Source organism: Lolium rigidum, chromosome 2 (genome assembly GCF_022539505.1).
Source record: "Lolium rigidum isolate FL_2022 chromosome 2, APGP_CSIRO_Lrig_0.1, whole genome shotgun sequence".
Lineage (NCBI taxonomy): Eukaryota > Viridiplantae > Streptophyta > Magnoliopsida > Poales > Poaceae > Lolium > Lolium rigidum.
The window spans coordinates 230,695,805-230,767,893 of NC_061509.1; positions in this window are offsets into that span (position 1 = coordinate 230,695,805).

Consider the following 72,089-nt stretch of genomic DNA (forward strand, 5'->3'; position numbering starts at 1 on the left):
CAAAACAGAACAGTCCGTAAAGATGGATTTTATTGAGGCACCATACTTGCTCAAATGAAAATTCCCACATTGAATGAAAGTTGCATACATATCTGAGGATCACTCACGTAAATTGGCATAATTTTCTGAGTTACCTACAGAGAATTAGGCCCAGATTCGTGACAGCAAGAAATCTGTTTCTGCGCAGTAATCCAAATCTAGTATGAACCTTACTATCAAAGACTTTACTTGGCACAACAATGCAACAAAATTAAGATAAGGAGAGGTTGCTACAGTAGTAACAACTTCCAAGACACAAATATAAAATAGAGGTACTGTAGCAAAATAAACACAGGGGTTATCTCCCAAGAAGTGCTTTCTTTATAGCCATTAAGATGGGCTCAGCAGTTTTAATGATGCACTCGCAAGAAATAGTAGTTGAAGCAAAAGAGAGCATCAAGAGGCAAATTCAAAACAAATTTAAGTCTAACATGCTTCCTATGCATAGGAATCTTGTAAGTAAACAAGTTCATGAAGAGCAAAGTAACAAGCATAGGAAGATAAAACAAGTGTAGCTTCAAAAATTTCAGCACATAGAGAGGCATTTTAGTAACATGAAAATTTCTACAACCATATTTTCCTCTCTCATAATAACTTTCAGTAGCATCATGAGAAAACTCAACAATATAACTATCACATAAAGCATTCTTATCATGAGTCTCATGCATAAAATTATTACTCTCCACATAGGCATAATCAATTTTATTAGTTGTAGTGGGAGCAAATTCAACAAAGTAGCTATCATTATTATTCTCATCAAGTGTAGGAGGCATAGTATAATCACAACAAAATTTACTCTCCATAGTAGGTGGCACCAAAAGACCACTATCATTATAATCATCATAAATAGGAGGCAAAGTATCATCAAAGAAAATTTTCTCCTCAATGCTTGGGGGACTAAAAAGATCATGAAAACCAGCTTCCCCAAGCTTAGAACTTTCTATATCATTATCAACAATGGTGTTCAAAGCGTTCATTCTAATATTACTACCAGCATGCAAATAAGATTTCATAGGTTTTTTAATTTTCGCATCAAACAATCCATGTTTTAAATCAGGAAATAGAATAAGAAGCTCATTCTTGTCCATTATGCCAAACTAGTGTAAACAAGAAACAAAAAGATGCAATTGCAGGATCTAAAGGAAATAGCTTCGAGTACTTACAACGGCGAAAATAGCTTAGTAGCCGAGATCCGGAGTGTGAGTACCTTTAACCTTTCCTCCCCGGCAACGGCGCCAGAAAATAGCTTGCTGTCCACAACTGGCGCGTGGTTGACGAGGGAGGAAATGGTGTAGCTTTCCTTCGTTCCCCGGCAACGGCACCAGAAAATAGCTTGATGTCTACGGGAGCTTCTATTCTTGTAGACAGTGTTGGGCCTCCAAGAGCAGAGGTTTGTAGAACAGCAGCAAGTTTCCCTTAAGTGGATCACCCAAGGTTTATCGATCTCAGGGAGGAAGAGGTCAAAGATATCCCTCTCATGCAACCCTGCAACCACAAAGCAAGAAGTCTCTTGTGTCCCCAACACACCTAATAGGTGCACTAGTTCGGCGAAGAGATAGTGAAATACAGGTGGTATGAATGAATATGAGCGAGTAGTAACGGCACCGAGAAAATAGCTTGCTGGCGTGTAGTTGATGGTGGTAATATGGTAGCGATAGTAACGCAGTAAAACGAGTAAACAAGCAGCGATAGCGATATTTAGGAGCAAGGCCTAGGGATCATACTTTCACTAGTGGACACTCTCAACTTTGATCACATAACGGAATAGATAAATGCATACTCTACACTCTTGTTGGATGATGAACACCATTGCGTAGGATTACACGAACCCTCAATGCCGGAGTTAACAAGCTCCACAATTCAATGTTCATATTTAAATAACCTTAGAGTGCATGAAAGATCAACATAACCAAATAGATCACATCAATACCATCACGAGTAATAGTTAACTTCTCAATCTACAAGAGATCATGATCATAGCCTACGACAAGAACCACACGGTGCACACACTAGTCACCTTTACACCATGCAGGAGGAATAGACTACTTTAATAACATCACTAGAGTAGCACATAGATGAATTGTGATACAAAACACATTGCAATCATAAAGAGATATAAATAAGCACTTCACTACGCCATTCATAACGGTGAATAAGTATTACGTGAAATATAGCCTAAGAGACCCACACGGTGCACACACTAGTCACATTTACACACGTGGGACAAGGAGTCTCCGGAGATCACATAAGTAAAACCCACTTGACTAGCATAATGACATCTAGATTACAAGCATCATCATATGAATCTCAATCATGTAAGGCAGCTCATGAGATTATTGTATTGAAGTACATAGGAGAGAGATTAACCACATAGCTACCGGTACAGCCCCGAGCCTCGATGGAGAACTACTCCCTCCTCATGGGAGACAGCAGCGTTGATGAAGACGGCGGTGGTGTCGATGGAGAAGCCTTTCGGGGGCACTTCCCCGTCCCGGCGGCGTGCCGGAACAGAGACTCCTGTCCCCCAGATCTTGGCTTCGCGATGGCGGCGTCTCTGGAAGGTTTTTCGTACCGTGGCTTTTTCCGTCTCGTGTTTTAGGTCAGGGACCTTTATATAGGCGAAGAGGCGGAGTCGGAAGGTCGAAGGGGCGATGACACCATAAGGCGGCGCGGCCAGGGGGTGGGCCGCGCCGGCCTATCATCTGGGGCCTGTGTGGCCCCCCTCTGGCGACTCTCGGGTGTTCTGGATGCTTCCGGGCAAAATAGGAACCTGGGCGTTGATTTCGTCCAATTCCGAGAATATTTCGTTACTAGGATTTCTGAAACCAAAAACAGCGAGAAAACGAGAGCTGGCACTTCGGCATCTTGTTAATAGGTTAGTTCCAGAAAATGCATAAATATGACATAAAATGTGCATATAACATGTAGATATCATCAATAATGTGGCATGGAACATAAGAAATTATCGATACGTCGGAGACGTATCAGCCATCCGGCCATCCTCCATCTCCTCGTGAAAATCCTGAAGCCGTCGAGGTGGCTGCAGTGATGCTCCTGCCTCATGCATCGTCGACGGCGGCTGCACCCCCGGCCCCTGTACCGCCCCGGCATGATGCGGTTGCGCAGTCGACGCAGCCGGATGTGCCCTCTACCGCGAGGGAGTCGATGAAGGCAGCTGCGCCGTCTGTGGTGGCGCGCCCAGGTCCTGCACCAACTCTGTCTGTGCTAATGTAGAAGACGGGACACTAGTAGGAAAAGCCTCATCAGTGGCGCACGAAAATATGATTCTATGGCGCTTCGCCACAAAAATAGGGTTTCTGTGGTGCACCCGACCATGCGCCACAGAATTAAGGTGTTCTGTGGCGCATATGGACCAGCTGCGCCACAGAAATCGGTGCGCCACTAAATTCTATTTTGGTGCGCAACAGAACAATGTACAGGTATACTCGATTTTGTGCTCCCTGGTGTATTATACAGGTTTTATACAGGTTTTGTACATAGTATACAGGTATAATATAGACAGATAGACAGATATAATATGGACATATATAACATAGCAACATTATACATCGTCATCACAGTACTTAGAGCCCGATCGAGATACATATATAGTGGCAAGTGTCAAATGTTTTGCATACAACTCTTAATTCATACAAATTTCACAATTTCGAGATACAAAGTAGTCTTCATCCGGTTCCTCCTTTGCTCCCTCCTCTCTACCCACCAGGCTCGCTTGCATCGGAGTCTTCATCCGGTTCCTACTATGATTAAAATGGAAGAAAGTGAGACCAACAAGTCCGATGCACACGAGAAATGGAAAAAATGCCTCATACATTGTTGGTCAACACAAATCTTAACATTTAGGGATGGCGTAAGTGAGACCAAGTTCGATGCACAAGAGATTAATATTTGTGCTATCTTACCAGGCTCACTTACGCCACCCCCAAGTGTACGGTGGCCAAACATTTTAATCATCGGCATTTTGAAAATACCAAAGCAAATGGAATGCCAAAATGGAATAAGTGCCTCATACATTGTTGGTCAACACAAATACTATGGTCAGAAACCATAGTTGCAGTATACACCGCAGTATACTTTGCAGAAGGGCCCCCTTTCTCCGGCCGCCATTCCGTGAACGGGTCCTTGACGACACAACAACGCCGATCTGCCTCTCCGGCGCAGAACCACGGCAGTCCCAGCCGCCTCCCTTGTGGCCGCGTCTCCTGCGCTCTTCTCCATGGCCGGACCACGATTGGACTCACCGGGGGAATAATGATAATCGCCATCACCACTATCGCCAGACTCCACTTTTCTTTCCTCGCCGTCCAGTGAACGAGTCCTTGATGCGAAGACCGTGCCGGCCTGCCCAACATTATGCCGGCATGTGTTGCCGCGCTTCAGGCCGTGTGTCCCGCGCCCTGCACTGTTCGCCTTCTTGCCCGGTGAACCAATAGACTGATCGTTGGAATAAGGAAACCGATGACGGTCGGTCGCAAGATTAGATTGCGATCGGCCGTCATCGGCTTCCTTATTCCAATGATCAGTCTATTGGTTCACCGGGCAAGAAGCGAAGAGTGCGGGCGCGAGAGACACGGCCTGAGCGCGGCAACAGGGGTCGGCATGATGCTAGGGAGGCCGGCACGGTCTTTGCATCAAGGACTCGTTCACTGGACGGCGAGAGAAGAAAAGTGGCATCTGCTGCAAAGTACTCTACACCTGTGGAGTCTGACGTTAGTGGTGATGGCGATTATCATTATTCCCTCGGTGTGTCCAATCGTGGTCCGGCCATGGAGAAAAGTGCAGAGCGCAGGAGACGCGGCCACAAGGGAGGCGGCTGGGACTGGCGTGGTTCTGCGCCGGAGAGGCAGGTCGGCGTTGTTGTCTCGTCAAGGAATCGTTCACAGAATGGCGGCCGGGGAAAGGGGGGCCCGTCTACAAAGTATATTGCGGCGTATAGGTGGCTAAACATTCTAATCATCGGCACTAAAATGGAAGAAAGAGCCAAGTGGTATCTCAACTAGATATCATATGCCTCATACTTTGTTGGTCGAAAGAAATATTAACATTCAGGGATGGGGTCAGCGAGGCCAGGTAGGATGCACAAGAGATTGATATTTGTGCCATCGCACCAGGCTCACTGGCCCCACCCCAGAGTGTACAAGTGACCAAACAATTTAATCATCGGCACTAAAATGGAAGAAAGGTCAATGCAATTAAGAAGTAGCTAGTATGAACTAAATGGAATGCCTCATACTTTGATGGTCGAAACAAATATTAACATCCAGGGATGGAGTAAGTGAGGCCAGGTAGGATGCACAAGATATTGATATTCTTTCCATCACACCAGGCTCACTTGCTCCACCCCTGAGTGTACGAGTGATCGACCAACCATCTAATCATCGGCAAGTAAAAAAACACCAACAAACCAGCAACCATGGTGATATAAGTCAAGATGCTCAAACACACATAGCATGCATGGAGCAGATGCTCCAAAGGGATTATTCATCACTTGGTATATAGACCAAGTGATGCTGGCAAAAGAGAGGCCAATCAAGAACCAGTAAATCCAGTAAGTGATATATATGCCTAAACAAGCAACAACACATAGCATATCCCAGCTAACCAGATGAGACAAGTCTTGGTAGCCAACTTAATCACCTAGCACCACCTAGCCTTTTAAAACCATCAGAAATAGTCCATTTTCTTCAAAGGATACCACAGTGGCATTCATTTACATGATCCCCTACTGTGGATATCTCTATTTTCATCAAAGCCAACAAGAAATAGAAATTTGTCATTACTCAGTTGAGTTCAAAACAAAGCTGGGGTACCATAAGGGATTACTCATCACTTGGTAGTAACCAAGTGATGCTGGCAAGAGAGAGGCCAAGCCTGAGCTAGTCAATCCAGTAGAGATACATATGCATAAGTAAGCAAGAACACATAGCTTATCCAAGTTAACCATATAAAACCAACCTTGACAGCCAACTTAATAACCTAGCATCACCTAGTCTTTTAAACCATCAGAAACTTCCCATTTTCTTCAAAGGATACCACAGTGGCATTCATTTACATGATTCCCTACTGTGAATATCTCTATTTTCACCAAAACGAACCAATTATCCAACTATGAGATGCAACCAGTGGCAGTAGCAAGAGCTAATGAGGTTACGGCACAACATAAGCAATCCACACCAGTAAACAAGTCCTCATCACCTTATACAGGTTCAGACTTTGGATTTGTTTCCAACAAAGGTTGGAAAACAAATCAAATCCATTTAGTACCAAGCATAGCACCAATTAATCAAGCAATATAGCAGCATCGGTAACAAGCATAGCACCAATTAATCAAGCAATATAGCAGCATCGAGTAACAAGCATAGCACCAATTAATCAACTATAGCTCCATCAGTAACAAGCATAGCACCAATTAATCAAGCAATAGCAGCATGACATGCACATGACACTTCACTAAAGCCAAAGCTTCAGTAAAGCAATTAATCAAGGCTTTCATGCAGTGCTTGACAGGCAACAACTGCAAGCAATGGGATCATAATTCAATCCTTGTGCACATACCAGATAAATGGCATCAATTAACACCAACCTTCTCCCCCTATCTGTAATTAGCCAAGTTATACAGAATAAGAAAAGGGGAGCACAACAGCATTTCATCGAGCACAACAGCAGCACAACAGCACAGCAGCATTTCATCGAGCACTTTGTGCTCGCGCGGGAGAGGAAGAGGGAAGGGAGGGAAGAGGTGGAGCTCACCGACAACAGGGGTGGAGGAGGAGGTTGACGACGATGGCAGGGGTGGAGGAGGAGGAGGACGCGGCGGCTCCTCCTCCTTGATGCGGCGCCGGACCCTCCTCCTGCACGCCGCGGCCCCTCCTCCTCCACGCCGCAGCGGCATGTGCTGCTGATGGTGGCGGGGATGGGTGGAGCGTGGCGGCATGCGGCCCTCGCGGAGGAAGGCGGCGGCGACGGCGATGGCGACGACGGCGCTCACCATGGAAGGCGGCGACGCGCGGTAGGGATCGAGAGGGGAGAGAGGGGGTACGGGCGAGGGAGGGGGTACGGCAGTGATATAAGAGGCACTATTTCTGTGGCGCACCAGAACTAGTGCGCCACAGAATACTTATTTCTGTGGCGCAGCATGTCATGTGCGCCACAGAAATAACTACACTAATTATTGGTGGTGGCAGGATGTGGGCCCCACCTAATTTCTGTGGCGCATGGTTTAGTAGTGCGCCACAAAAATAAGCTATTTTTGTGGCGCACCCTTTCTGGTGCGCCACAAAAAAGCTTTCTGTGGCGCATTTTTAGTGGTGCGCCACAGAAAGCTCCACCTATAAGCGTTTCCCTACTAGTGGGATCGGTGCAGCCTGCGACATAGACGGCGACGTGGACGTCGAAGAAGCCGTAGTTACCGGTCGAGTACGGCCTTGCATAAAGGTCCGAACCCGAGACGGTGAAGAAGCCCTCGAAGAAGCTAGGGGGGACGCAACCAGGTGTGGCGACTCCGATCTAGCCCGAGCCACTATCTCCCGCCCTCTGGCCGTCATCGGTGAGTGGTTAAATGGGGTCAAAGCCACCTGAGCAAAAGGCACCGCTGCGACTCCAGAGGAGTGAGTAGGAGGGTGTCCATCAACATCCATATTAGCTGCCTCCTCAAACCCATGGGAATCATCATCACCACCATCTTCTTTCCACAAAAAAAGGACGGAACCGAGGATCTGGCTTATACCCAGCCGCCTGTCTCCGGAATCGAAATCTGTAGCCACTGAAGTGCAACAGAGCTACCACCTCCAAGCACGGCCGATACTCACCATCCTTATCTTTCTCCAAAGCTTCTAAGTCTCGCATAGCCACTAGGACTCGAACAACACCTGGCTCCGAAGGGATAATAAATCAACATCAAGAGTGGATCCAATAAGAGTTCCCACTACCCATAGCCCTAGGAAGTGTCGCACCGAGTCAGGTACACCATCGACATGCACCCACACCGGATCCATAACAAACTCCGGGGCGACATCCTAATGTGCCCACGAAGTAACTAGAGCCTAGGCGTTTATCTTGGGCACACTCATCTGCATTCCATCAATCCTCGACAAATCCTCTGTTGTAGGGATCACAATAAGAAAAGTATTAACACCATGAGCCGCCGCCTCCCTCTTTCGGGTGGGATTTCCAGGACACATGCGGGCCATAAGACTCTGAATATCTGCCGCTGTGACAGTCCCCTCCCCTGAAACTTGTACCAAAGCTGTAGGTGCTCCAGAAGGGATCAACTGAGGTTTGTAAACCGATTCCGGGGAATTGGACACCGAATGGTCGGGTGTGCCCCAGAATCACAAACCAAACAGCAGTGTATCACCTTGCAATCCTTGGTAGCATGTGTATTCACGGTGCATTTCCAATAGCGTCCCACCTTGTTTTGCTTTACAACGGGTGCAACAAACACAGGGACATTCGAAGGCGGCTGCACAGGTACCAAATTAGATGCAACAGTGGACACCATAGCCGGCTGCCCCATAGGCGTCGGCACGGGCTGCACCATTCCCGCCGCTGGAGCGATAGCCCCTCCCGGAGCCAACCCCGCTGGATTGGCACTCTTCTTTCTCCTCTTCTTCAACTACCCTGGTTGCGGAGGCGGCTGTTGTTGCACCACTTGTTGCAGTTGAGAATGCTGAAAGAACTGTCCCTGGTCTGTTGGTAAGGCTGCTGCGGCATGTACTGCATTGGAGGCACCGGCATTCGCAGCGCAGGATGGAACCCGGCTTACGGCCTCATAGATGGAGCTGCGATCGCTGGCATAGGAGTGCCCGCCGGCCATCCGTGGAAGCCAGGTAGCCCCATGTACGGGGCGTTGCTAGGACCAGGCGCGTCCGCAGGTTGGACCGGATCTGGCGCAGTCGCCGCCGCCCCTGGCGGCACAGGCGGACGGGGAGCCGGGCCATCCCAGCCACCGAGCAAGCCCCAGCGATAACTTCCGCGAAAGACCTCTGCAGAGGAGCCCCCTTCGAAGAAAAGGCCCTGATTGATGACGAAGAAGAGAGGGTGGTGGTGCGAACGACGACGGGAGGAAGATGGTCGGCGTCCGGACGTGAGATGGCGGCGGCATGATCTTCCCTGGAGCATATGGTGCACGATCGTATGATCACGTGTGACCGCTCGCGTGGAATACTTGGGCGGTGCGGCCCACGCTGGAAGCCCATCAACGCCCGGCCAAAACCAGCCCACAGCGCCTGAGGCCCACTTGCTCGATCCGAAGATCCCGCCACGCACGATTCGAACCTCCGGCGAGGTAGGGTTCACGGCCGCCGGCTCCGACATGGCAGAGGCAAGGTTCGCTACCGCCTGGACTTCCACCAGCGGCAGATCGACCCGATCGCCCACTCCCTTCTTGGCCTTGACGAAAAAATCTGCGAGGATCGTCGGAGGTGTAATCCTCCTGGGAGGAAGAGGACCCTTCCACGCCTTCAGCCGAAGTGGGGGCCTGGTCAGACGTAGCCCAGGCGGCGAAGACGACGCTGTCCTTCTTCCGTCAGACGGTCTCACCGTCCGCGGCAGCGACGCAGCCTCGCCCTCGACACGCTTGGCACCACAACCGGATCGGCAACCGGCGTCCGCTCCCAAGACCTGGACTTCGACGTTGGATATCCAATCTTCGTCCAGAAATCTACGAGAAGATCACCGCCGCCTTGGCCAGCGACGCGCTCAAGCGGAAGCACCCGAGGCTCATCCTCCAAACCGCGCCACGCGACCTCCTCCGCCACCGAAACCTCCTCTCCATCCTCCGAAAGCTCGCCCAGGAGGCCGAAACGAGATCCCGACCCTGGAGAGTTCACCGTCGGCGTCAATACCGGGCAGATCGGCGGTAGAACCAGCCGTCTCCCGCACAGGCGTCCACCACATCTCCATTCGCCAGTCTACTCCGCTGAGTAGCGAGCTCCTGTTGCTCTGGTTTTCTGCAATTCTCCTGGTATCTACAATTGGTTAACAATTAGAATTGGTTAATGGAGTATATATGTTCATCTTAAACAATTTCGTCGAGTTGAATTTCTCTGTTTTAAAATATTTGCAATTGAATGTCTTTGCTTTGTCTGTAACTGAACTTGCTAGTACTAAAATACCTTGACGTCACCGCTTTGGACGGAAGATAGAACCCGAAGTTTTTCAATTGGAAGGGATCACCACGTTGGTCTATTGTTTTCCAAAGAATGATTTTTTCCAATCGACACCTTCCTCTTTTATTGTATTTCGTATATTTCTAAAAAAACTTAAATGATTCTTCTTTTTCATTTTAAGAAATAAAAATTTATCTCATTCCAACTTTCTAGTTTCTTAAAAAAGTTTGAAAATAATTTATAAAAAAAATCAATAAAATGAAGGGCAGCAGATCACCAAGACCAAGTGGCCCAAAAGGCACACAACATCGACTCACTTAGTCACTTAGGGCGCATTTGGTAGCCTGCATGAGTTTGCTGCACCACTGGCGCAGTGGGGAGAAGTCCCCTGCGCGTCGCAGACGGGCGGTCATGGGCTAAAAAAGGCACGTTGTTTGGTGGCCTGCACAGCGTTTTTTCGGCCCCGTCGAGATTTGGGCTCTGCCCGTTTGGTAGGTCGGTTTTCAGACCTTGTAGCAGCTCAGAACGACGCCACTACTATTTGGTTGCAACCCATAATCCGCTTCTGCTTACCTCTTTCCTTCAGTGGTGAGGTTACCACCGATCAACAGCACAAACAAGAACACAATCACAGTTTAGGAAAACTTAGCACTGATCATAGTTCAAACACGGTCATAGTTCACGACCCAAGAAGATCATAGTTCACGACACAGCGGAGACGATCATAGTTCAACACACGACAGGAACATCAACTAGACACAAACATGGTAGCAGCGACACAGAACCAGGTAAGCTTCAGAAATGACTTTCGAAGATGACACACCTGGTAGCATCGCCATGGTAACGGCACCTGGTTATCACCTCAGTGCAGGTGTGGTCGAAGATGACCACACTGTACTCGAAGGAGGACACCTTCTTGGAGATGAGAAAATGTCCTACATGTAGCTGATGAGCGACGGCGAAGCCTGCCCACCCCTGGTCGATGTATGCATCATCACCTTCTCTCGCCGTAGTCATCCTCTAGTTGCAGCCAGTGTTGGTGGTGAGGATGATGTTCGAAGGGATTTGTTCGAACCACCTGATGAAATATTGAGGGATCCAGAGCCGGCTGAAGGTGGGCTTGAAGCCGATGCGAAGGAACTGGTCCGACCCTACGTCCGGTTGGAAGTGGCCGACGTTAGTCGCCCTTCGCTTCTTCGACGGACCCTCCTCGGGGGTCTCAGATGAGCCAAGCTTGAGCTTCTCAGTCTGCCACAAGAACACATGGCATTAGAGGTGTGCCTGCTCACAAGTATATAGATGAAAACGAACATTGAAAACATGTGATGCCTCATACATTGGATCACACGGCAGCTCAAGGGATTGCCGTCAAACTAAATCTAGTATGCAAGTAATCACACGCACGACTAAGTTTGAGAGCAGCACCTTGCCTTCCAGTGTGTCATTGTTCAATCATTGGCCAATGCACTAGACAAACAAAATGAGGCCTCATATATTGGATCACACGGCAGGCAAAGGAACTGTCCGCAAACTAAGTCTAGTGTGCAAGTAATATGGCACACAAGACTAAGTTTGAGGGCAGCACCCTACCTTCCGTTGTGCCATAGTTCAATAATTGGCCATTGCAGAACTGAAAAAGTACAAGCATGGAAAGCAAGGTAGCATAGGCCTCATACAATAAGAACATATGGAGGATATGGTTGATCAGAACCAATGGCATGGTCATGTTCAGTCATGCCATAGGTCTGATCAATCATCTTCTCACACTATGATTGCCGGTTACAATCATCGGCCTAGTTTAATCAGAAATAACACAATCTAGAACAAACTAGCGCGACTCATTCCGCACAACAATGTGAACATGCTAAACCCCAACACCAAAAACCCTTCCCCTCTTTGCATGCACAGTAAAATCTGGCAGTTTCAGCAATACACAGTCCGATCTAGGAAGGATCTACCGCGATTGGAGATTATAGTAACATATCTAAGCAAATCGAGACCGTGAACAACAAGAACTGGACAACAACAACAACAACAACCAATGGGGATGAATACCTTGCAAACATCAATCCGAACCCTATCCTAATGGAAACCCTACCAGATCTAATGTGCATGTCGTCGCAAATGCCCGAGAATGGCATGTTCTGGCAGAACGAGTACGAAGGTGAGAAGGAGAGGTCGTTGCCTCCATTGTTCCGGCCGAGGATGAGCTCGACGTCGCGGGCCAACTCGAGATGCCGATGAAGACTGCGGAGCAGGTTGCGGCCGATGTCTCGGTGCTGCTCGCCGACGTCTCCTCCTCCTGTACCGGTGCTCCTCCGTGCGGCGGTGCGGCGGATTGGTCGGCGGGAGGGTTCAGTTCACATTCTTATTAATAAAGTTAGATACATAATATGCTAGTTCTGGAACTGGGTGCGTGGTGATAGTCCTATAGTGTCAGTACTATACATGGGCTTGTGGGTAGGTTTGAAGTACCCAATTTGCAAGTTAAGTGCCCCTTTATCCATGCTGGTGGGTAGATTTATATGATTGGGTCCTAGTTATATTGGGCTGGGGATTAACCATTTATGTCCAACATTTTGGTTTTACTTATTAGAGTATAGACCAGGTCCAACTGAGTGAAACAATTTTGTTTCTTTGAATCGTGAGAGATTGCAATGGACATGACATGAATGTGTTGTCAGGCACGGCTGGATTTTGCGGCCTGATAATGTTTGGACTTCATTTTCCATGGATTTGGGTTTTGTTGCTTCAACCCGTTGCATAGTTCCAAGTCCTGTATATCTGAAGCTCGGTGTTTTCCCAAAAACTTCATGAAATCTCTGAACTTCTCATTCTGTCTTATTGTTTATGGGGCAGGGAAAGCTACTTTTCCTTCATACTCCCTCCGTATTTGAATTTAAGAAGTTTTACAATACTAAAACAGTCTGGTGTAACGTCTTATAATTATGTACAGAGGGAGTATAAGTTATTATCAAGAAATATTACCATATCTGCTGATTGCAGGAACACTACTTGAAGCACTGAATGAAGATTTGGGAGCAGATTGCTGGTAATGGGAAATAATTAGCTACGTGACTACCCAATTTCAGAAAACAGTTTGTTTGCTTGATACTGATAGTAGTACTAGCTAGATACCCGACTGTTCATTTCGGAAAACAGTGAAGTACTGAATGTTATTGCACGACACTGATTGTATCCTTTTTCTCCCAAATCTAGCAGGATAATCCGACTTAGTAGTGCAGATAGTAAGGAAAATTGATCAGATTCAGATTGGATTTAGTCTAGTGATCATCGTTACCTAATCACAAAGTGTAGGATCAATGTTGATTCTGCTGGTTATATAACTAGGTCAATAAGGAAAGATTTATATTCTGCATTGTGTTCATCACCATTTCGTTAGATCGTTCCCGTCATGCACCTGTAAAGGGCGGTTTGCCTTTGCGAGGTGGTGGGCGCGCGCGGCAGTACAAGCATATGTATGTTGTTAGATTTTGCCAGGCGACTCTTTGAAAAGATCTAGGAGTGCTCCCTCTGATGCAAATTAGTTGTCATAGATTCATTAAACCTAGACAGATTTAGACAACATTTTGCCAAAAGATGCGATATTAATTTGGATTGGAGGGAGTATAATTGTTCCAGGTGACAAGACTTCACCTGTTGCAAGAAGGTAGTTAAATTGGCCACTTGACTAGGCATCAGAATTCTCGTCCGCGGAATCACTGTCATGGGTCATTTCCAATGGATGCAGTATTTATCTTCCCCGTGAGAATGTGTGACTGAATTCTGAACTTTGACTTGGACAGAAAATTTTGACATCCGCCTAACTGCGCACGAAAGTTATCAGGAATGACATCACGATTTCTGAGCTAATAAGGATACATCTCTCGGGGCTACCAGTACCCATCGAAAGTACTACCTCTGGTCGCTTTAAATTGTCGTATCCAACTGCCTAACGAGATGCAGCCGCAAGTCTCCCTCCGCGTCGATTACATTCGACTGAAGGGAGTAGTAACTTTTTTCTTAATCAAATGGCCTTACCAATTTAATGGAAATATATATATAACTCGTGAATTTTGATCTAAGAGACCTGGTCACTCAAATACATATACTGCTTGAGCTTCGTGTGTCGTCCTTGTGTAAAACTTTGTGTGCGTCTTAGAATGTGGTGACCAGGACTCAAAACTATTTTGTGGTAGTACATGCCGATGAGACTCGATGAGACTAATAAAAGCTTGTATTATCGAAAAGAAATACATCTACGGATTAATACTCGATGAGGTAGCATCTCCATTTGTAAGATAGACCGGGTTAGTAATGGTGCAGTGCATGTGCTTGCACAACTAGGAAAGTCTGGTTTTGATGGTCTCCTTCGTGGTGCTGCTCCTCCCTGTGTGTCGGAGCTCATCACCCATGATTGTAATTGACTTGGCTTCAGGCCAACAGGTTTCAGACGCACACTTTTCCTTCCAGGGTACCGAAGGGGGCTGAAAGGTTTTTAATGAGGCGGCCTGTTGATCTTAATATATGATGGTTTATTTCAAAAAAAAAAATACATCTACGGATCAACCTCCCCTCCAACTTTGTCTTTGATCTATGTCATGCATGTGGCGGTGCTGGTTCATGCATAATTCCCGTTCTCAGATCGCATAATGCATAGCATCTCCTCTTCCAGAAATTCAATTTGACTCCCGGTGCTTATGCTCCCTCTACTAAAAAATTATATTTTAAAATGTTAAAAAAAATGATAAAAAATTCTACACGTACATCTCCACGATATAAGTGTGTTCGTCAAGTTTAGCGAAGAACCAACATTTTCTGTGATCTATGTAAAAAAGAAAAAAAATTATCTTCTGAATAACCTTATTTTTAGCATTGAATTTTTTATTTTTACACATACCACAAGATAAGTTGTTTTTTCATGAAACGAATTTATAAGGACGTAGCACGTGAATATAAGTGCAAATTTTTTTGTTTCAATTTTAAAAGAAATTCAAAATATATGTAACATGCATTTTAAAATAAAGGAAGCATATGATTCCATGTGCAAAAACACGACTCCCTCTTCCAACCTTAGAAAACTACTGCATAGAGATACGTGCTACACGGGCCGTGTTCCCTGGGGCAATCAAGCTTGAGCATTTTATCCCGGTCTGTTCGTCTCGTATTTGCTTGGAACGACCCATGCGCCCGCGTTCCGTAGACTTTTTCAGTTCGACCTCCATGCATGCCGGTAGAATAGGGGCACAATGCTCACGGCAGAGAAACGACTCAAGTTATGTCGACTGACGTGAAGAATTTGCACTTACTGTCTTTATAACTGAACTAGCTATAGCTGTTTCAGGCTCGATCGTGACAATTTGGAAACCGCGTGCGTTGCAACTTTGAATAGGTAGTTCTTGTGAAATTGACCGGCAGGTCACACACGTAAAAACCATGAAAACTTTCATGCATGAGCACGACATGAGCTTCTGCTCCCTCTATAAATAAACTACCGACCAAATCTACAAACATAAAATCACAGCACATACACAGAGCAGAATAGCATAGTAAGAAAGTTAGTGTCACCAAATGTCGAAGATGCTGACCAGGAGGGTTTTGGTGGCCGTGCTTTTGGTTGTCATGGCTATGTCCGTCTCACTGACCCAGGCGGCGGCGAGACCGTTGCGAGGTGAGGAGTTCTACACCGACGAACCCTCCTCCGGCAGTTCCGCCAGCGTTGTGCCACCGCCACATGTGTCGCAATGGTGGGGCTACATGCTTCCTCCGTTGGAGGTGAAGACGGGAGCAGGCCCATCGTGCGAAGGCCGTGAAAGTACGTTTAGTCCTAATAACAAACATTGTCCCCCAACATAGATATGAATCCACACCTCCGTATCTACCTGATGATGATATATACGCCCCACGGCAAATTCTCGTGTCTAGCTATATCATGGAGCCAAACCTGAATTTATATATCCACGATTTGTACTTAGTAGTGAAGTAATGTAAGGATGGATCGTTAGGGTTCACAAGTCCCTGTTAGTAATTATCTTATAAACCACGAGCATGTTTCCTTTTATTTTGGTTGAATTTGATTTTAAGTCAATCTAAATATAATTAGGTACCTCCACGGCGAGGCTGGCCAAGTCCAGGCCCTCTATGCCGCTCCCCTCGGCCTCCTCTACCGCCTCGACAAGCTGACCCTCTATGCTGCTCCCCGACCTCTCTCCCCTCTCTCCCCTCTCTCCCCGACACTTCCACCGCCTCCCTCCTCAACCCCGTCTCCTCCCCATTACCGCTAGGGCATATGGTTCTCAATGAGGAGCAAGTCGTCGCCTGCGACTTTCGGGATGTCGTCGTAGCATCATCGCACTCGCCGGTGCTCGTTGGAGGAGGGAGTCGATGGTCCTCGTGTTGGACATGTGGTAGAGGCTCAGTTTGGCCTGGACGGACGGCAGACAAAAGCTCTCGGCACAGAAGATCCCAGATGCACCTACCCTATCTGATACGGTCGTGAGGCGCGATGGACGTGGTGGCCATCCTATATTTCTTAATGAAACAAACATACTCATGGGGCACCAACGTGGTGTGCACAATGGGTATGTGCACTACCCGTTGTGCACCATGTGATGCACCATGGGAAACTGGTCCGCCACGGATAGGACAAAGTGGTACGCCACGGGTAGTCTTTTCCCTAGAAGTGGGAGCCAAACCAGAAGTTATGTAACATAAATGGATCATTAGGGTTCATAAGTGTTTGTAAATTTCTTATAAATCACGCATGTTTCCCTTTATATCGAAAAAGGTACCCTCTTTCTTTAGATTAGGACCAGGAGTGACTAATTTTCTTAGTCGACTCAGAATTAATCAGGTGATGTCATCGATTCTCGTTGTCAGCCACTCATGACTAACACAACTAGCTAACAAAGCAGTCCAACAGATCTTAGTATGTGACGCCATTAAATCTCAGTTGTAGCCTACTGCAACTCATCCCTAGCATAAATAACAAAGCAATCCAATAGGACGGAGCATTTCTCTCCGTTGCAACATGAGGCAATATAAGTATCCAATTCTCCTAATTCTCGGTCCACTGAAAATTTGCACAACCACTTAGATTAATCAGGTGAAAGTACTTGTTTGCAATGATCAAACATACAAGTATGTCGGGTCGGACACTCAAATGTAGCCGAATAATGTGTTGACGTTCGATTTACTGAGTCAGGAGATCAGCTAGCAGGTGCTATCTTTATAGGAAAGGACTAGGACAATGCCCGCGCGTTGCTGCGACCGAGTAAAATATGTTAACTTCAGTATTGGAACAGTGCATTTTTGAACCGGGTGTAGATGATTCTGGTTGAACAATTTTTTTGAAAAAATAGCAAATAAATTAAAAAAACTGAAATTTTTGTACAGTGAATATGAACAAGTGTTCTAACTGCACCCCGAAAATCTCCGGAAAAAGACATATGTAGTTCTCTGTGTAAAAAGACAAAATGATGTTCGAAATAACATCGCATTTTGTCTTTTTTGCACAGACCACTACATATGTGTTTTCTCGGAGATTCTTGGTGTGCAGTTAGGACTCTTATTTATGTTCATTCTCCAGAATTTTCAGATTTTTTTGAATTTGTGTTTGCTATTTTTAAAACAATTATTCAACCAGAGGCATCTACACCCAAGTTCAGAACTATTTTTTGTCAAAATAGAAATAAGAAATTGCTCTAACAGAATTGCAGAATAAGCTTAATTTTTACAGTTATGCATAAAGAAAGTTTGTACGGTGACTGCAGAAAAAGAACAACTTAGATCCTTCCCCTTGACACTAAAGCTTATGTGCAGAAGCCAATCAGCATGATGTGTGAAAACAAAAAGATATGGAGCTTAAAAAAGAGTGCCGTCCAGAGTTAGCACCTCATGTGATTCAAAAATATTATGGACAGATGCATAAGCCTCTTGTATTCGCTAAACAAATAAATGCTTGAAGCTAAGGTAGCAGCTGACGTGACCGAACAAACGTTCTGTACAAAGATGCGCACGCCTCTTGTATAGTATTCGCTAAAGAAATACATGCATGAAACTAAGCTAAGCTAGCACCTGACGTGACTGAAAAAACGTGATGTAGAAAGATGCACACACCTCGTCCGCGTCCCAGATGCCAGATGTGGGACGACCACCATGTAGTCCCTGCAAAGTTCAGGACCTTGTCTGTTGTCTGCCACATAGACTTTCTAAATTGCGCGGACGTTGACTATGGCAGTAAAGCCCGTAACCGCAGCGCTGATTGCACCATCACTACCAGTATTTTGAGGATGCCGAAGTTGGAGTGGAGACTGCGTGTGTCCTGCACGCAGAGCCACCGGCTGCCCTGCACACTGGGGCCCTACCTGAGCTGTGGCCCGCCCGCCGTCCGCACTTGTCCCCATTTGTATCCAGAGATCGAACTCGACGACGCAACATGATGCCAATTAATGGTTGATGAGACGAAGCTAGCACAACACCATATCTTGTTGGTCTGCACGCGGTAGTAATGGCGGGCGGTGGAGGCAACGTCGATCACCGCGGGGGAAAATCGGGGGAAAATCGAACTTGACGACAGCCTATTCCGACATGGCAGATGCCCATTGATAGAGCGGTAGAGTAACACAAACAGCAGTAGTGATTATAGTAAACAGCAGGATTAAAATACTGTAGGCACGGGGACGGATAACGGGCGTTGCATGGATGAGAGAAACTCATGTAACAATCAAGCGGGGCATTTGCAGATAATAATAAAACGGTGTCTAAGTACAAAGCAATCAATAGGCATGTGTTCCAATTATAGTCGTACGTGCTCGCAATGAGAAACTTGCACAACATCTTTTGTCCTACCAGCCGGTGGCAGCCGGGCCTCAAGGGAATCTACTGGAGATTAAGGTATTCCTTTTAATAGAGTACCGGAGCAAAGCATTAACACTCCGTGAACACATGTGATCCTCACATCACTACCATCCCCTCCGGTTGTCCCGATTTCTGTCACTTCGGGGCCATTGGTTCCGGACAGCGACATGTGTATACAACTTGCAGGTAAGACCATAAACAATGAATATCGTGATGAAATAATAACATGTTCAGATCTGAGATCATGGCACTCGGGCCCTAGTGACAAGCATTAAGCATAACAAGTTGCAACAATATCATCAAAGTACCAATTACGGACACTGGGCACTATGCCCTAACAATCTTACACTATTACATGACCAATCTCATCCAATCCCTACCATCCCCTTCAGCCTACAGCGGTGGAATTACTCACACATGGATGGGGGAAACATGGCTGGTTGATGGAGAGGCGTCGGTGGTGATGATGGCGATGATCTCCTCCAATTCCCCGTCCCGGCGGAGTGCCAGAACGGAGACTTCTGACTCCCGAGACGGAGTTTCGCGATGTGGCGGCGTTCGGAGGGTTTCGGCGACTTCGACTTCTCCCCGTGCGTTTTTAGGTCGAGGGCGATAAGTAGTCCGAAGGAGGGCGTCAGAGGCCGGCCGAGGGGGCCACACGCTAGGGCCGCGCGCCCCCCTCCTGGGCCGCGCCGCCCTAGGGTGTGGGGCCCTCGGGCCTCCCCCTGACTTGCCCTTTTGGCTCCGTGAGTCTTCTGGGAAAATAGGGCCTTCTGTATAAATTCCGAGGTTTTTCCCGAAAGTTGGATTTCTGCACAAAAACGAGACACCAGAACAGTTCTACTAAAAACAGCGTTAGTCCACGTTAGTTGCATCCAAAATACACAAATTAGAGGCAAAACAACAGCAAAAGTGTTCGGGAAAGTAGATACGTTTTGGACGTATCAACTCCCCCCAAGCTTAGCTTATTGCTTGTCCTCAAGCAATTCAGTTAACAACCGAGCGATAAAAGAACTTTCACGAACACATTTGTTCATATGATGTAAATATTCTCATGCTATGGCTAACACTTAGGCAGTTCATAATAAGATACATGCAAATAAGATCATCTAATAGCTATGTCAATCATGGAAAGGTACCAACAATTAATAATAAGCATCATGAATCATGTATATAAGCAGGATTGCAATGTTCATAAAAGAGTATGATAGAGTGGTATCTCGCTTGCCCATATTTGATCAGCAAAACATAAATGCTCAGGAACCTCTGAAGTTCATGGAAAGACTAGAAATAGTGATTGTCAAAGATAAAAGCATCAAAGTTATACCACAATCAATCATATTTTGAGACAAGCATATTACACTAAGAATGACAGTTGTGCTCTCAAGAAAGTGCTCAAAGAAAGGATGAAGACTCAATGTAAAAGTAAAAGATTGACCCTTCGCAGAGGGAAGCAGGGATTAACATGCGCTAGAGCTTTTCATTTGTAAAACAGGAGTAAAGTTGTTTTGAGAGGTGTTTGTTGTTGTCAACGAATGGTAATGGGTACACCAACTACCTCGCCAACCGGACTTTCAAGAGCGGCTCCCATGAAGGACGTTATCTCTACCAGCAAGGTAGATCATCCCTCTTCTCTTTTGTTTACACACGTATTTTAGTTTTATTATGGGTGACACTCCCCCCAACCTTTGCTTACACAAGCCATGGCTAACCGAATCCTCGGGTGCCTTCCATCAATCACATACCATGGAGGAGTGTCTATTTGCAAAATTAAGTTGCTTACCGATGAATCAGAGCAAAACATGTGAAGAGAATTATTAGTGAAAGTTGATTAATTGGGGCTGGGAACCCCATTGCCAGCTCTTTTTGCAAAATTATTGGATAATCGGATGTGCCACTAGTCCATATGAAAGTCCGTCAAGAGTAAATGACAAGGTTGAAAGTTAAACACCACATACTTCCTCATGAGCTATGAAACATTAACACAAATTGAGAAGCATTTTGAAGGTTTAAAGGTAGCGCATGAGAATTTACTTGGAATGGTTTGAAATGCCATGCATAGGTATTTATGGTGGACACTCGGAATAACTTGGTTTTCACGTGTTTGGAGGCACGAGCAGCGTTCCCGCTCAGTACAAGTGAAGGCTAGCAAAAGACTAGGGAGCGACAAATCAAGAGAGCAAGAATCGTCATAATCATGCTTGCGGCAAAATAAATTAACTGAGGCATAAAAGTGATAACAGAACTCTGAAGCAATGTAAATCATCGAGGCTTAATTGACTTTTGTTCAGTCATATGCATGCGTGAGCATGTGCCAAGTTAATTCAACCGAATTATTCAGAGGAGGATACCACAATATCATACCTATCTATGAATAAAACAATGCAAGCAAACATCCATGACATGCTACTCATATTAATAAATTGGAGCTAAACATGAGAGATCATGAACTACTAGACTTTCTCAAATGACATATACCTCACATGAACCAACTAAGCATGCTTACATGGATGAGTATATGTACAAAAATGAAAACAAATAGAGTTCATACCAGCCTCTCACCACAATCAGATTGTCGAATATCGTCATTATTGCTTTTTCACTTGTGTAGCTTGGATAATATGAAATGAAAACCACGCTCCAGCCACCGAAGACCATTGAACTCATAATGAACTTTACAAACCAAAGAAGAACAGTAAATATTTTTGGTGTTTTCGAATTTGAGAACAAGAATAAAAAGAAGCAAGCAAACAAAGCAAAATCTTTTTGGGTTTTCTTAGCAAACTAGCAATAGCAAATAAAGCGAAACAAATGCAAGAAACCAAAATAAACAAATGATGAAGAGAAACAACAGAAATATTTTTGGTCTTTTTGTGTTTTAGGAAAGAAACAAAGCAAAAAACAAGAAAATGAAAACTAAAAGAAACACAGAAAAGCAAGATGGCAGAAATCTGCCAAAACCTGACAGCAGTAAAGAAATCGATTTTTACAAAAATCTTCCGTTGCTCAGCTCGAAAAGTGTTGAACTAATGAAAGTTAGATAACAACCTGGGGAACATGCACAAAAATTGGCAGCTCAAAATAACGTTCTGGCTGTGCGCACGAATTTTTTTAGTAACAGTCCAGAATCTGTTTTCAGACAGCACTTCCCCAAATATCATCTCCCTCTCATTAGAAAACCACTCAAAGAAACTAAACAAGTATGTACAAGTATCCAGCAACCATAATATGCAAAGAATGAGTGATGCCGGTATACCTCCCCCAAGCTTAGGCTTTTGGCCTAAGTGGAGTTCAACCCCATGGTGCCCATGAAGAAGCACCTTCGTAGTACGAAGATGGATCATATTCCGGGTATGTGCTAGAAGAAGCACCCGGATACGTGACGGTGTAGTCGTAGGAGGGCTCGGCGTCCTCGGAGTCATGCTGCTGGTGAAAGTTGTGTATCTTCAGCTTCTCATCCACCTCCTCCTTAGAGCGCGACCATGGTTTCCTGTTGATACTGAACAAATCTGGTTGGGGCAAAGGGACTTCCCTCTCTTCCCCGTGAGCAAACAACACTCTATAGACAATATTATCTAACCTAGAGTCAGCTGTAACAAATTGATGACTCTTCATAGCAGCAATATCAAGCCTCATAGGAGTTATTTTCACATCAGTAGGGTCAAGAGGAAGCTCTAAATATGCTAAAACGCGCGAAGCAATAATTCCTCCAAATATAGGCCCCTTGTTAGACAAGCGGCGAGCAACAAGAGCACCAAGATGATAAGGCGTGTCCCCAGTGAGTGCAGCAATTAAGAAACCAAGGTGATAGCTAGATATGTTGCTAGTGTTCTCCCTACCAAGAATGCTAGTACCGATATAGTAAGCAAAGTACTTAATGGCGGGGAGTTGAATGTTTCTTATCTTGCGACGCTGAATGGTGCGACAATCATCGTTGGTGATCTCTCGATAGAGCTCCAGCAATTTCTTGGGGTTGTCCTCAATCTTCCTTGCTGTACTTACAGGGGCAATACCCAATGCAGCACAAAAAAAATTTAACTTCATAGTAATAGGCTTACCATAGATCTTAAAGTCTACGGTCGGGCGAAAATGCTTATTGTTGAACTTGAAGCTCTCCACAAAGATTTTAGTGAGCATGTAGTATTGCTCACTCTCATCTCCCACATAGGTGGTTAAACCTGCCTTACCGACGAGGGTCAAGAAATCATCCAACAACCCTGCATTACCCAAAAAGTCATAACATGGAAAGGATGCAGCATTGGGGACTCCATTGTCCTCCTCGGGTGCGAAGCTTGGTGCGATGAGGTCCTCATTGTAGGATGGCCTGAATCGGGTGGATGACCTCGAGGGCCTCCCCGTGTTTGTTGTCTCCCCTTGGAACACTTCTCCAAAGTTAAAGTTGTCCATCCCCCTTTTCTGAAATTTTTCAACAAACAATATAAAACTTGATTTGGTGACATATAATCGAGGGAAACTACCATAGGAACTTACTAGAGTACTAATCATGCATCAAAACTAGTTTCTACCACTTAGAACAAGCATGCAAGCTCACTAAACATGTTACCTACAGCAGCAAAATATGAAAGATATACTCCACCAAACAAAATTCTACTTGGAGGGTTGGAGGAGTCACATACCGAAGAGCAAATGTGCCAAATTTCAGACAGAAATCTGAGCTGAGCAAAGAGATCGAGAAATCTGGAGTTCTTGAGCAAAAACACGAGTGAGAGGAAGCTGGTGTCGATTTTTTCGGGAGAGAGAAGAGTGTGGGAGGAAGAGATGCCAAAGTGGGGCAAAGGGGAGCCCACACACCAGGGTGGCGCGCCCCCCTTGCTGGCCGCGCCAGCCTGTGGGGTGCCACCCTGGGGTGCCCCAATGTTCATCCCCAGGTGCTCCCAGGTGCCTCGTCGAAAAATAGGACCAACGGTATAATTTTTGTGAATTTTTGAAAACTTTGAAAAATGCACATTTCTGGGTATTAAGTTTATTATTACTGGCCAGGAAATTTTTTTAAATCTCTAATTAACTAAGGAACTTTGCAAAACAAAAGTGCTACAGCAAGTAGAGCAAGTGGAGGAAGAAAGAAATGTTGTTTACCTCCTCTATGCATATAAAAAGTATTTGTTAACAAGGTTGATCAAGTCTTGCCACCAAATAAATTTTACATAGCATAAGAAGAAATAAACCTCAAATCAATCATGTTACCTTGAATTGTATTGATATGGATCCAATCACAAGAGTTTGATATTCTTCTTTAGGCTCATATATAGGACAATCGATAGTTCCAACTTTGATAGTTCTCACATTAGAAATAGTATTAACTCCACATGCTTTTTCAATCCTCTTGGGGAAATAGACGGTGTGCTCCCTATCATCAACATTGAAAGTAACCTTTCCTTTATTGCAATCAATAACATCCCCTGTGTTGTTAAGAAAAGGTCTCCCAAGAATAATAGACATATTATCATCTTCAGGCATTTCTAACACAACAAAATCAGTTAATATCAAGCAGTTATTAGTAACTTGAACAGGAACATCCTCACATATACCAACAGGAATAGCAGTAGATTTATCAGCCATTTGCAAAGATATATCAGTAGGTATCAACTTATCTAAGTAAAGTCTCTTATAAAGAGAAAAAGGCATAACACTAACACCGGCTCCCAAGTCACATAGAGCAGTTTTAATATAATTATTCTTAATAGAACAAGGAATAGTAGGTATACCTGGGTCGCCCAACTTCTTTGGAAATTTTCCATTGAAAGAGTAATTAGCAAGCATAGTGGAAATTTCCTCATTGGGGATTTTCCTTTTGTTAGTAACAATATCTTTCATATACTTTGAATAAGGAGGCAATTTAATAGCATCGATCAAAGGGATTTGCAAGAATAAAGGTTTCATCCAATCACAAAATTTATTATAGTGTTCTTCTTCCTTTGATTTTAGTTTCTTAGCAGGAAAAGGCATTTGCTTTTGCACCCAAGGTTACCTTTCATTACCATGTTTCTTAGCAATAAAATCTTCTTTAGTATACTTTTTATTTTTATCTTGCTTTTCGGGTTCATCTTCAACTTCTTCTTTATCGAAACATCATTCTTATCATTACCATTATTATTATCATGTTCATTACCACTTTCGGTTTCAGCATCGGAAATAGAAATACTATTAGGATCATTAACAGGTTCGAGAGGATTCTACAACATTTTTATGTTTATTCTTCTTTTTCTTAGAAGGAGCTCTAGGTTCAATGCGTTGAGAATCTTGTTCAATTCTTTTGGGATGCCCTTCGGGATATAGAGGATCCTGGGTAGAGACACCACCTCTAGTTGTTACTTCATAAGCATGTTTCTCTTTAGAATTATTTTTTAATAAGTCATTTTGCACTTTAGTGAGTTGATCAATTTGAGTTTGAACCATTTGAAAATGTTTAACAAGCATCTTAACATCATTGGAGGTTCTCTCCGCAATATCATGCAAATTGCTAATAGCTTGAGAATTTTCCATTAGATGATTCTCTACTCTCATATTAAAATTTTCTTGCTTAACAATATAATTATCGAACTCATCTAAGCATTGCGCAGGAGGTTTTGAATACGGAATATCTTCCCTAGTAAAGCGCTGAAGGGAGTTTACCTCAATCATGGATGAAGGGGGAATTATCTCACATATATCTTCTATGGGAGGTAGATTCTTCACATCTTCAGATTTAATACCTTTCTCCTTGAGAGACTTCTTGGCTTCCCTCATATCTTCATCATTCAATTTAATTAAACCCCTCTTCTTCAATATTGGCATTGGAGTTGGTTCAGGCGTAGTCCAATCATCATGATTCCGGCCTATTTTAGCCAATAATTCTTCAGCTTCGTCTGGAGTTCTTTTCCTGAAAACACAACCAACACAACTATCCAAATATGCCCTAGACTCAATGGTTAGTCCACTATAAAATATATCAAGTAGATCATTCTTTTCTAAATCATGTCCAAGTCGAGCTCTGATAAGAGAACAAAATCTTGCCCAAGCCTCAGGCAATTTCTCTTCATCTCCCTGGTCAAATCTATAAATTTTCTGTAAAGCAACATGTTGAGCACTAGCAGGAAAGTATTTTCGAAAGAAAACATCACGCAAATCAGTTGGACTTTTAATAGAACCAGGAGGCAAATTATTATACCAAGTTTTAGCATCATCCTTTAATGAGAAAGGAAAAAATTTAGCGACAAAATAAATACGCATCTTGATATCATCAGAAAACAAGCTACTCATAGAAGAAAGTTCAATCATGTGTTCTACAGCACTTTCTTTTTCAGTACCACAAAAGGGTGCTTTCTCTACAATAGCTATATGAGATAGATCAAGAGAAAAATCATAATCTTTATCCTTAATGCATATAGGAGATGTGGCAAATTTAGGATCAGGAGATAACTTATGTCTAACAAGTATATTGTGTGAGAAACTTTTTAATTTTACTTGCATCAGCAGTAGCATTGCATCTATTAATAAAATCATCATTAAGCTCCACATAATCTTCATCAGGATCATCACTAGAATAATCAAGTTCAAGTGAATTAACAGGTGTAGTAGCATCAGGAGTTTCAGCATTTTCAATTTGTCTAGACCTAGCAATTGTAGCATCTAGAAAGGATCCCAATGAACCACTATCATCAAGCACAGCAGAAACATTATCAATATCATAAGAGTTTTCAGATTCAGCAGAGGTACCAGCAAGTGAAGCTTGTGGCGGTGAAACGAGTTTATCAATCACAGATGGTGAATCAAGAGCAGCAGAGGTACTCAGAGTTGTACCTTTTCTTGTAGTGGATGGTAATATGGCGACTTTAGGATCGCGAGGTTTACCCATGATGGAGAATTTGCAGCGAATAATATCAATCCAAGTGAACTTCCAAATAAAGCTATGCTCCCCGGCAACGGCGCCAGAAAACGGTCTTGATAACCCACAAGTATAGGAGATCGCAGCAGTCTTCGTGGGTAGTAAAACCCAATTTATTGATTCGACACAAAGGGAGACAAAGAATACTTGAAAGCCTTAACAGCGGAGTTGTCAATTCAGCTGCACCTGGAAATAGACTTGCTCGCAAGAGTTTATCAGTAGTAACAGTTTTATAGCAGTAGCAGTAGTAAAATAACAGCAGCAGAGTAACACAAACAGCAGTAGTGATTATAGTAAACAGCAGGATTAAAATACTGTAGGCACTGGGACGGATAACGGGCGTTGCATGGATGAGAGAAACTCATGTAACAATCAAGCAGGGCATTTGCAGATAATAATAAAATGGTGTCTAAGTACAAAGCAATCAATAGGCATGTGTTCCAATTATAGTCGTACGTGCTCGCAATGAGAAACTTGCACAACATCTTTTGTCCTACCAGCCGGTGGCAGCCGGGCCTCAAGGGAATCTATCGGATATTAAGGTACTCCTTTTAATAGAGTACCGGAGCAAAGCATTAACACTCCGTGAACACATGTGATCCTCACATCACTACCATCCCCTCCGGTTGTCCCGATTTCTGTCACTTCGGGGCCATTGGTTCCGGACAGCGACATGTGTATACAACTTGCAGGTAAGACCATAAACAATGAATATCGTGATGAAATAATAACATGTTCAGATCTGAGATCATGGCACTCGGGCCCTAGTGACAAGCATTAAGCATAACAAGTTGCAACAATATCATCAAAGTACCAATTACGGACACTAGGCACTATGCCCTAACAATCTTACACTATTACATGACCAATCTCATCCAATCCCTACCATCCCCTTCAGCCTACAGCGGGGGAATTACTCACACATGGATGGGGGAAACATGGCTGGTCGATGGAGAGGCGTCGGTGGTGATGATGGCGATGATCTCCTCCAATTCCCCGTCCCGGCGGAGTGCCAGAACGGAGACTTCTGACTCCCGAGACGGAGTTTCGCGATGTGGCGGCGTTCTGGAGGGTTTCTGGCGACTTCGACTTCTCCCCGTGCGTTTTTAGGTCGAGGGCGATAAGTAGTCCGAAGGAGGGCGTCGGAGGCCGGCCGAGGGGGCCACACGCTAGGGCCGCGCGCCCCTCCCGGGCCGCGCCGCCCTAGGGTGTGGCGCCCTCGGGCCTCCCCCTGACTTGCCCTTCTGGCTCCGTGAGTCTTCTGGGAAAATAGGGCCTTCTGTATAAATTCCGAGGTTTTTCCCGAAAGTTGGATTTCTGCACAAAAACGAGACACCAGAACAGTTCTACTAAAAACAGCGTTAGTCCGTGTTAGTTGCATCCAAAATACACAAATTAGAGGCAAAACAACAGCAAAAGTGTTCGGGAAAGTAGATACGTTTTGGACGTATCAACGGACAGTTCTTCCATTTCCAATGCATGCAGTCAATGCTTTCAAGCATCCCTGGAAAACCCCTAGCTTCATTTGTTGCAAGGATCCTCTGAGTGTCTTCGACAGTGGGTGATCTCAAGTAAATGTCCCCGAACACTGCTATGACGGCCCTGCAGAACCGGTAGAAACAATCAAGGGCGGTGGACTCCGCCATCCGAAGATAGTCATCTGCACCATCACCGGGAGCTCCATACGCCAGCATCCTCATAGCCACTATGCACTTCTGCAGTGACGAAAATCCAACCAAGCCAGTGCAATCCACCTTGCATCTGAAGTAGGGGTCAAAGTCTCGAATGGCATACACAATTTGCAGAAATAGCTTTCTGCTCATCCTGAAACGACGTCTGAAAACGGTCTCACCGTGCAATGGATTGTCGGCGAAGTAGTCAGCGTACAACATGCAGTAGCACTCCATTCGCTGTCTCGGCTTGCACTTCCGGCGACCTGGTGCCGGTCCACCACGTCGACCAGTTACCACCCCGGCATACATGCTTGATAAGCAACCGAGGATCATCATGTGCTCCTCGTCTTGGGCGGCGGCTGCCATCTCTTCTCGCATAAGCGCGATGAACATCTGCTCCTCCTCTTCGTTCGAGTCCATGGTCGGCGAGACAAATGGACGAACACCTGACGGGCATGGTCGAGGCTAGCCGAGACGCGAACGACGAGGCATAGGTGACGTGGGCATTACCCTTCGGGTAACCGACATTGTCCTATCCCATACGATCTAACTGGAGGCCCATGAAGGTACTCGATGATAAGGTGGGCCACTTGGGTGGCACAGCAGAAGATTCCTTGGCGGGCAAGGCAAGGAAGGAGCCGAACATGGAAAGTTTAGAGCTAGAACTATTGTAAAACTAGTTGTACTTGGTTAGACCTCTTGAGACCTGGCCTCATATATAAAGGCCAGGAGAGGGGATGCCGAGGGACACGATCAATCTTAGCAATCATAGCCACCAAAAAGTCTAGAGCTAGGTCACCGCAGCACTTAGCCTCTCGACGAGATCTCAGCCGAACCTTTCGGCACCCCGTTGTAACCTATTATTTCTCATAATCAAGATCAGACAGGCAGGACGTAAGGGTTTTACCTCATCGAGGGCCCCGAACCTGGGTAAATCGCTCTCCCCGCTTGTCTGTAAACCGATGTCTCGTACAGCTTACAGGATTCCATCAACCCTAAGCCCCAATCGGAGGGCATTGCCGAGGAGTACCCTCGACAATTGCCGCCGTCTGTGGGGACCCTGTCGGCACAAGATCGGTCATCGGTAGATCCAGTCATGTCATCGGCAGCTTCATCGACACCATCATCGCCAATTTTGGGAAGCCCGATTCGATTCGGCTCCTATGAATTCACCCCGCACAGCGACTCGTCTCGCTCGACCTTTTCTGATCTACAAGGAAACATGGAGATGACCTTTGGCAGCGTCCACTACAACGTCAACTCGGAAGGCGTCCTTCGATTGCTGGAACCACTCGCCTCAGGTCCGAACGCGCCGTCATCACTCGATCTGTCGGTTGGTCTGACGGACTCAACGAACTCGCCCGCGCCATCGACTCCTCGTTCGACGTCTTCTATGTCGGTTGGATCTGACAGCTCCGCATCTTCGAAGATGACCTCGTACTACTGCTTCAACTGCGACACCAGGCACGGGCTAGGATCAAGCGACACACCGTTCATCTGCAATGCCCAGTACTCCTCGGGAGAGGACAGTGTCGACAGCATCGTCCAAAGCACCACCCGAAGAACAGCACACCACCAGGTTTATGCCGCCAATAACACGGGAAACACAAGAAACAGGGGAGACGGAGATCACACCCCCCCGCTCCAGCAGACGAGCAAGTTTTGCAAACAGTGCCAGTAACAACAACAGCGATTACACCATCGCAGAGGAGGAGTGGGCAGCAGCCAAGGAAGCCGTGCTTCACAATACACCGCTCCCCGCAGGAACCTCGGTAGGAACCCTCAACGCTTATTGCTCTATATTGGAGAAAAACGGGGAGCGCCTATCGAAAGAGCAAGCCACCCTCGAGAGACGCCTATCTACTGCAGACCAATCCAGTGAACGACGGAGAGGCTCACGAGGAAGTGCCTCTCGAAGCACTCAAGGGGCAGGCAAACACCGATCAAGGTTATCCAGACTCTCAGAGGATGACGCCAGAGAAATAACGTCGAATCCGACCAAGTCTTTTATGACCACAGACACCGCAGGTATGCCACGGCCAAAAACCGTCGCAGGAGCGACCGCCAATCTCGCAGCATACCTCATCAATCAGCGCCCTGAAGGCTCTATGGCCCAAGCTCACCGAGGTGCCCTAGAAAGTCTCGCAATATTGGGAGACAACCTGGTCCCGCGGAAGGAAAAATCCACGTTACAGGCCAGCGGCTCAAAGCATCATGCGAGAGATGCTCGAGACGAAATCACCCAGAGCAGAATCGACAAAGCAAGGTGACGACGCGCCGCTAGGGAGGAATATGACAGCGACTCTTCGGATGAGAGCCAGGAATACGACGGCGAGCTAAGGGGGGGCCGATTGTTTAAGCTACAAAATCCGTGAGGCGATGCCACCCAGAAAGTTCAAACCTACCCCTACTGACGCCGCCAAATACGATGGACAGCAGGAGCCGAGGTCCTGGATAGACGACTATTTGCAAACCGTGATTCTGCACAAAGGAAACCAGATAGCAGCAATGCAATGCTTGCAGCTTTACCTGAAGGATTCAGCACGAGCTTGGTTAAGAGGCCTGCCGAAGGGTTCCATCAAGTCATGGGATGATTTGGTAGACGCTTTCGTCGCCAATTTCCAAGCAACATACAAAAGGCCCATCGGGATTGAGGAATTATGGCATTGCCAGCAGAAGCAGAAGGAATCAATGCGCGCATACATCGGGAGATTCACCAAGCTCTTAAACGCCGCCGAAGATGTTTCTGTCGACAGAGCAATCGACGCCTTCAGCGATGGCATCCGACGTGAAAGCTACATAGAGGAACTCGGGCGCAAGAAACCAAAAACCATAACCAAGTTAATGGAAATCGCCAACAGCTGGGCTGATGGCGAGGACAACGTACGGAAGCCGCGACAGCGCAGTGATGACGAAGACGATGACCAGCCGAAGCACGACTCGGGTGGACGAAGGGATCGCCATAAGAAAAGGAAAAACCGCAGTTACGACGACAGTAACCTGGTAGCCGCAGGATACTCTGACCGGCAGGATGATCGGTGATACGTCTCCAACGTATCGATAATTTCTTATGTTCCATGCCATATTATTGATGATACCTACATGTTTTATGCACACTTTATGTCATATTCGTGCATTTTCTGGAACTAACCTATTAACAAGATGCCGAAGAGCCGATTGCTTGTTTTCTGCTGTTTTTGGTTTCAGAAATCCTAGTAACGAAATATTCTCGGAATTGGACGAAATCAAGACCCAGGGTCCTATTTTGCCACGAAGCTTCCGGAAGACCGAAGAGGAGTCGAAGTGGGGCCACGAGGGGCCGCCACCATAGGGCGGCGCGGCCCAGGTCTTGGCCGCGCCGACCTGTGGTGTGGGGCCCTCGTGTGGCCCCCCACGTTGCCCTTTCGCCTACTTAAAGCCTCCGTCGCAAAACCCCTGATGTGAAAAACCACGATACGGAAAACCTTACTGAGACGCCGCCGCCGCCAATCCCATCTCGGGGGATTCTGGAGATCTCCTCCGGCACCCTGCCGGAGAGGGGATTCATCTCCCGGAGGACTCTTCACCGCCATGGTCGCCTCCGGAGTGATGAGTGAGTAGTTCACCCCTGGACTATGGGTCCATAGCAGTAGCTAGATGGTTGTCTTCTCCTCATTGTGCTTCATTGTTGGATCTTGTGAGCTGCCTAACATGATCAAGATCATCTATCCGTAATACTATATGTTGTGTTTGTCGGGATCCGATGGATAGAGAATACCATGTTATGTTAATTATCAAGTTATTACCTATGTGTTGTTTATGATCTTGCATGCTCTCCGTTATTAGTAGAGGCTCTGGCCAAGTTGATGCTAGTAACTCCAAGAGGGAGTATTTATGCTCGATAGTGGGTTCATGTCTCCGTGAATGCTGGGGAGTGACGAAACCCCTAAGGTTATGGATGTGCTTGTTGCCACTAGGGATAAAACATTGATGCTATGTCCGAGGATGTAGTTATTGATTACATTACGCGCAATACTTAATGCAATTGTCTGTTGTTAGCAACTTAATACCGGAGGGGGTTCGGATGATAACCTGAAGGTGGACTTTTTAGGCATAGATGCAGTTGGATGGCGGTCTATGTACTTTGTCGTAATGCCCAATTAAATCTCACTCGTACTTATCATGACATGTATGTGCATTGTTATGCCCTCTCTATTTGTCAATTGCCCGACTGTAATTTGTTCACCCAACATGCTTTTATCTTATGGGAGAGACACCTCTAGTGAACTGTGGACCCCGGTCCATTCTTTAATACTAAAATACAAATCTGCTGCAATACTTGTTCTTTACTGTTTTCTTGCAAACAATCATCTTCCACACAATACGGTTAACCCTTTGTTACAGCAAGCCGGTGAGATTGACAACCTCACTTGTTTCGTTGGGGCAAAGTACTTTGGTTGTGTTGTGCAGGTTCCACGTTGGCGCCGGAATCTCTGGTGTTGCGCCGCACTACATCCCGCCGCCATCAACCTTCAACGTGCTTCTTGACTTCTACTGGTTCGATTAAACCTTGGTTTCTAACTGAGGGAAACTTGCCGCTGTGCGCATCACACCTTCCTCTTGGGGTTCCCAACGGACGTGTCAATTACACGCATCAATCGGTACGACGACAAACGAGACGATCGGCAAGACGGCAATCGGAACAACTCTGGAAACCGTGGTAAATACAAACCACGACCGCAAAGGACTCCCAAGTTACCCTACGCCGAACAGATAAACACTCCTTGCTACCTGCACTCGTACATCGACTCCAAGGACAACAAAACAAAGTCAAGCCACCTGCTCAGAGATTGTAGACAGTTCATTGAAATGCAGGAACTTATGCAGCAGCAGCCGTAGCCGCCACCACCACCACCACCCCCACCGCAGCACCAGGTCCAGCAGGCGCAGCCCCATCAACCCAACGAGGCGTTTCCACCACCGCGTGGGCAGATGAGCATGATCCACAGAACGGGTGTCTCAAGAAGAGAAATGAAGAAGCTCACCCGAGAAATCAATCTGGCAGAAAGTATTATGGCAAATATTCCTGAGTATGTCGAGTGGTCGTCTCAGAACATTACATTCAGCCGAGCAGATCACCCGATGACCATACCAAAGCCAGGACACGTTGCCTTAGTAGTAGAGGCGCAAATAGGGGGGTTCAAGATGAGTAAAGTCTTCATGGATGGTGGAAGCGGACTAAATCTGATATTCGTCGACACAATCAAAAGTATGGGGATCACCATGAAAATGCTAGAGGATTCTGACACCTGTTTCCATGGGATTCTCCCTACTTCGCCGGCGTACTCTCTTGGCAAAGTTTACCTGAACATCGTCTTCGGCAAACCCGACAACTTCAGGAAGGAGAAGATCGAGTTTGAAGTCGTGAACTGGGAATCACAGTACCACTCTATACTCGGAAGACCAGCTTATGCCAAGTTCATGGCTGTACTGCATTACGCATACCTCAAGCTAAAAATGCCTGGGAGCAACGGGACAAATATCGCAATCTATGGAAGTTTTTCACGCTCAGACAATTGTGATCGAGACTTTCAGAGGATTGCTACAAAGTTCGGGTTCAAACAGGAAGTCACCGATCTCCGTTCCAAGCCATCGCCACGCGACAATAAGGAAGAAAAGCGCGACAGGGAAACGAAGCAGAAGCCAGCCGACCTTGCCCCAGAAGTGTCGGCAGCAAAAGCTTCGGCAGTTGATGACACAACAGTCATAGGAGAAAGCAAGACACTGGCAATCGCCATCGAGACACCTTGTGAAATCAACGAAGCCTCAAAAACCACTAATGTGGTGGACAAGCCGGAAGATAAGAAGAACCCTTTCCTTGCTTAAAAGTAGATGAATAGCGTTCAGTTTTTTCCTTTATTTTCAACAGGGCCCTCTTTCTTTCGCCCTTTAGTCCCGTACTTACCTTATTAATGAGAACTTAAGTTTCGATCCCTTGATAAGCATTGCAGTAATTCAGAGCATCTAAGCCGCGTCACCGTGAACCTTGCCTATGCCCCCTGGCGAACGACAGTGCAACGTAGTACGCGGCAAAAGATCGTGCTCCAAAAGAAAAGCCTCTACGAGTGCTAAAGGATGCAAAATAAACAAGGGTGCAAACCTTTCCCTCTGCTATAGATGCCTCTACGAGTGCTGAAAATAGCAAGAGTTTGGAAATACACATAATACAACCCACGTTCGATATTTTACTTATGGAAATATCAAAAAACAACAGGCTCATCGGCAGAGTTAATGCTCCCGATATATCCGGGAGCTGCTGTAAAAAAATACATCGGTTGAAAGCAAAGTTGCACATACAACGGGTTTAGCAAGACCTGCAACACGAGCTGATCACTCAAACAATTTGCTGACCAACGAATCCACATACGTATAAAACGAGCAATTAATATTTGCTCCCCCAAAATTTGCCAACGGCATTGACACGGTAAAAATACATATACATGTATCTACCGAACAGAAAGTTTCGACCATGCAATCCAAATGATTGGATGAAGTAGCCAAATTACCTATTTACAACCTAACCCTGAATTACTCTTGCGGAGTTTCTCTTTCTTCAGGAACCTTCGAATCCTTTTCAAGCTTGTCGACAATTATATTGGAGGGCAACACCACCTTCGGGTACAGCGTCTCCAAGTCACCGACCGCATTTGCAATACTCAGCAGATTTGCCGAAGGATAGCGTGCAAGGACAAGGGCAAGTGTAAATCTGGCCCCGAAAAAAACCTGAGCTCGCACCAAATCGCGAATCTTCTTGGTATTCCCAAATTCAGACATCAGAGTCAGCAGCGAAGGAGGGACCGCGTTCAAAGGAAACATCGCCCTCCAAATTACCCTTAGGGCTTGATGGCGTGTATTTCACACGTTCGTTGGGCAACCCCAAGAGGAAGGTATGATGCGCACAGCAGCAAGTTTTCCCTCAGAAAGAAACCAAGGTTTATCGAACCAGGAGGAGCCAAGAAGCACGTTGAAGGTTGATGGCGGCGAGATGTAGTGCGGCGCAACACCGGGGATTCCGGCGCCAACGTGGAACTCGCACAACACAACCAAAGTACTTTGCCCCAACGAAACAGATGAGGTTGTCAATCTCACCGGCTTGCTGTAACAAAGGATTAACCGTATTGTGTGGAAGATGATTGTTTGCGGAAAACAGTAGAAACAAGTATTGCAGCAGATTTGTATTTCAGTATTAAAGAATGGACCGGGGTCCACAGTTCACTAGAGGTGTCTCTCCCATAAGACGAACGAGCATGTTGGGTGAACAAATTACGAGTTGGGCAATTGACAAATAAAGAGAGCATGACAATGCACATACATATCATGATGAGTATAGTGAGATTTAATTGGGCATTACGACAAAGTACATAGACCGCCATCCAACCGCATCTATGCCTAAAAAGTCCACCTTCGAGGTTATCATCCGAACCCCCTCCGAGTATTAAGTTGCAAAGCAACGAGACAATTGCATTAAGTATGGTGCGTAATGTAACTAGTGACTACATCCTTGAACATAGCACTAATGTTTTATCCCTAGTGGCAACAAGCACAACACAACCTTAGAACTTTCGTCACTCGTCCCGGTGTCAATGCGAGCATGAACCCACTATCGAGCATAAGTACTCCCTCTTGGAGTTAAAAGCATCTACTTGGCCGGAGCATCTACTAGTAACGGAGAGCATGCAAGATCATAAACAACACATAAGCATAACTTTGATAATCAACATAACAAGTATTCTCTATTCATCGGATCCCAACAAACGCAACATATAGAATTACGGATAGATGATCTTGATCATGATAGGCAGCTCACAAGATCCGACAATGATAGCACAATGGGGAGAAGACAACCATCTAGCTACTGCTATGGACCCATAGTCCAGGGGTAGACTACTCACACATCACACCGGAGGCGACCATGGCGGCGTAGAGTCCTCCGGGAGATGATTCCCCTCTCCGGCAGGGTGCCGGAGGCGATCTCCTGGATCCCCCGAGATGGGATCGGCGGCGGCGGCGTCTCTGGAAGGTTTTCCGTATCGTGGCTCTCGGTACTGGGGGTTTCGTCACGGAGGCTTTAAGTAGGCGAAAGGGCAAGTCGAGAGGGGGCACAGGGGCCCCAGATGACAGGGCGGCGCGGCCAAGGGGGGGCCGCGCCGCCCTAGGGTTTGGCTCCCCTGTGGCCCCACTTCGTTTCGTCTTCGGACTTCTGGAAGCTTCGTGGAAAAATAGGCCCCCGGGCGTTGATTTCGTCCAATTCCGAGAATATTTCCTTACTAGGATTTCTGAAACCAAAAACAGCAGAAAACAACAGAATCGGCACTTCGGCATCTTGTTAATAGGTTAGTTCCGGAAAATGCACGAATATGACATAAAGTGTGCATAAAACATGTAGATAACATCAATAATGTGGCATGGAACATAAGAAATTATCGATACGTCGGAGACGTATCAGCATCCCCAAGCTTAGTTCTCGCTCGTCCCGAGCAGGTAAAACGATAACACGGATAATTTCCGGAGTGACATGCCATCATAATCTTGATCATACTATTTGTAAAGCATATGTAGTGAATGCAGCGATCAAAACAATGTGTATGACATGAGTAAACAAGTGAATCATAAAGCAAAGACTTTTCATGAATAGCACTTCAAGACAAGCATCAATAAGTCTTGCATAAGAGTTATCTCATAAAGCAATAATTCAAAGTAAAGGTATTGAAGCAACACAAAAGAAGATTAAGTTTCAGCGGTTGCTTTCAACTTGTAACATGTATATCTCATGGATATTGTCAACATAGAGTAATATAATAAGTGCAATAAGCAAGTATGTAGGAATTAATGCACAGTTCACACAAGTGTTTGCTTCTTGAGGTGGATAGAAATAGGTGAACTGACTCAACATTGAAAGTAAAAGAATGGTCCTCATAGAGGAAAAGCATCGATTGCTATATTTGTGCTAGAGCTTTGATTTTGAAAACATGAAACAATTTTGTCAACGGTAGTAATAAAGCATATGCATCATGTAAATTATATCTTATAAGTTGCAAGCCTCATGCATAGTGTACCAATAGTGCCCGCACCTTGTCCTAATTAGCTTGGACTACCCGGATTATCACCGCAATACATATGCTTTAACCAAGTTTCACAAAGGGGTACCTCTATGCCGCCTGTACAAAGGTCTAAGGAGAAAGCTCGCATTTGGATTTCTCGCTTTTGATTATTCTCAACTTAGACATCCATACCGGGACAACATAGACAACGAGATAATGGACTCCTCTTTTAATGCTTTAAGCATTCAACAACAATTAATTCTTTTCTCATTAGAGATTTGAGGATATTTGTCCAAAACTGAAACTTCCACCATGAATCATGGCTTTAGTTAGCGGCCCAATGTTCTTCTCTCACAATATGCATGCTCAAACCATTCAACTCGGTGTAGATCGCCCTTACTTCGGACAAGACGAACATGCATAGCAACTCACATGAAATTCAACAATGAGTTGATGGCGTTCCCCAGTAAACATGGTTATCGCACAACAAGCAACTTAATAAGAGATAAAGTGCATAATTACATATTCAATACCACAATAGTTTTTAAGCTATTTGTCCCATGAGCTATATATTGCAAAGGTGAATGATGGAATTTTAAAGGTAGCACTCAAGCAATTTACTTTGGAATGGCGGGAAAATACCATGTAGTATAGGTAGGTATGGTGGACACAAATGGCATAGTGGTTGGCTCAAGTATTTTGGATGCATGAGAAGTATTCCCTCTCGATACAAGGTTTAGGCTAGCAAGGCTTATTTGAAACAAACACAAGGATGAACCGGTGCAGCAAAACTCACATAAAAGACATATTGAAAACATTATAAGACTCTACACCGTCTTCCTTGTTGTTCAAACTCAATACTAGAAATTATCTAGACCTTAGAGAAACCAAATATGCAAACCAAATTTTAGCATGCTCTATGTATTTCTTCATTAATGGGTGCAAAGCATATGATGCAAGAGCTTAAACATGAGCACAACAATTGCCAAGTATCACATTACCCAAGACATTTATAGCAATTACTACATGTATCATTTTCCAATTCCAACCATATAACAATTTAACGAAGAAGAAACTTCGCCATGAATACTATGAGTAGAAACCAAGGACATACTTGTCCATATGCTACAGCGGAGCGTGTATCTCTCCCATAAAGTGAATGTTAGGATCCATTTTATTCAAACAAAACAAAAACAAAAACAAACCGACGCTCCAAGAAAAAGCACATAAGATGTGATGGAATAAAAATATAGTTTCGGGGAGGAACCTCGATAATGTTGTCGATGAAGAAGGGGATGCCTTGGGCATCCCCAAGCTTAGACGCTTGAGTCTTCTTGATATATGCAGGGGTGAACCACCGGGTGCATCCCCAAGCTTAGAGCTTTCACTCTCCTTGATCATGTTGCATCATACTCCTCTCTTGATCCTTGAAAACTTCCTCCACACCAAACTCGAAACAACTCATTAGAGGGTTAGTGCACAATATAAATTGACATATTCAGAGGTGACACAATCATTCTTAACACTTCTGGACATTGCATAATGCTACTGGACATTAGTGGATCAAAGAAATTCATCCAACATAGCGAAAGGGGCAATGCGAAATAAAAGGCAGAATCTGTCAAAACAGAACAGTTCGTATTGACGAATTTTAAAATGGCACCAGACTTGCTCAAATGAAAATGCTCAAATTGAATGAAAGTTGCATACATATCTGAGGATCATGCACGTAAATTGGCATAATTTTCTGAGCTACCTACAGGGAGGTGGACCCAGATTCGTGACAGCAAAGAAATCTGGAACTGTGCAGTAATCCAAATCTAGTACTTACTTTTCTATCAACGGCTTAACTTGGCACAACAAAACACAAAACTAAGATAAGGAGAGGTTGCTACAGTAATAAACAACTTCCAAGACACAAAATAAAAACAAAGTACTGTAGGTAAAAACATGGGTTGTCTCCCATAAGCGCTTTTCTTTAACGCCTTTCAGCTAGGCGCAGAAAGTGTGTATCAAGTAACATCAAGAGATGAAGCATCAACATCATAATTTGTTCTAATAATAGAATCATAAGGTACCTTTATTCTCTTTCTAGGGAAGTGTTCCATACCTTTCTTGAGAGGAAATTGATATTTAATATTACCTTCCTTCATATCAATAGTAGCACCAACGGTTCGAAGAAAAGGTCTTCCCAATATAATGGGACAAGATGCATTGCATTCAATATCCAAGACAACAAAATCAACGGGAACAAGGTTATTGTTAACCATAATATGAACATTATCAACTTTCCCCAAAGGTTTCTTTGTAGAATGATCAGCAAGATTAACATCCAAATAACAATTTTTCAGCGGTGGCAAGTCAAGCATATTATAAATTTTCTTAGGCATAACAGAAATACTTGCACCAAGATCACATAAAGCATTACAATCAAAATCTTTAATCTTCATCTTAATGATGGGCTCCCAACCATCCTCTAGCTTTTTAGGAATAGAGGCTTCGCGCTCTAGCTTCTCTTCTCTAGCTTTTATGAGAGCATTTGTAATATGATGCGTGAAAGCCAAATTTATAGCACTAGCATTAGGACTTTTAGCAAGTTTTTGCAAGAACTTTATAACTTCAGAGATGTGGCAATCATCAAAATTCAAACCATTATAATCTAAAGCAATGGGATCATCATCCCCAATGTTGGAAAAAATTTCAGCAGCTTTATCACGAGCAGTTTCAGCAGTTTTAGCGGTTTCGAGCAGCTTTTCGCGCTTTGCATTAGAAGTGGAAACATTGCTAACACCAATTCTTTTATTAGTATGAGTAGGAGGTGCAGCAACATGTGTAGCATTAGCATTACTAGTGGTGGTAATAGTCCAAACTTTAGCTATATTCTTCTCTTTAGCTAGTTTTTCATTTTCTTCTCTATCCCACCTAGCACGCAGTTCAGCCATTAATCTTATATTCTCATTAATTCTAACTTGAATGGCATTTGCTGTAGTAACAATCTTATTATGATAATTCTCATTAGGCAAAACTTTTGATTTCAAAAGATCAACATCAGCAGCAAGACTATCAACTTTAGAAGCAAGTATATCAATTTTCCCAAGCTTTTCTTCAATAGATTTGTTAAAAGCAGTTTGTGTACTAATAAATTCTTTAAGCATGGCTTCAAGTCCAGGGGTGAATTCCTATTATTGTTGTAAGAATTTCCATAAGAATTACCATAGCCGTTGCCATTATTATAAGGATATGGCCTATAGTTGTTACTAGAATTGTTCCGGTAAGCATTATTGTTGAAATTATTATTTTTAATGAAGTTTACATCAACATGTTCTTCTTGTGCAACCAATGAAGCTAACGGAACATTATTAGGATCAAAATTAGTCCTATCATTCACAAGCATGGACATAATAGCATCAACCTTATCATTCAAGGAAGAGGATTCTTCAACAGAATTTACCTTCTTACCTTGTGGAGCTCTTTCCGTGTGCCATTCAGAGTAGTTGATCATCATATTATCAAGAAGCCTTGTTGCTTCACCAAGAGTGATGGACATAAAGGTACCTCCAGCAGCTGAATCCAATAAATTCCGTGAAGAAAAATTTAGTCCCGCATAGAAGGTTTGGATGATCATCCAAGTAGTCAGTCCATGGGTTGGGCAATTTTTAACCAGAGATTTCATTCTTTCCCAAGCTTGAGCAACATGTTCAGTATCTAATTGTTTAAAATTCATTATGCTACTCCTCAAAGATATAATTTTAGCAGGGGGATAATATCTACCAATAAAAGCATCCTTGCATTTAGTCCATGAATCAATACTATTCTTAGGCGAGAGATAGCAACCAATCTTTAGCTCTTCCTCTTAATGAGAAAGGGAACAATTTTAGTTTAATAATATCACCATCTACATCTTTATATTTTTGCATTTCACATAATTCAACAAAATTATTAAGATGGGCAGCAGCATCATCAGAACTAACACCAGAAAATTGCTCTTTCATAACAAGATTCAGTAAAGCAGGTTTAATTTCAAAGAATTCTGCTGTAGTAGCAGGTGGAGCAATAGGTGTGCATAAGAAATCATTATTATTTGTGGTTGTGAAGTCACACAACTTAGTATTTTCAGCGTTGGCCATTTTAGCAACAGTAAATAAAGCAAACTAGATAAAGTAAATGCAAGTAAACTAATTTTTTTGTATTTTCGATATAGCAAACAAGATAGCAAACAAAGTAAAACTAGCAACTAATTTTTTTTGTATTTTGATTTAGTGCAGCAAACAAAGTAGTAAATAAAACTAAGCAAGACAAAAACAAAGTAAAGAGATTGAGAAGTGGAGACTCCCCTTGCAGCGTGTCTTGATCTCCCCGGCAACGGCGCCAGAAAATGTGCTTGATGGCGTGTATTTCACACGTTCGTTGGGCAACCCCAAGAGGAAGGTATGATGCGCACAGCAGCAAGTTTTCCCTCGGAAAGAAACCAAGGTTTATCGAACCAGGAGGAGCCAAGAAGCACGTTGAAGGTTGATGGCGGCGAGATGTAGTGCGGCGCAACACCAGGGATTCCGGCGCCAACGTGGAACCTGCACAACACAACCAAAGTACTTTGCCCCAACGAAACAGTGAGGTTGTCAATCTCACCGGCTTGCTGTAACAAAGGATTAACCGTATTGTGTGGAAGATGATTGTTTGCAGAAAACAGTAGAAACAAGTATTGCAGCAGATTTGTATTTCAGTATTAAAGAATGGACCGGGGTCCACAGTTCACTAGAGGTGTCTCTCCCATAAGACGAACAGCATGTTGGGTGAACAAATTACAGTTGGGCAATTGACAAATAAAGAGAGCATGACAATGCACATACATATCATGATGAGTATAGTGAGATTTAATTGGGCATTACGACAAAGTACATAGACCGCCATCCAACCGCATCTATGCCTAAAAAGTCCACCTTCAGGTTATCATCCGAACCCCTCCAGTATTAAGTTGCAAAGCAACGGACAATTGCATTAAGTATGGTGCGTAATGTAACTAGTGACTACATCCTTGAACATAGCACTAATGTTTTATCCCTAGTGGCAACAAGCACAACACAACCTTAGAACTTTCCGTCACTCGTCCCGGGTGTCAATGCGGGCATGAACCCACTATCGAGCATAAGTACTCCCTCTTGGAGTTAAAAGCATCTACTTGGCCGGAGCATCTACTAGTAACGGAGAGCATGCAAGATCATAAACAACACATAAGCATAACTTTGATAATCAACATAACAAGTATTCTCTATTCATCGGATCCCAACAAACGCAACATATAGAATTACGGATAGATGATCTTGATCATGATAGGCAGCTCACAAGATCCGACAATGATAGCACAATGGGGAGAAGACAACCATCTAGCTACTGCTATGGACCCATAGTCCAGGGGTAGACTACTCACACATCACACCGGAGGCGACCATGGCGGCGTAGAGTCCTCCGGGAGATGATTCCCCTCTCCGGCAGGGTGCCGGAGGCGATCTCCTGGATCCCCCGAGATGGGATCGGCGGCGGCGGCGTCTCCGGAAGGTTTTCCGTATCGTGGCTCTCGGTGCGGGGGTTTCGTCACGGAGGCTTTAAGTAGGCGAAAGGGCAAGTCGAGAGGGGGCACGAGGGCCCCAGATGACGGGCGGCGCGGCCAAGGGGGGCCGCGCCGCCCTAGGGTTTGGCTCCCCGTGGCCCCACTTCGTTTCGTCTTCGGACTTCCGGAAGCTTCGTGGAAAAATAGGCCCCCGGGCGTTGATTTCGTCCAATTCCGAGAATATTTCCTTACTAGGATTTCTGAAACCAAAAACAGCGAAAAACAAGCAATCGGCACTTCGGCATCTTGTTAATAGGTTAGTTCCAGAAAATGCACGAATATGACATAAAGTGTGCATAAAACATGTAGATAACATCAATAATGTGGCATGGAACATAAGAAATTATCGATACGTCGGAGACGTATCAGGGCTTTGTAGCACTTGTCAAAGAAATGATGGACTTGCTGGACCCGATCTTGAAATTGTGCGACAGCCGAAGCTTTCGAATGCTCCCGCCAGAAAGTTTCATCGGCTGATGATAACTGAGTCAATGCGTTCACGCGCTCGTGAATACGCTTGTTCTCTTCAGCACGGTTCAGGGCTATGACTGATAAAGGAATCAATGGAAGATCAGGCAACGCACTTTTAACAAAGAATAATGAGCACAAGGACCAGGGAACTTACAGTTCAAGCTTTCAGTAGCCTTATGCAGTTCAGTAAGAGCATAGCGCTCTATGTCGGCTGCAATCTCACCCTTCTTCTTGATAATAGCGGCCAAGGCATAGGTATTGCGCAGATCTTTTTCCATCTGAGTGATCCGATCCTTCATACGCTGGATTCGATCAGTTTCAGAGAGAGCACCCGAAGAATCATCGACAAATGCAGGCACTGGGAAAACCTGCAAAAAAACAGCGTTAAAAGCATGACAGATCGCATCGCTTCAGCATCAGAAGTAACTCCCATCGGGAGAATACAAGTATAAATGTCATAACAAAGGTGCACCAGCAGCATTGCCAGCACGGAATTCATTACAATCACAAGTTTTACGATGGAACATCGTTTCATATCAATTGAAAAAAAAAAGTTTGCTACAAGAATCAAAGGGCTTGAGTCTAGGTCGATAAGCTTGGGACAGCCGACGTCTTCTTTGATGAAACCAGCTCAAGGAGCTGTCGTGCACACACAAGGGCTGATGTCTTGAAGGTACTTAAATCAATGAACTGCCCATCTTGATCTTTTGGCAGTTCCCTAGACATCTCCTCAATATCGGCCTTGAAGCCATGACCCATCATAAGTTAGAAGGCAAGGAGGGCACCATAGGTACGCGAAGTACGTTTGAATACCTCGATAACCCCCTTGGTGTCGACTGCAAAGGCGTCAATCAGCTGCCCCAGAGTATTGTCTTGACTAATCTTGGGGAAGATCATCGAGTGCATTCGCGCCATGGCACCTTTGCCTTTATCAAGGAGTTCCCGTGTAAGCTGGTGTGCAGCAAGCGTCATTGACACATTATTTGCCGGAGAATTGTTTGGAACTTTATCCAAAGCATCGGCAGGGATGCCAGCGGCTTCTACAAGAGAATAAAATGGGAAAGGTTACTATCAAAGGATCAAATTTACAAAGTAACGGTCGACGGTGAAGTATAAAAAGTATTACCAAGCAAAGCCAAGGAAGATTGATGGAGAAGCTCTTCTTTTTCAATCGCCCGAGCTTCGGCGATCAGCCTAGACACCTCCTCTTCTTTCAGCTTTTCCTTCAGCCTGCTGAGTTCCTCCTTCAGGGAGTCAACTTCTTGGCAAGCCGTGGCGGCCTTTTTAATGGCGCCATCCAACTTCTAGGAAGAAGACTTAACTTCCTCCTGTAGCCGAACCTTGTCCGCTTCCAGAGAAGTAAATTGAGAGGCAAAGGCCTCCAATGAAGATATAACGCCCCGTAGATCCTTAAGGAAAAGAGAAAAACAGGTGTTTGACGAAGAATTATTAGACAAGGCATATTCAGGGAAACTCGCGTTGCAATCGAGAAAGACTTACAGTTTTCCCTGAAGAAGGAATCGTGGCGGCAACAACCGAAGGAATATCCTTCCCCCTAGAAAGGGAGGAAGCAGTCGATACCCGGGCCGCGGGAGGAGCCGAAGCTTCGGAAGCTGCGACATCCGGCTGAGTGGCGCCAGATTTGGCCTTCTTAGACGGAGGCTCGATGAAACCCTCGTCACTATGAAAGAGAATGGTTGACAGGGATTATGAAGAGAAATACGAATGATAAAGGAAAAATACGAATGTTAGGAGAAAGGCGCTTACAGGTCAAAGAGGTCATCCTCATCGGCAAAGCCACCGGTTGATCTCTTCACAGGTGAAGCTCTGGCCTCCTCCACAGCTGCATGAACAAAGGCATCATGATCAGCGTCGTCATCACGCACTGATCCCGCTGTGTCGCAAGTATCATTGGCTGGGGGAGGAAGATCGGTGTCGATGGCCTCAGAATCTATCGGGTCATCATGCTCGCTCTTTGAGCTCGTGTACTCAGCAGTATGAAAATCAACAGGGGCTAAAGAACCTCTTCCTTCGGAAGTCTCGTTTGGTAAATCATGCAAGTTTCCAGAACCTATGGGGATCTGTCGAAGAAGAGAACAAATAATAACAATAGTTTTCAGCTTATAGTAGTTGTCGACAAAGCGAAACAGGATAATAGAAGTACGAGAAGGAAAATTTACCTCTGTAAGCGGATGATCAGCATCAAGAGGAGAGTAAGAAGATATCAATGGGATCGAGTCTTCCTGACTGAAGAGAGTGAGGCGACGAACTTCATCAAGCAGCTCTTTTTCCGATAGTTCGGCGATGTTTATCCTAGTTTCATCCTTTGAACCTGAATACAAACACATCGGGCGAACCCTTGCCATAACAGGCTGGACTCGACGTTTCAAGAACACCGCGGCTACCTCTGTGCCGATCATGGTCTGACCATCGGCTTCTTTGGTCCGAAGGAATTTGGCAAATAACTCATCGGCTGCTGTTCTTTCATCGGGAGAAAGGGTGTTTTTCCAAGAATGATTAGGCTTGGCTTCAAGAACATCGGCAAAGCAAGGAAGTTGGAACTCGGTTGTTGAGGAATCCTTAACATAAAACCATTTCAGTCTCCATCCTTGCACAGATTCTCTCATTGGGAAACTAAAATAGTTGACTTCTGAACGGACAATGAACCCCACTCCTCCAATGACAAAGGGTCCATTACTGCTGCTGTATCTCTTTACAAAGAAAATTTTCTTCCACAATCCAAAGTGAGGCTCGATGCCCAAGAACGCCTCGCAAAAGGTGATGAACACAACAACGTGAAGGATTGAATTGGGGGTAAGTTGCCACAGTTGGACTTCGTAAGTCCGTAGCAGGCGATGAAGGAACTCGTGAGCAGGAAGCGAGAGATCCCGATACAAGAACGACAAGAACATCACGGTAAAACCAGCGGGAGGATTGGGCCGAGAGGTCACACCTGGGAGAATCACGTTCCCCTCGTCGGAGGAGACTAGGCCGAGGCTTCGGGCCCTCTTTTCATCACGCTTCGTGATGGAGGACGCTAGCCAATCTCCTGGTTTGGTTGCAGCTACCGAGCTTGCTGGTGCTAGCGGCGCTGGAGGTGGGGGAGGTGCGTCTGGAGCGCCCCTCCTTGCGAGATTCGAGGAGGCCTTGGCGGCGGTGCTACCACTCGCGGAACTGGCGGCGTTGGTGAGGTTCCTCTTCTTCACCATCGCGAGATCTGGAGGAAATCTGAAATCGGTGGTGGCGGCGCAGCAGTTGTGGAAGAGAAAGGAAGAAGAAGATTAGGAGGGTGTTGTGATGAATATGAGGGAATGATAGGGATTTTACCCTGAGGGATTTTAAGTAGGGGAGAACTTGAGGATTACGTGGTCACGTGTCGTTGCTGCCAGTTCATTAAGAGGACCCTTTTCTTCCAATGATGATTGCGGAAATCGAGGAGGCGCCTTGGTAACCGTACATGAAAGGCAGATTTTACTTAAAAACAGAGTCAAGCAGGGCTAGAATGGGCCCAGCGGGGCGCGTCTTGTCAGTCAAAATCAAAAGTATGAATAACGTCATCCATGACGTCGCAAGGAAGCTCGAAGTATCCGAAGAAATGTGAAAAGGTATCGGATGGTGAACTTGAGTCTATGTACGGATTGAGAGCATCCGCACCTAGACTCGGGGGCTACTCCCATCGGGAGCGCTGGACGCGCACCCGATAAAATGAGGACTCGAAGGTATTCATATGCAGAAGTGTCTGAAGAAAAGGATGAAATGTTCAACTCGAGTCTGCACCCGGTTGCAAGCGCCCGCGTCCAGACTCGGGGGCTACTCCCATCGGGAGCGCTGGACGCGCACCCGATAAAACTTTTTTGCACTCCAGGATCATGCCCGGGGATTTGATTCAGTGTAGGGTAACGTTGTTTTGCCATCGGCAGTTAACCAACAAAAGTTGGGCACGTTACTCATTATCCCTTACGCGCGAAAAATTTATCAAAGAAGACAAGCTTTATAGCGAATATATCGGATGACCCATGAAGATCTACAGAAAAACTTCGGCAGAGCAAAACATTCGAGTGGTACAACTTGAGTCTACGCACGGATTGCAACCATCCGTACCTAGACTCGGGGGCTACTCCCATCGGGAGCGCTGGACGCGCACCCGATAGAAGAAGATGACGTAGATACAAGATGGGCAAGAGCAATCAAGGAGAAGAGCATTAGGTGGAGGCATGCTTTAGTCTCTACCCGAACTATCTTCGGCTAGACACTCGGGGGCTACTGACGTGGGCATTACCCTTCGGGTAACCGATATTGTCCTATCCCATACGATCTAACTGGAGGCCCATAAAGGTACTCGAGGATAAGGTGGGCCACTTGGGTGGCGCAGCAGAAGATTCATTGGCGGGCAAGGCAAGGAAGGAGCCGAACATGGAAAGTTTAGAGCTAGAACTATTGTAAAACTAGTCGTACTTGGTTAGACCTCTTGAGACCAGGCCTCATATATAAAGGCCAGGAGAGGGGCTGCCGAGGGACACGATCAATCTTAGCAATCATAGCCACCAAAAAGTCTAGAGCTAGGTCACCGCAGCACTTAGCCTCTCGACGAGATCTCAGCCGAACCTTTCGGCACCCCGTTGTAACCTATTATTTCTCATAATCAAGATCAGACAGGCAGGACGTAAGGGTTTTACCTCATCGAGGGCCCCGAACCTGGGTAAATCGCTCTCCCCGCTTGTCTGTAAACCGATGTCTCGTATCAGCTTACAGAATTCCATCAACCCTAAGCCCCAATCGGAGGGCATTGCCGAGGAGTACCCTCGACAGTAGGTCATCGTCGAAAAACAGGCAGGCGGAGGAGCGGGCAGATCGTCGTCGTCAAAAGATGACGAAATATAGGCAGGTGGGAAGGAGGGACGGCGGAATCTGGGCAACAAGCCGGCGGGGTGGTGCCGGCGGCGAGAGAGATACGAGGGGTGGGAGGGATTTTGAGCGAGGTGGTGGTGGGGTTCGTGTGTCCAGTCGCCGACAGATCGGGCCCTTTCCCGCTTTTCACTCGTTCGGACTCCCCGATAGCTTCCCGGGGGATCGGGATGGCGTGGGCTCGCCGGATGGATGAAGCGCCAAATCCGAACGAAAACGAGAAACCGGGGCGCGACTGGGTCGAATTTCGCCGTCCGGATGAGAAAAACGTCGCTCGGAGATCTCGTCGGGAAGACGAGTGGAGATGCTCTGATGGCTGCGAGGCCACATGCTTCCGCCGTTGGAGATTAAGACGGGAGCGGGCGCATCGTCTCGGAAGTACGTGGGATCCTAGTAACACAAGTTGTCCGCCACCAGGCCACCATAAATGAACACAGGCCCTGAATAATGCCTGATGATGAGAGAGATGACGTACAACGAATTCTCGTGTCTTGCATGGAGCCAAATCCTGAAGTTATATTCATCCTTTTCTTTTTTTATAAGCGGTAATCCTGAAGTTATCTTCGATTTGTAGCAGTGATGTAAATCAAGGGTTTATTCTTAGGGTTCATAAGTCTCGGTTGGTAATTTCTTATACATCATGCATACTTTCTTTTAGATTTTAATTAGAACTTTAAGTTAAGGCAAAGTAAAAATAATCATGTTCCCCCTTTTTTGGATTAACGTATTTGTTTGTAATAATCAAACAAACAAGTATGTTGGTCGGATATTCAAATCTAGCCAAATAAAACTTGTTGTTTATTCTTAAACCCTCTTTTTTTGCTGCAATTAGATAATCAAAAGGTCACTGCAAATATCTTTGTACATGGCTTTACATGGTAACAGCAACCCGACCCATGCACGGCAATGACCATGGGATTCAGTACCTCGAACCGTTAGTTGGTTAACTCAACCTTCATTCGTTCTCCACTACCTCGACATCAGCACAAAGTGCTATAACCTTGCATAAGCACCTCATTATAGCTTCCTCTACGGTAAAAGCATCCATGGTGTGACATGTTCCACAAAACTCATGCTATGACTGCGCCCAGATGTTAGACCATTAGCTTCTACCTCCAGGTTCTCCCAATCTGACCTTTCACAACACTTTTGCAGTTCACGGTGCTATCAGTACGACTGCGGTGATGTTAGAGATTTATTTGCTCGTTATAGTTAACACATGATTAGATAAAAAGATCAATTCAACACAAGGCAAATTCCGGGAAATTTATACCCAATTAAAAACGTAGACTTGGGGATCTCAAAAAAGAAGTAGACTCGCGGAATTTCAGAAATATTGGATGGCATCCAAGTGGCACCGTCAGCCACCCTATGAGCACTCTTCATTGATATTTCTCAAAGCAAGTATAAAAGGAACTATGATCTTATTAATTTGTTGTAGATTTATTATAGTTTTTATGTCAACGATTAAACTTGATAGGAGCTATAATTCCAAAAATTTGGGTTTATGGGGTTTGGCCTTATGAGATGTGTAATATCTTTATTATGGACAGACAAATCATAATAAAACATGGTGTCTCATCTAAACTATGCCTAGAATTCGAGCCGAGTCAGCTCGGTTTGACTCGCTAAAGCTCGGTCAACTAGCGAGCTAGCTCGACTCGACTCAACTCGTTTAACAATCGAGTTCATATTTGAAACTCGGTTTTACTCATAAAGCTCGCGAGTAGGTCACAAGTAGATCTTTAAAAAATATTAAAAGAAACACTTATAATATACAATGCATTTTTCTGATTCTTTTGGCATAAATAATACGCAACAATCACTAGAAATATGGTACCATAACATATAGTCGATAAAGTATAACAATCAATAACTATATCATAGGAATAATATTGGAGGATCATTAGACAATGCATATAAAATAATAACCATAAATATTGTAAGGAAAGTCAACAAACCACAAGTGTACTTGAGTTATCATATAGCATAAGTGGCCTTGGGCTGGTAGGACTTATCCATTTGGGTTGTATTAGCTTCTTTGACGAGATTGTACAACCTAATGTTGGTGTTTACCGAGCTAAACGAGCTACTCGCAATCTAGGTGAACTCGGCTCGTTTAGCTCGAACTCGTTTAATGACAAAAGTTAAAACTCAGCTCGACTTGTTATACGTCGAGTTCGAGTCGACGCGAGTCGAGTCGCAAGTTACTTGTTTAACTCGCAAGTTTCAAGTTTTGAGTTTCGATTCCAACCCTAATCTAAATGCCACAGCAGCAAACAATGGAGGAAGGCATGTAATATATTTATTATGGAGAGTCAAATCTTAATAGAACATGGTGTCCCCCAGTAAGATTTGTGTGTGGTGGTCGGCGTTCGACACTCGCGTGGGGTGGTCGTGTCAGCTGTTGAAGGTTTGTTTGGTGTCTAGCAGTTGGGTGCGTGGATGATGAAAGGCGGCATCGTTCCTCTTCTCCGACTGCGTTGGATGAAGTTGACGGTGTTGGGATCTGGTGACCACAGGGAAGATCCCCGACCGACGTTCCACAAAGTCTCGGTCCGGTTCATCGGCTCGGAAAGCATCCTGATGGCGTGTAGTTGACACGTCCGTTGGGAACCCCAAGAGGAGGGTGTGATGCGCACAGCAGCAAGTTTTCCCTCAGTAAGAAACCAAGGTTATCGAACCAGTAGGAGCCAAGAAGCACGTTGAAGGTTGATGGCGGAGGAGTGTAGTGCGGCGCAACACCAGGGATTCCGGCGCCAACGTGGAACCTGCACAACACAATCACAGAACTTTGCCCCAACGTAACAGCTGAGGTTGTCAATCTCACCGGCTTGCTGTAAACAAAGGATTAGATGTATAGTGTGGATGATGATGTTTGTTTGCGAAGAACAGTAAAGAACAATTGCAGCAGATTGTATTTCAGATGTAAAGAATAGGACCGGGGTCCACAGATCACTAGTGGTGTCTCTCCCATAAGATAGCAGATGTTGGGTGAACAAATTACAGTTGGCAATTGACAAATAAAGAAGGCATAACAATGCACATACATATATCATGATGAGTACTATGAGATTTAATCAGGGCATTACGACAAAGTACATAGACCGCTATCCAGCATGCATCTATGCCTAAAAAGTCCACCTTCAGAGTTATCATCCGAACCCCTCCAAGTATTAAGTTGTAAACAACGGACAATTGCATTAAGTATGGTGCGTAATGTAATCAACACAAATATCCTTAGACAAAGCATCGATGTTTTATCCCTAGTAGCAACAAGCACATCCACAACCTTAGAACTTTCCGTCACTGTCCCGCATTTAATGGAGGCATGAACCCACTATCGAGCATAAATACTCCCTCTTGGAGTCACAAGTATCAACTTGGCCAGAGCCTCTACTAGCAACGGAGAGCATGCAAGAACATAAATAACATATATGATAGATTGATAATCAACTTGACATAGTATTCAATATTCATCGGATCCCAACAAACACAACATGAAGGATTACAAATAGATGACCTTGATCATGATAGGCAGCCCACAAGATCTAATCATGATAGCACAATGAGGAGAAGACAACCATCTAGCTACTGCTATGGACCCATAGTCCAGGGGTGAACTACTCACACATCGATCCGGAGGCGATCATGGCGATGAAGAGACCTCCGGGAGATGATTCCCCTCTCCGGCAGGGTGCCGGAGGCGATCTCCAGAATCCCCCGAGATGGGATTGGCGGCGGCGGCATCTCAGTAAGGTTTTCCGTATCGTGGCTCTCGGTACTGGGGGTTTCGCGACGGAGGCTTTAAGTAGGCGGAAGGGCGGAGTCGGGAGAGTCACGGGGGCCCCACACGCTATGGCCGCGCGGGCCCCCTCTAGGCCGCGCCGCCCTAGTGTGGCGGCGCCCCGTGGCCCCACTTCGTCTCCCCTCCGGTCTTCTGGAAGCTTCGTGTAAAAATAGGCCCCTGGGCGTTGATTTCGTCCAATTCCGAGAATATTTCCTTACTAGGATTTCTGAAACCAAAAACAGCAGAAAACAAGAATCGGCTCTTTGGCATCTCGTCAATAGGTTAGTGCCGGAAAATGCATAAATATGACATATAATGTATATAAAACATGTGAGTATCATCATAAAAGTAGCATGGAACATAAGAAATTATAGATACGTTTGGGACGTATCAAGCATCCCCAAGCTTAGTTCCTACTCGCCCTCGAGTAGGTAAACGATAACAAAGATAATTTCTGAAGTGACATGCTATCATAATCTTGATCATACTATTGTAAAGCATATGAGATGAATGCAGCGATTCGAAGCAATGATGAAGATAATGAGTAAACTAATGAATCATATAGAAAAGACTTTTCATGAATAATACTTTCAAGACAAGCATCAATAAGACTTGCATAAGAGTTACTCATAAAGCAATAAATTCAAAGTAAAAGCATTGAAGCAACACAAAGGAAGATAAAGTTTCAGCGGTTGCTTTCAACTTCAACATGTATATCTCATGGATAATTGTCAACACAAATTAATATAACAAGTGCAATAGGTAAACATGTAAGAATCAATGCACACAGTTGATACAAGTGTTTGCTTCTGAGATAGAAAGAATAGGCAAACTGACTCAACAATAAAGTAGAAGAATGGCCCTTCGCAAAGGGAAGCATTGATTACTATATTTGTGCTAGAGCTTTTCATTTTGAAAACAAGAAACAATTTTGTCAACGGTAGTAATAAAGCATATGAGTTATGTATAAGACATCTTATAAGTTGCAAGCCTCATGCATCGTATACTAATAGTGCTCGCACCTTGTCCTAATTAGTTTGGGTTAACACGGATTATCATTGCATACCATATGTTTCAACCAAGTGTCACAAAGGGGTACCTCTATGCCGCCTGTACAAAGGTCTAAGGAGAAAGCTCGCATTGAATTTCTCGCTTTTGATTATTCTCAACTTAGACATCCATACCGGAACAACATAGACAACATATAATGGACTCCTCTTTAATGCATAAGCATTCAACAACAGTTAATATTCTCATAAGAGATTGAGGATTAGCTGTCCATACTGAAACTTCCACCATGAATCATGGCTTTAGTTAGCGGCCTGATGTCTACGGGAGCTTCTATTCTTGTAGACAGTGTTGGGCCTCCAAGAGCAGAGGTTTGTAGAACAGCAGCAAATTTCCCTTAAGTGGATCACCCAAGGTTTATCGAACTCAGGGAGAAAGAGGTCAAAGATATCCCTCTCATGCAACCCTGCAACCACAAAGCAAGAAGTCTCTTGTGTCCCCAACACACCTAATAGGTGCACTAGTTCGGCGAAGAGATAGTGAAATACAGGTGGTATGAATAAGTATGAGCGAGTAGTAACGCAGCAGTAGTAACGCAGATAAAACAAGTAAACAAGCGGCGATAGCGATATTTAGGAACAAGGCCTAGGGATTACACTTTCACTAGTGGACACTCTCAACATTGATCGCATAATAAATAACTCTTTCTCATATGTGCTACATACACTCTTTTGTTGGATGACAAACACCGGTCGTTGTGTAGGGCTACAAGAGCACCTCAATACCGGAGTTAACAAGCTCCACAACATTCGATGTTCATATTTAAATAACCTTAGAGCATAATAGATCATTGCAAAATAAACCAAGAACTAACATAGCGCACACACTCGTCCACATTACACTATGAAGGAGGAATAGATCACATCAATACTATCATAATGATAATTAACTCCACAATCTACAAGAGATCATGATCATAGCCTACGACAAGAACCACACGGTGCACACACTAGTCACCTTTACACCATGCAGGAGGTATAGACTACTTTAATAACATCACATGAGTAGCACACAACTAGTAGCGATACAAAGCTCATCATATGGATCTCAATCATGTAAAGCAGCTCATGAGATCATTGTATTGAAGTACATAGGAGAGAGATTAACCACATAGCTACCGGTACAGCCCCGAGCCTCGATGGAGAACTACTCCCTCCTCATGGGAGACAAGCAGCGTTGATGAAGATGGCGGTGGTGTCGATGGAGGAGCCTTCCGGGGGCACTTCCCCGTCCCGGCGGCATGCCGGAACAGAGACTCCTGTCCCCCAGATCTTGGCTTCGCGATGGCGGCGGCTCTGGAAGGTTTTTCGTACCGTGGCTTTTTCGTGTCGAAGATTTAGGTCGAGGGGCTTCTTATAGGCGAAGAGGCGGCGTCAGAGGGGGTACGGAGCCGCCACACAATAGGGGGGCGCGGCCCAGGCCCTGGCCGCGCCAGCCCCATGTGTGGGCCCCCTGTGGCCCCTCTCCGGCGGTTCTCGTGTGTTCCGGATGCTTCCGGGCAAAATAGGAACCCGGGCGTTGATTTCGTCCAATTCCGAGAATATTTCGTTACTAGGATTTCTGAAACCAAAAACAGCGAGAACAACAGAATTGGCTCTTCGGCAGCTTGTTAATAGGTTAGTGCCGGAAAATGCACGAATATGACATAAAGTGTGCATAAAACATGTAGATATCATCAATAATGTGGCATGGAACATAAGAAATTATCGATACGTCGGAGACGTATCAGCATCCCCAAGCTTAGTTTTCGCTCGTCCCGAGCGAGGTAAACGATAAACAAAGATAATTTCCGGAGTGACATGCCATCATAAACTTGATCATATTGTAAACATATGTAATGAATGCAGCGATCAACACAATGGTAATGACATGAGTAAACAACTGAATCATAAAGCAATGACTTTTCATGAATAGCACTTTCAAGACAGGCATCAATAAGTCTTGCATAAGAGTTAACTCATAAAGCAATAATTTAAAGTAAAGACATTGAAGCAACACAATGGAAGATTAAGTTTCAGCGGTTGCTTTCAACTTGTAACATGTATACCTCATGGATATTTGTCAACATAGAGTAATATAACAAGTACAATATGCAAGTATGTAGGAATCAATGCACAGTTCACACAAGTGTTTGCTTCTTGAGGTGGAGAGAGATAGGTGAACTGACTCAATCATAAAAGTAAAAGAAAGGTCCTTCAAAGAGGAAAGCATCGATTGCTATATTTGTGCTAGAGCTTTGGTTTTTGAAAACATAAAGAGAGCATAAAAGTAAAGTTTTGAGAGGTGTTTGTTGTTGTCAACGAATGGTAGTGGGCACTCTAACTACCTTATCAACCAGACTTTCAAGAGCGGCTCCAATGAAGGACGTTATCTCTACCAGCAAGGTAGATCATCCCTCTTCTCTTTTGTTTACACATGTACTTTAGTTTAGTTTTTCTTTATTTATGGATGACACTCCTCCCAACCTTTTGCTTACACAAGCCATGGCTAACCGAATCCTCGGGTGCCTTCCAACATTCACATACCATGGAGGAGTGTCTATTTGCAAAATTAAGTTGCTTACCGATGAATCGAGCAAAACATGTGAAGAGAATTATTAATGAAAGTTAATTAATTGGGGCTGGGAACCCCATTGCCAGCTCTTTTTGCAAAATTATTGGATAAGCGGATGTGCCACTAGTCCATTGTGAAAGTCTGTCAAAAGTAAATGACAAGATCGAAAGATAAAGCACCACATACTTCCTCATGAGCTATAAAACATTGACACAAATCAGAGGTGATAAATTTTGAATTATTTAAAGGTAGCACTCAAGCAATTTACTTTGGAATGGCGGAGAAATACCATGTAGTAGGTAGGTATGGTGGACACAAATGGCATAGTGGTTGGCTCAAGGATTTTGGATGCATGAGAAGTATTCCCTCTCGATACAAGGTTTAGGCTAGCAAGGTTATTTGAAACAAACACAAGGATGAACCGGTGCAGCAAAACTCACATAAAAGACATATTGTAAACATTATAAGACTCTACACCGTCTTCCTTGTTGTTCAAAACTCGATACTAGATATTATCTAGACCTTAGAGAGACCAATTATGCAAACCAAATTTTAGCAAGCTCTATGTATTTCTTCATTAATGGGTGCAAAGTATATGATGCAAGAGCTTAAACATGAGCACAACAATTGCCAAGTATCACATTATTCAAGACATTCTACCAATTACTACATGTAGCATTTTCCGTTTCCAACCATATAAAAATGAACGAATCAGTTTTAACCTTCGCCATGAACACTAAAAGATAAAGCGAAGAACACATGTGTTCATATGAACCAGCGGAGCGTGTCTCTCTCCCACACAAGCATGAATTTATTCAGAGAATGAAAATAACAAAACGAAAATAAAAGCACACGGACGCTCCAAGTAAAGTACATAAGATGTGACCGAATAAAAATATAGTTTCAAGAGAAGGAACCCGATAATTTGTCGATGAAGAAGGGGATGCCTTGGGCATCCCCAAGCTTAGACGCTTGAGTCTTCTTGAAATATGCAGGGGTGAACCACCGGGGCATCCCCAAGCTTAGACTTTTCACTCTTCTTGATCATAGTATATCATCCTCCTCTCTTGACCCTTGAAAACTTCCTCCACACCAAACTCGAAACAAACTCATTAGAGGGTTAGTGCATAATTAAAAATTCACATGTTCAGAGGTGACACAATCATTCTTAACACTTCTGGACATTGCTCAAAGCTACTGGAAGGTAATGGAACAAAGAAATCCACCCAACACAGCGAAAGAAGCAATGCGAAATAAAAGGCAGAATCTGTCAAAACAGAACAGTCCGTAAAGACGAATTTTAAAAGGGCACCAGACTTGCTCAAATGAAAATGCTCAAATTGAATGAAAGTTGCGTACATATCTGAGGATCACTCACGTAAATTGGCATAATTTTCTGAGTTACCTACAGAGAATTAGGCCCAGATTCGTGACAGCAAGAAATCTGTTTCCGTGCAGTAATCCAAATCTAGTATGAACCTTACTATCAAAGACTTTACTTGGCACAACAATGCGATAAAAATAAGATAAAGAGAGGTTGCTACAGTAGTAAACAACTTCCAAGACACAAATATAAAACAAGTACTGTAGCAAAATAACACATGGGTTATCTCCCAAGAAGTTCTTTCTTTATAGCCATTAAGATGGGCTCAGCAGTTTTAATGATGCACTCGCAAGAAATAGTAGTTGAAGCAAAAGAGAGCATTAAGAAGCAAATTCAAAACACATTTAAGTCTAACATGCTTCCTATGCATAGGAGTCTTGTAAATAAACAAGTTCATGAAGAGCAAAGTAACAAGCATAGGAAGATAAAACAAGTGTAGCTTCAAAAATTTCAGCACATAGAGAGGTGTTTTAGTAACATGAAAATTTCTACAACCATATTTTCCTCTCTCATAATAACTTTCAGTAGCAACATGAGCAAACTCAACAATATAACTATCACATAAAGCATTCTTATCATGAGTCTCATGCATAAAATTATTACTCTCCACATAAGCATAATCAATTTTATTAGTTGTAGTGGGAGCAAATTCAACAAAGTAGCTATCATTATTATTCTCATCATCAAATAATAGGAGGCATATTGTAATCATAATCAAATTTATCCTCCATAACAGGCGGTAACAAAAGACTACTATCATTATAATCATCATATATGGGAGGCAAAGTATCATCAAAGTAAATTTTCTCCTCAATACTTGGGGGACTAAAAATATCATGCTCATCAAAACCAGCTTCCCCAAGCTTAGAATTTTCCATATCATTAGCAACAATGGTGTTCAAAGCGTTCATACTAATATCATTGCTACTAGCATGCAAATAAGGTTCCATAGGTTTTTTAATTTTCGCATTAAACCATTCATGTCTTGATTCAGGAAATAGTACAAAAAGCTCACAGATGTTTTCCATTATGCCTTACTAGTGTTTAACAAGAAACAAAAAGATGCAATTGCAGGATCTAAAGGAAATAGCTTCGAGTACTTACAACGGCGAAAATAGCTTAGTAGCCGAGATCCGGAGTGTGAGTACCTTTTACCTTTCCTCCCCGGCAACGGCGCCAGAAAATAGCTTGATGTCTACGGGAGCTTCTATTCTTGTAGACAGTGTTGGGCCTCCAAGAGCAGAGGTTTGTAGAACAGCGAGCAAGTTTCCCTTAAGTGGATCACCCAAGGTTTATCGAACTCGGGGAGGAAGAGGTCAAAGATATCCCTCTCATGCAACCCCGCAACCACAAAGCAAGAAGTCTCTTGTGTCCCCAACACACCTAATAGGTGCACTAGTTCGGCGAAGAGATAGTGAAATACAGGTGGTATGAATAAGTATGAGCAGTAGTAACGCAGCAATAGTAACGCAGTAAAACAGTAAACAAGCAGCGATAGCAGTATTTAGGAACAAGGCCTAGGGATTACACTTTCACTAGTGGACACTCTCAACATTGATCGCATAATAAATAACTCTTTCTCATATGTGCTACATACACTCTTTTGTTGGATGACAAACACCAGTCGTTGTGTAGGGCTACAAGAGCACCTCAATACCGGAGTTAACAAGCTCCACAACATTCGATGTTCATATTTAAATAACCTTAGAGCATAATAGATCATTGCAAAATAAACCAAGAACTAACATAGCGCACACACTCGTCCACATTACACTATGAAGGAGGAATAGATCACATCAATACTATCATAATGATAATTAACTCCACAATCTACAAGAGATCATGATCATAGCCTACGACAAGAACCACACGGTGCACACACTAGTCACCTTTACACCATGCAGGAGGTATAGACTACTTTAATAACATCACATGAGTAGCACACAACTAGTAGCGATACAAAGCTCATCATATGGATCTCAATCATGTAAAGCAGCTCATGAGATCATTGTATTGAAGTACATAGGAGAGAGATTAACCACATAGCTACCGGTACAGCCCCGAGCCTCGATGGAGAACTACTCCCTCCTCATGGGAGACAAGCAGCGTTGATGAAGATGGCGGTGGTGTCGATGGAGGAGCCTTCCGGGGGCACTTCCCCGTCCCGGCGGTGTGCCGGAACAGAGACTCCTGTCCCCCAGATCTTGGCTTCGCGATGGCGGCGGCTCTGGAAGGTTTTTCGTACCGTGGCTTTTTCGTGTCGAAGATTTAGGTCGAGGGGCTTCTTATAGGCGAAGAGGCGGCGTCAGAGGGGGTACGGAGCCGCCACACAATAGGGGGGCGCGGCCCAGGCCCTGGCCGCGCCAGCCCCATGTGTGGGCCCCCTGTGGCCCCTCTCTGGCGGTTCTCGTGTGTTCTGGATGCTTCCGGGCAAAATAGGAACCTGGGCGTTGATTTCGTCCAATTCCGAGAATATTTCGTTACTAGGATTTCGAAACCAAAAACAGCAGAAAACAAGCAATCGGCTCTTCGGCATCTTGTTAATAGGTTAGTGCCGGAAAATGCACGAATATGACATAAAGTGTGCATAAAACATGTAGATATCATCAATAATGTGGCATGGAACATAAGAAATTATCGATACGTCGGAGACGTATCACGGCCCAATGTTCTTCTCTAACATTATGCATACTCAAACCATTTGATCATGAAAACCGCCCTTACTTCAGACAAGAAGAACATGCATAGCAACTCACATGATATTCAACAAAGGTAAAAGAGTTGATGGCGTCCCCAGAAAACATGTTTACCTCTCAACAAGCAACTTACTAAGAAATAAGATACATAAGTACATATTCTTCACCACGATAGTTTTTAAGCTATTTGTCCCATGAGCTATATATTGCAAAGGTAAAGAATGGAAATTTTAAAGGTAGCACTCAAGTAATGTACTTCGGAATGGCGGAGAAATACCATGTGGTAGGTAGGTATGGTGGACACAAATGGCATAGTAGTTGGCTCAAGGATTTGGATGCATGAGAAGAATTCCTCTCAATACAAGGCTAGGCTAGCAAGGTTGTTTGAAGCAAACTCAAGTATAAAAGGTGCAGCAAAGCTCACATATGAACATATTGTAACTATTATAAGACTTTACATTGTCTCCTTGTTGTTCAAACACCTCAACCAGAAAATATCTAGACTCTAGAGATCAATCATGCAAACCAAATTTTACAAGCTCTATGTAGTTATTCATTAATGAGTACAAGGTACATGATGCAAGAGCTTAAACAAGATCTATATGAGCACAACAATTGCCAAGTATCACATTATTCAAGACATTAGACCATTTACCACATGCGGCATTTTCCGTTTCCAACCATATAACAATGAATGAAATAGTCCAACTTTCGCAATGAACATTAAAGATAAAGCTAAGAACACATGTGTTCATACGAAACAGCGGAGCGTGTCTCTCTCCCACACAAAGAATGCTAGGATCCGATCTTATTCAAACAAAAACAAAAATAAAAACAAAAGCAAACAGACGCTCCAAGTAAAGTACATAAGATGTGACGGAATAAAAATATAGTTTCACTAGAGGAACCTGATAAGTTGTCGATGAAGAAGGGATGCCTTGGGCATCCCCAAGCTTAGACGCTTGAGTCTTCTTAAAATATGCAGGTATGAACCACGGGGGTATCCCCAAGCTTTTACTTTTCACTCTTCTTGATCATATTGTATCATCCTCCTCTCTTGACCCTTGAAAACTTCCTCCACACCAAACTCGAAACAACTCATTAGAGGGTTAGTGCATAATAAAAATTCACATGTTCAGAGGTGACATAATCATTCTTAACACTTCTGGACATTGCACAAAGCTACTGGACATTAATGGAACAAAGAAATTCATCCAACATAGCAAAAGAGGCAATGCGAAATAAAAGGCAGAATCTGTCAAAACAGAACAGTCCGTAAAGACGGATTTTATTGAGGCACCAGACTTGCTCAAATGAAAATGCCCAAATTGAATGAAAGTTGCGTACATATCTGAGAATCACGCACGTAAATTGGCATATTTTTCTTAGCTACCTACAGAGAGGCAGGTCGAAATTCGTGACAGCAAGAAATCTGTTTCTGCGCAGCAATCCAAATCTAGTATTGGCTTTACTATCAAAGACTTTACTTGGCACAACAATGCAATAAAATAAAGATAAGGAGAGGTTGCTACAGTAGTAAACAACTTCCAAGACTCAAATATAAAACAAAGTGCAGAAGTAAAATAATGGGTTGTCTCCCATAAGCGCTTTTCTTTAACGCCTTTCAGCTAGGCGCAGAAAGTGTGTATCAAGTAACATCAAGAGACGAAGCATCAACATCATAACTTGTTCTAATAATAGAATCATAAGGTAACTTCATTCTCTTTCTAGGGAAGTGTTCCATACCTTTCTTGAGAGGAAATTGATATTTAATATTACCTTCCTTCATATCAATGGTGGCACCAACAGTTCGAAGAAAAGGTCTTCCCAATATAATGTGGCAAGATGCATTGCATTCAATATCCAAGACAACAAAATCAACGGGGACAAGGTTATTGTTAACCATAATACGAACATTATCAATCCTCCCCAAAGGTTTCTTTATAGCATTATCAACAAGATTAACATCCAAATAACAATTCTTCAATGGTGGCAAGTCAAGCATATCATAAATTTTCTTAGGCATAACAGAAATACTTGCACCAAGATCACATAAAGCATTACAATCAAAATCATTGACCCTCATCTTAATGATAGGCTCCCAACCATCTTCTAACTTTCTAGGAATAGAAGTTTCAAGTTTTAGTTTCTCTTCTCTAGCTTTTATGAGAGCATTTGTAATATGTTTTGTAAAGGCCAAATTTATAGCACTAGTATTGGGACTTTTAGCAAGCTTTTGTAAGAACTTTATGACTTCAGAGATGTGGCAATCATCAAAGTCTAAACCATTATGATCTACAGCAATGGGATCATTGTCCCCAATATTTTGAAAAATTTCAGCAGTTTTATCAATTTCAGCAGTTTTAGCAATTTCAGGTAATTTTGCACGCTTTACACTAGGAGTAGTAACATTGCCAACACCAATTATTTTACCATTGATAGTAGGAGGTGTAGCAACATGTGAATCCTTAACATTACTAGTGGTGGTAATAGTCCAAACTTTAGCTACATTATTCTCTTTAGCTAGTTTTTCATTTTCTTCTCTTTCCCACCTAGCATGCAATTCAGCCATCAATCTTATATTCTCATTAATTCTAACTTGGATGGCATTTGCTGTAGTAACAATTTTATTTTCAATATACTTATTAGGCATAACTTTCAATTTTAAAAGATCAACATCAGAGGCAAGTCTATCAACCTTAGAAGCAAGAATATCAATTTTATCAAGCTTTTCCTCAACAGATTTGTTAAAAGCAGTTTGTGTACTAATAAATTCTTTAAGCATGGCATCAAGACCATGGGGTACACTCCTATTATTGTTGTAAGAATTCCCATAAGAATTACCATAACTATTACCATTAGCAGAAGGATATGGCCTATAGTTGTTACCAGAATTGTTCCTATAAGCATTGTTGTTGAAATTATTACTTTTAATGAAATTCACATCAACATGTTCTTCTTGGGCAACCAATGAAGCTAAAGGAACATTATTAGGATCAACATTAGATCTACCATTCACAAGCATAGACATAATAGCATCAATCTTATCACTCAAGGAGGAGGTTTCTTCAACAGAATTTACCTTCTTACCTTGTGGAGCTCTTTCCGTGTGCCATTCAGAGTAATTTGTCATCATATCATCAAGAAGCTTCGTTGCCGCCCCCAAAGTGATGGACATAAAGGTACCTCCAGCAGCTGAATCCAATAGGTTCCGCGAAGAAAAATTCAATCCTGCATAAAAGGTTTGCATGATCATCCAAGTAGTTAGTCCATGGGTTGGGCAATTCTTTACCAGAGATTTCATTCTCTCCCATGCTTGAGCAACATGTTCATTATCTAATTGCTTGAAATTCATTATGCTACTTCTCAAAGATATAATTTTAGCGGGAGGATAATATCTACCAATAAAAGCATCCTTACATTTAGTCCAAGAATCAATACTATTTCTAGGTAGAGATAGCAACCAATCTTTAGCTCTTCCTCTTAAGGAGAAAGGAAACAATTTCAATTTTATAATGTCACCATCTACATCCTTATACTTTTGCATTTCACATAGTTCAACAAAATTATTAAGATGGGCAGCAGCATCATCAGAACTAACACCAGAAAATTGCTCTCTCATAACAAGATTCGAGTAAAGCGAGGTTTAATTTCAAAGAATTCTGCTGTAGTAGCAGGTGGAGCAATAGGTGTGCATAGGAAATCATTATTATTTGTGCTAGTGAAATCACACAACTTAGTATTCTCAACAGTACCCATTTTAGCAGTAGTAAATAAAGCAAACTAGATAAAGTAAATGCAAGTAACTAATTTTTTTGTGTTTTTAATATGGGGAACAAGACAGTAAATAAAGTAAAACTAGCAACTAATTTTTTTGTGTTTTGATATAATGCAGCAAACAAAGTAGTAAATAAAGTAAAGCAAAGCAAGACAAAAACAAAGTAAAGAGATTGGAAGTGGAGACTCCCCTTGCAGCGTGTCTTGATCTCCCCGGCAACGGCGCCAGAAAAAATGCTTGATGGCGTGTAGTTGACACGTCCGTTGGGAACCCCAAGAGGAAGGTGTGATGCGCACAGCAGCAAGTTTTCCCTCAGTAAGAAACCAAGGTTATCGAACCAGTAGGAGCCAAGAAGCACGTTGAAGGTTGATGGCGGAGGAGTGTAGTGCGGCGCAACACCGGGGATTCCGGCGCCAACGTGGAACCTGCACAACACAATCACAGAACTTTGCCCCAACGTAACAGCGAGGTTGTCAATCTCACCGGCTTGCTGTAAACAAAGGATTAGATGTATAGTGTGGATGATGATGTTTGTTTGCGAAGAACAGTAAAGAACAATTGCAGCAGATTGTATTTCAGATGTAAAGAATAGGACCGGAGTCCACAGATCACTAGTGGTGTCTCTCCCATAAGATAGCAGATGTTGGGTGAACAAATTACAGTTGGGCAATTGACAAATAAAGAAGGCATAACAATGCATATACATATATCATGATGAGTACTATGAGATTTAATCAGGGCATTACGACAAAGTACATAGACCGCTATCCGAGCATGCATCTATGCCTAAAAAGTCCACCTTCGAGGTTATCATCCGAACCCCCTCCAGTATTAAGTTGTAAACAACGAGACAATTGCATTAAGTATGGTGCGTAATGTAATGAACACAAATATCCTTAGACAAAGCATCGATGTTTTATCCCTAGTAGCAACAAGCACATCCACAACCTTAGAACTTTCTCGTCACTATCCCAGCATTTAATGGAGGCATGAACCCACTATCGAGCATAAATACTCCCTCTTGGAGTCACAAGTATCAACTTGGCCGGAGCCTCTACTAGCAACGGAGAGCATGCAAGAACATAAATAACATATATGATAGATTGATAATCAACTTGACATAGTATTCAATATTCATCGGATCCCAATAAACACAACATGAAGGATTACAAATAGATGATCTTGATCATGATAGACAGCTCACAAGATCTAATCATGATAGCACAATGATGAGAAGACAACCATCTAGCTACTGCTATGGACCCATAGTCCAGGGGTGAACTACTCACACATCGATCCGGAGGCGATCATGGCGATGAAGAGACCTCCGGGAGATGATTCCCCTCTCCGGCAGGGTGCCGAAGGCGATCTCCTGAATCCCCCGAGATGGGATTGGCGGCGGCGGCGTCTCAGTAAGGTTTTCCGTATCGTGGCTCTCGGTACTGGGGGTTTCGCGATGGAGGCTTTAAGTAGGCGGAAGGGCGGAGTCGGGAGAGTCACGGGGGCCCCACACGCTAGGGCCGCGCGGGCCCCCTCTAGGCCACGCCGCCCTAGTGTGGCGGCGCCCCGTGGCCCCACTTCGTCTCCCCTCCGGTCTTCTGGAAGCTTCGTGTAAAAATAGGCCCCTGGGCGTTGATTTCGTCCAATTCCGAGAATATTTCCTTACTAGGATTTCTGAAACCAAAAACAGCAGAAAACAACAATGAGGCTCTTCGGCATCTCGTCAATAGGTTAGTGCCGGAAAATGCATAAATATGACATATAATGTATATAAAACATGTGAGTATCATCATAAAAGTAGCATGGAACATAAGAAATTATAGATACGTTTGGGACGTATCACATCCTTATATCTGAAATTGCTCTCCCAAATCTGGATATGGCGGCTATTCGCCTCTTATTTTGGCGCTTCCTTTGTGGCGGTGGAGGATGATGGTGGACGACAGTTTGACAATGGTGGGTTTCTTTGTGCAAGTTTTCTTGACAAACATGTTTGTCTCAGGTAGTGACCATATGTGTAATCTCTGTAAAGAGATTGTCTAATGGAATATATGGTTATTTCAACAAAAAAAAAGCTACCCAGCAAATTCGAGCAAGTGCATCCCAAGAGCTACACGTCAACAAATTCGAGCAAACATGAAAATATCTAGATCAAATCTCACTATTTACATGTTCAAGAACATACAAACTCATCTCATAGCCAGCCACATACAAATCCATCCATAATCCAGTGCTACAACCAATGGCCGAGATTGCCAAGGATCTATGGAGGCAAAACATAAAATATCATTGTCTAGGGGGCAAAATGCTCTAAATTTTCTCTTTAAAAAACCTTTTGTACTTCTCGAAAAGTTGGGGGCTGGTGCCCCCCTCCCCTGACTTCTCGGACAGTCAAGCTCCAAGTGCAGCACCTCGTCGGCCAACAACTTGGCGGTTGGGATCTGAGAGGTGGCTGGGTCAAATGAATGTGGCGAAGGCCCTTGGCAGGCGAAGCCTAGTCAGCGACCCACATCCTGTTAGGGTGAGAGAAAAGATGGCAACGTGCGTACGCGTGAAAACGATGGGCTAGCAAGGGCCAAAGTAGGAGGAAAATAAGAGAAAATGGTCGGTTATTCAAATGTACCACTTCACTTTTTGGAGCAAAAGCTAGGGAAATTCGTCCTCTATTTGCTTCTCCAGTCCATCAAATTTGCATTATAAGCTCAAACAGTGATGGAGAAAAGCTCCCAGAAACAAGCACTTAGTTTGGACTTCTCCGATGGAGAAACTAAAAGCAAGACTATAAGGTGTCTTTGTCTGCCTTCTCCGTGAATGTGCGACTGAATAAGACTTTGACTTTAAATGGAACTTCTGACTACGCTACTTACGTACAAAGCGTTTACAACTGATATAATATCTATTTCCTGCGCTCATTATTAGAAGAAGCCAAAAGGATGCATTTATCTCTGAAAAGTTGGGAATGTATACCCCCTCAGAAACAACACGTAGCAATTTAGCGGAATTTACCGACTAAAGAAACATGTCTAGTTCGTGAAATTTACACAAAGAAACTCAGACTAATATGTAACTTTGCTTTTCGGTCTGAGTTTCCTCTTCAGTAATCCGTAAATCCTGGATGAAGCAATGATGTTCAGTTATTCCTAAGTTTTCATCATTGAGTACACAACGTTTTTTTTTTTTGAAACACAGTACAGAGTAGACGCTCACACATATGCCATACACTCATCCCTATGAACGCACGCACATTCTACCTCTATGAGCATCTCCAAAAGACTGAGTCAAAGAAATTTCATCCAACGAATTTTGAGATTGACGAAGTCACCATAAGCATCTCGTTGTCGATAGAAACGTCGCCTCCCACTAAAAAATATTTCACCTTTATGAGACATCAAAGTGTCAAACCTCATAACCACACAACCACATGTTGGCTTTTTTTTTTTTGATAAACACAGTACATAGACGCTCACATACACGCGCATACACACACCACTAGTAGAAAAATGGGCATCCATCTAAGCCATAAATACCGGTTCCCTTACGAACCGGTACTAAAGGGGGCATTAGTACCGGTTGCAGTGCCCAGACCTTTAGTACCGGTTCGTAAGGACCTTTAATACCGGTTCGTGACACGAACCGGTACTAAAAGGTTCGCGTCAGCTGAAAAACCGTTAGTACCGGTTCGTGTCACGAACCGGTACTAAAGGTTTTTCTGCTCCCCCACGCAGCTCCACCCCCCCCCCCCGTGGATCGCCTTTTTTGACACTTTAAAATAGAAAAGAAAAATGATAGAAAATTCAAAAAATAAAATGTTTTCAGATTCTTGTATGTTATGCAACGTACTATTAGGGAAAATTAATAAATTTGAATTTTCAGTTTTTTTGCAAAAAAGTTTTGAAAAATGGTAAAACCGCAATAACTTTTGCATACGACGTCGAAAAAAAACGTATAATATATCAAAAAAATCCTTGAAAAAAGTTACATCCGATTTCACCCGGGTTTACCCGGTTAGCCAATTTTTAGATTCTCAAAATTCCAAATGAAAATATGAAAGCGGGAAGATTTTAGGTTTTTCCCAAAAATTTAGAATTTTATATTTTCTTTATTTTTTAAAAATTAAAATTAATAATTATAAGATTTTTTGAATCCCAGAATATTACTATTACTTTTAGCAAATTATAAGATTTTCAAATTTTCAGGTTTAAGGTTTGGCAAAAAAAATATTAAATTTTTTAAAAATAAATAAAAATAATACAAATTAAAAAGTTAATTTTATTTATTTATTCAACATTATTATTACATCATTACTTTTGTTTATTAAAAAAATTATTTGCAATACAAATAATAAAGAAGTGTGACATTGACCAACATGTTAATAGGATTGATATGATAGTAGTATCAACAACATGCGCGCGAAGCACTTGGAAGTGGGACAGAAAGAAACCCGAAAGTTAAGCGTGCTAGTGTTGGAGTAGTGTGAGGATGGGTGACCGACCGGGAAGTTCGACCAAGGGTAAGTAATTGACTAGAGATTAAGTTTAGTTAGAAACTAACGGAAATATTAGAAATTGTGAAAAAAAGGGAGTGAAAAATAATTAGAAAAAATGGATTAAAAAAATTAAACGAAATAGCCTTTTTGTGAAAAAAAAAATAAAAAAAAAAAGATCACCAGCCCAGCGGGCACACCGGTACTAAAGATGGGAGGCCTTTAGTGCCGGATAATTAGTACCGGTTTCAAAACCGGTACTAAAGACCCTTTGAAACCGGTACTAAAGCGGGGCTTTTCTACTAGTGCACGTCTATGAACGCACACACGCACACCCCACTCCTATGAGTATATTTGAAAGACTGAGCTGGTGGATTGGATTTTGAAATTAACGAAGTTACCGTTTCTCGTGATGATATAATGAGTCTCCTCCCAACTTTTAGGTACGTGTCGTGACTTCGCTATCGTGTCTAGTTGGCCCGGATAGGCACAATGTTCACGGCAGACGAGAGACGAAGCGACCGACCGATCGTCAACTGGGATGTGGTAACGTACATGTTTGCGGTAGAAGAGTCGTCGCCGCTCTGCAGTCTGCACTCGTTAACTGAACTAGCAAGACTGTTCCAAGTTCGTGTGGATACTACATACATGCTACGACCGACTTCTGATCGTGATGAAATTAAACGCGTACGTAGATGCATTCCAAGTTTGAACTACGTAGTAGTACACTAGCTCTTCCGAATTAACCGGCTGGTCACACACGTAAAACCCATGGAAAGTCTCGAATAGTTGGTGCTTGACATGACATAACTAGCTAGTAGCTTATAAATAATCGACCAAATCTTCGAATAACACAGCTCACATATAATACACCGATATACAATCTGATATACAACGCAGATCGAAAAGCCTAGCTAGCTAGAGTAGTTTGATCGGTCGATTGATAGCTCAAACTAGAGGACAAACACTGCGTGCTTATAGTGAAATTTGAATAAGTATCGAGTTGACGATCCATGTCCATGATGATGAGGAAGCTTGTAGTACCCATGTTCTTGGTTCTCATGGTGGTCATGGCCGGCTCATGGACCCGGGCGGCAGCTGCGAGGCCGTTGCAAGGTGACGATTTATGCGCCAATGAAGAACCCTCCTCTGGGGGTTCTATCGGCATTGCGCTGCCGTCGACGACCTCGTCACCATGGCGAGGCCATATGCTTCCGCCGTTGGAGATGAAGCAGACGGGGGCAGGTGCATCGTGCAAAACCAATGATGGTAACATATGGTGTCCCCCAACCCCATAATAGAGATGAATACACACCTGATGACAGAGACACACAATCGATGGATAGGGAATTCTCGTGCCTAGCTTTGCATGGAGCCAAAACTAAAGTTATATACCTCCGAGTTGTTGTAGTAGCAGTGATGTAACGTAAGGATCTTAGGGTTCACAGGTCTTCGTTTATTAATTTTTGTACATGATGTATGTGTCCTTTAATTTTATAGCTGGTTTTAAGGTTAAGGTAATGTAAAATAATCAGGTTCCCCTATTTTGTTTAGCTTGGCGTACTTGTTCGCAATGATCAAACAGACAACTATGTTGGTCCCATATTCAAATGCATCCAATAAAATTGTTATTATTCTCCTATTTTTGATTCTGCACTAGTTAGCCGCAAATAATCACATGCTTCATAACATGGTGTCTTCCATATTTCTTTTGGGTGATTAAAAAGCAGGCGATCTAGGGTTTCTGCTCTAGCCACCGCCGTCATCTGCCTCGTCTTCACCGTCTTCGATGAGGAATCGATCGGTCCCCACCTTCTATGATTGTCGCTCTAGCATCGGGGAGGGGGTGGTCCTTATAGTTAGAGATTGGTCAATCGACAACGGCGTTATAATGGCTATGGTGACGGTGTGCAGAAAAATAATAAGTGTTTTCCATCTCCTCATCCACCTTATCGGCGGTCATCTCAACCAGTGCCACTGAGGAGGGAATGGAATCGGCTGGTCACTGTTCCCTTCCAGTGCTGGATATATTTTGGTCCTAGGTATCAGGAGATTGAGATCAGTGCAAGAGTTTAATGATGTCGACTTCAGATAATAGAGCTAGATCCTTCTCCTAAAAAACCAAATGCTACAAAAATAAAAACTTCCGCCGCAATCAGATATTCAAAACGGTGATGCTGTCCATCTCTTCTTGTATGTGTCAGCCAAGCCCATAAATGTTAATGCTGGGCTGAAATCTCACCAGCTACCCATTTTCTCACCCATCAATGGTGGCTTGGGCAGACACTCGGTTTTTACATAAATATGATCTTGATCATGTAAGGCAGCTCACAAGATCGATACATGAAGCACAAAGTGGAGAAGACAACCATCTAGCTACTGCTATGGACCCATAGTCCAGGGATGAACTACTCACGCATCACTTCGGAGGCGGGCATGGCGATGTAGATGCCTCCGGTGACGATTTTTCCCTCCGGCAGGGTGCCGGGAAGAGCTTCAGAACCCCCGAGATGGGTTCGGCGATGGCGGCCGCGACGGAAATTTTCGTGGATGGAGGCTCGGGTAACCAGGGTTTTCCCGAGAAGAAGTATAAATAGGCGGAGGATTGAGGTTGGTGGGGAGCCTGTGGGCCCCACACCTGCCCTAGGCCGCGCCTAGGGGTGGTGTGGGCGCCCTGGTGCGCCTCTTCGTCCCCCCTCCGGACATCGTCTTCGTTTGCCTAAAATATTGATATTGGCTTTTGTTACGTCCAATTCCAAGAATATTTCCTGTACAACTTTTCTGAAATACAAAAACAGCAGAAAACAGGGAACTGACACTGTGGCATCTTGTTAATAGGTTAGTGCCGGAAATCATGTAAAAGTGCAACAAAGTGTAAACAAAACACATATGAATTGGTGTAAAACAAGCATGGAGCATCAAAAATTATAGATACTTTTGAGACGTATCAATGAAACAAAAGCCGAAGTCAATATTTTCCCGTAACGAAGACAGAGTCCAGAGGGGAGTCGAAGAAAGGCAGCAGGGCGGCCAGACCAGCCCAAGGCGCGGCCTGGCCCTAGCCCGCACCTAGGGGTGGTGTGGGCCCCCTGGCCTCCACCGACATCGCCCCTCAGCCTATTTATTCACGATCTCGGGAAAACCCTGAATACCCGAGCCTCCATCACGAAAAGTTCCGTCGCGGCCGCCATTGCATACCCTAGCTCGGGAGGGTTCTGAAGGTCTTCCCCGCACCCTGCCGGAGGGGGAGATCATCGCTGGAGGCATCTACATCGCCATGCCCGCCTCCGAAGTGATGTGTGAGTAGTCCATCCCTGGACTATGGGTCCATAGCAGTAGCTAGATGGTTGTCTTCTCCAATTTGTGCCTCATGTTTAGATCTTGTGAGCTGCCCTACATGATCAAGATCATCCTTATATAATGCTACATGTTGTGTTTGCTGGGATCCGATGAATATTGAATACTATGTTGAGATCGATTATATATTCTTGTCATATGTTTTGTGATCTTGCATGCTCTCCGTTGCTAGTAGATGCTCTGGCCAAGTAGATGCTTGTGACTCCAAGAGGAGGTATTTATGCTTGATAGTAGGTTCATGCCTCTAGTTTTCTGGAAGAGTGACAATAACTTCTAAGATTGTAGATGTGTTGTTGCTACTATGGAAAAAACAACAATGTTTTATCCGAG